This window comes from Eretmochelys imbricata, chromosome 3 (assembly GCF_965152235.1).
Source record: "Eretmochelys imbricata isolate rEreImb1 chromosome 3, rEreImb1.hap1, whole genome shotgun sequence".
In the NCBI taxonomy this organism is placed as follows: domain Eukaryota; kingdom Metazoa; phylum Chordata; order Testudines; family Cheloniidae; genus Eretmochelys; species Eretmochelys imbricata.
This window is the reverse complement of record NC_135574.1, coordinates 113,827,362-113,899,450: the sequence shown is the minus strand read 5'-3', so window position 1 is coordinate 113,899,450 and position 72,089 is coordinate 113,827,362. Positions and strand designations below refer to the sequence as shown.

The window sequence follows — 72,089 nt, the reverse complement described above, 5'->3', positions numbered from 1 at the left end:
TGAGGTGAGGCTGACTGGCCTGTAGTTCCCAGGATCCTCCTTCTTCCCTTTTTTAAAGATTGGCACTACATTAGCCTTTTTCCAGTCATCCGGGACTTCCCCCGTTCGCCACGAGTTTTCAAAGATAATGGCCAATGGCTCTGCAATCACAGCCACCAATTCCTTCAGCACTCTCGGATGCAACTCGTCCGGCCCCATGGACTTGTGCACGTCCAGCTTTTCTAAATAGTCCCTAACCACCTCTATCTCCACAGAGGGCTGGCCATCTCTTCCCCATTTTGTGATGCCTAGCTCCCTTAAGCCTCTTTCAAAATTCCAGCCAACATACACTGAGTACTTAATTTCTCAACTTTAACATTATGTTAAAGATAGTTTGCATGTGTCATAAATATAAAGGGAAGGGTAAACACCTTTAAAATCCCTCCTGGCCAGAGGAAATATCCTTTCACCTGTAAAGGGTTAAGAAGCTAGGATAACCTCGCTGGCACCTGACCACAATGACCAATGAGGAGACAAGATACTTTCAAAAGCTGGGGGGAGGGAGAAACAAAGTCTCTCTGTCTGTCTGTGTGATGCTCTTGCAGGGGACAGAACAGGAATGGAGTCTTAGAACTTAGTAAGTAATCTAGCTAGATATGTGTTAGATTATGATTTCTTGAAATGGCTGAGAAAATATTCTGTGCTGAATAGAATGGATATTCCTGTTTTTGTGTTTCTCTGTAACTTAAGGTTTTGCCTAGAGGGATTCTCTATGTTTTGAATCTAATTACCCTGTAAGGTATTTACCATCCTGATTTTACAGAGGTGATTCTTTTTACCTTTTCTTCTATTAAAATTCTTCTTGTAAGAAACTGAATGCTTTTTTCATTGTTCTTAAGATCCAAGGGTTTGGGTCTGTGGTCACCTATGCAAATTGGTGAGGATTTTTATCAAGCCTTCACCAGGAAGGGGGGTGCAAGGTTTTGGTGAGGATTTTTGGGGGAAAGACGTTCCCAAACAACTCTTTCCCAGTAACCAGCTAAACGTTTGGTGGAGGCAGCGAAAGTCCAAGGGCAACGGGTAAAATAGTTTGTACCTTGGGGAAGTTTTAACCTAAGCTGGTAAAAGTAAGCTTAGGAGGTTTTCATGCAGGTCCCCACATCTGTACCCTAGCGTTCAGAGTGGGGAAGGACCCTTGATAGCATATCTCATTGTATCCATATACCCAAACTGTATTTCACCCCCGGCCTCCTCCCATTTTAGGCCATCTTCAGAAAAAAGGCTGCTCTGTTCTAGCTCTTAAGACCACTGAAGTTTGTAATATAAAGGAAGTTACGTCTTAAACTATTTACTTAAAGCCATAGGCCTGATTCTCATTTACAGCAAGGTTGATTTACACTCTTTCTGGCATTGGAAAGGAGTCTTAAATGAGTGTAAATGTACCATTTTGCCCACTCTAAAGCCCGTTTACATAGCCAGAGTGGCATAACATTGTTCTTTAGTGTAAATGAGTTTGCATTGATTAATAGTAGTAGAACAGTGGAGAAAATGTTTAACTGCAGATAATGTTTTCCATAATTAATTAACTGACGATAGCAGCATCCAAAGAGAGGTGAATGCCATCACAAGTAGGGAAATCACTCCGAAAGATCTTTCAGTCATGTGGCAGAACTGTAACATGGGTCATCACCAGCCATAGCACATCCAGGCTGAAATGGTTTATGATGTACATTTACAAGTGAAGTCTTTTGAATTAGCTAGCATTGGAAAAGTTTGTGTGAAGAAATTGGCCAGCTGCTATGCTCTAACTCCAAATAGGATAGATCTGAAGAGATTTGAGTAGGAGTTGTCATAAATATAAAGGGAAGGGTAAACCCCTTTAAAATCCCTCCTGGCCAGAGGAAAAATCCTCTCACCTGTAAAGGGTTAAGAAGCTAAAGGTAACCTTGCTGGCACCTGACCAAAATGACCAATGAGGAGACAAGATACTTTCAAAAGCTGGGAGGAGGGAGAGAAACAAAGGGTCTGTCTATATGCTGCTTTTGCTGGGGATAGAACAGAAATGGAGTCTTACAACTTTTAGTAAGTAATCTAGCTAGGTATGTGTTAGATTATGATTTCTTTAGATGGCTGAGAAAGGAACTGTGCTGAATAGAATGACTATTTCTGTCTGTGTGTCTTTTTTGTAACTTAAGGTTTTGCCTAGAGGGATTCTCTATGTTTTGAATCTAATTACCCTGTAAGGTATCTACCATCCTGATTTTACAGAGGTGATTCCTTTACTCCTATTTACTTCTATTTCTATTAAAAGTGTTGTAAGAAAACTGAATGCTTTTTCATTGTTCTCAGATCCAAGGGTTTGGGTCTGTGGTCACCTACGTAAATTGGTGAGGATTCTTACCAAACCTTTCCCAGGAAGTGGGGTGCAAGGGTTGGGAGGATTTGGGGGGGAAAGACATGTCCAAACTACGTTTCCCAGTAAACCCAGTTAGAGTTTGGTGGTGGCAGTGGATATTCCAAGGACAAAGGATAAAATTAATTTATACCTTGGGGAAGTTTTAACCTAAGCTGGTAAAAGTAAGCTTAGGAGGTTTTCATGCAGGTCCCCACATCTGTACCCTAGAGTTCAGAGTGGGGGAGGAACCTTGACAGGAGTATAGAGGTATAAGTGGGCACTAGGGAGACAAGTGAAAATAAATGGGAAATATATTATACAAAAGAATAACCGGGCCCTTTCTTGGTTAGGATGTACCACAGAGGGGAAATAGATGATGATGCTTTAATAAATGTCTATGTGACAGTCTGTTTGGGTGACTAACTCAAAGCCCATCTATATTTAGTTTATCTACCAAGCATAAAGTTGAAATGAAATTATAAGGATTTATAGTCACAGGAAAATGAAATCTCAAGTGATTTAACAATATGCCAATTTTTTAATTACTGTGCAAACCCTTTTTGACCTGGCACCCAAGAGCCCATGTTTCAAGTAGTGTAATTATGCCATCTAGTGGTCTCAAGGTAACAACAATTAATTCAATTCTTGTTAGTGCATTATTTTGCACATTTCCTTGTTGACAATTAGAAGCAGATAGAGATGGAAAATCATTAATGCTACACAAAGGACAATTGAACAGTTAACTGACAAGTGCCAAGACTTTATTTAGGAAAATAAATTAGAAAATAACTAATTAAAATCTAGCAACTTCTTCTGACATTTAAATAGTGCTCCAGTTCTTAAAAAGCACAACAAACATTCTTAAACAGCTTTGATGTTCAGAATCTAAGATGCATGGAGAAAATATCCATTTATATATTTTAATTGCCATTGCTTATGGAAAGGTAGTTTCGGTTAAAAAAAATTACGGTCATGTAGAGTACAATCCTATTATTATAAAGGCTGCTTCACACAAAATAACCCACTGCATAGATATTTTTCCCCCCAACCCAACTACTTGATGCCATGGGATCTTTGCAACTTGAAACCCATAGGTTGGAGTGAAAGAGGTACAGTTTCACTATTGTGGAGTGGGTAGGAAGCGTGATGACCCTTCAGTCAGGAGGTGATCTTGAGTTCTGCAGGGAAAATTCCATAGACTTTGGGCCTTTGTGCAGTAGGGTGTTCCTCCATGCTGCTCCTGGGTCCCTGATCATAGCTGGTCCACTCCACCTCCCACATCCAATAGGGTTTGAAAGCATGAATAGTAGCAGGTCAGCACTAATGCGTCTGAATTCTGAAGTGAATTTTGATTCTATCACATTTGCAACTCTTTCACATTTGTTTTCCACAAACATTCAAGCATTCAACCTTTACTAGTACAAATACACATGAAAAACTAGTGTTTAGCTATTTGATCATAAAATCTGCAAATTCACTCTGGATTAGTTACAGAGGTCATGTAAAAAGAAAAGGAGTACTTGTGGCACCTTAGTTGCGAATACAGACTAACACGGCTGCTACTCTGAAAAAAGGTCATGTAGTATTGCTTTTCTACACTGATTGGATGACTTGTATCTAACCAACACAGCACAAGGTTAGAATATTGCAATCAAATTTACCAAGGACACTGTGTTATCTAATTACAGCATGAATTGCAAATTGTATGTTCAGTTGCAATTCAAATGATCCACAGAACATCAATTATGTGCTAAAGAAATTCATTAATAATTCTGAGTAATGACTAAATTCATGAATTTCACTGTTCATTCCCGGACAATTTACCAACACAAATCGGAAGGTAATACTCACCAAATACGTTATTCAGTTCTATTCAGAGGAGAGGAGGATGGTTTCATGCTGAAAATTCACTGCAGGCACTTAAAGTTGACAATTGATGGGTAGATGGTTTGCTGTTTCCTTATTACACGGCTCATAACTGTCTTGCTGCTACTTTGTGCTTTTTCTGATTGTTTCTTGTACCAAGGTGCTGTATCTTGTCTTAAGCTTTAATTGTAAGCTCTTTTGGGCAGGGACCATCTAATACCATCTCATACTATGTTAGTAAGAGACAGTCCCTACGGTAGTTTGAAGATCTCACTATTGTGCAATCAGCTATACTTTACATGCACAGGATTTCTTGTGAGTTTTGATTAACAGAATATTTACAATTGTTTTATTCAAAGCGTCTTAGCTATCAGACATGTGCTCTTTAAATGGAAATAGTTTGCACAGGGAAACTCTTGTCTTACTGAGTTTTGAGGGCTGAGCTCCTAACCATAAGTAGGAAACAGTCACCACCATCTACTGTAAACATGAGAGTAATTTAGCTCTTTGGGATATGTCTACAGGCTATTTCCTCCCATTGTTTAAAAAACAATTGTGTACTTCCAAATTGCTTCTACAGGACAGTCTAATTTGGATGATCAATTATAGGTACACTGCTCCTAAACCTAAGCATGGCATTTAAAGATAAGCATCTTTTTATTTATGAGAAATGCAGAAATTTTCACATGTTGGTATGATTTAGCATGTTGAGAGTGACCCATTTATCTGTGACATCAGCCTAAAGCTCCTACAACTTGATAGCCCCACTTGATCTTATTAAGATTGCTCATGGCTTGTTACTCCAGCTGTAAATCCAGAGGAAAACAAATATCAGTTCTCCTTAGACCAGCATCTCTACATTCATTTCATGTTCACTAAGCCTGTTATTTAAGAGGATTATTCAATTTTTTTTTTTACTGTGGAAATGTGGCACCAGAGGGGTTTGACTTTTCAAATCTTCTTACAAAGATCCTTCCAAAATAGCCACCTTTGGTCCTAAGTTTACGTAGAACTTGTTCCATTATAAAGATCAAAAGAAGAATTGTAGTTGTATTGCCAGCAATCAATTTAGCCCAATAGGATTTTACCTTCTAACCCTTGTGAAGTAAGGTTCTTCTCCTAACCCAGTGCTACCTAGCATAGGCATCTTGACGTTTAAAAGAGCGGAGAAGCATCCTGCGAAATTTACACTTACCAAGATGTTCATAGTTGTGGTTCTATCTGATGGAACGGGTAAATAGAAATAGATCTAATAGATAAGGCATTGGTGGGAAAACTCAGCTTTGTACAGAAAGTTATCAATGGCAATAAACAAACTTTGGAATGGAAAGGAAGCGGCCAACGGCGGGGGTAGAGAACAAGTTCAATAGTGAGAATAGAATTTAAAAAGGGGGGGGGCGAGAATCTCTCTCATCTTTTAATACAAGATTTTCTTAGTCTTGGTGATTTATTGTTTATCATTCTACCCTTGGCATTGTGCCAACACAGGTTTAAAATGGGACAGCTCAGCCTGTCCATTAACAGAAGGTGGTGGGATCCAAAGTGACAAGCAGCGTTACATAACAAGGAGCAGCTGGGAGCTATGTCTGCTGTCTGAGCCACAGCAACGGGTCACTCACGTCTCCTCTCGAAGTCTCCACCATGGAGGTGGGAGGGTCCCAGAGCTCAGGCTGCAGCCCTAGCCCAAATGGCTAACACTAGTTAAACAGCCCCTTCGCCCGAGCCAGCTAAAACAGGCCAGCTGTGGGTTTTTAACTGCAGTGTAGACATACCCTAAGAGAACAGTTCCACACAGTTAACAGGCATATAATGGCACCTATATTCTTGAAAGCTATGTTTTGTCTTTTTGTAGAAGGGGGACAAGCAGGGGAGACAACACACTACTTTCTGTTCAGACATTTAGCAAGACCCAATCCCTGCCCTGAGAAGCTTACAACCTAAAAAGACAAGTGAGAAATGCAGAGTTGAAGAGGGACAAAATATTCACAGTTTTTTATATGTATATATATATATATATATATATAACCTATCCTTCTCACTTAGCCATTAGTAATTGGCTAATTACTTGTAGGCATCACAGCAGAGGTAGGTCTGAGGGAGAAATTTGAAGAAGGAGGTGATCTTATTAAGCAGTTCAGGGTGGGTCTTCCATGCAATTCACTGCTAATGGAACAATGCATTGGATGGTAGGTAGAGTTTATGAATGGCGCTGAGAAGATATTCATATGATTAGTTGCTGATACCCTGATAGGGCTATTGGGTTCCTTGTGGTGTCTGACTGTTATCTAAGCTATAGTATCCATTTCACCTAATTACTGTTCCACTTTTATAATAACTCCTACTCTATCAAGTTAGTCAACCACCCTCCCTTCAAAGCTCAGTAGTCTCTCTACCTTACTAGCAGTTAATCCAAAAAGTTTCCTGGGGAGGAGGGAGAAGAGTCTTCAAAAAATTTCTTCTTCCCTTGGGGCTTTTTTTCCCTAGAGTGATTCTGTGTCTTCCAAGAATAGTGTCTCCCTAAGAAAATGGGAGCTCTTCCTTTCTAGGAGAGTGCTTGAAACCTCTTGTAGGTGACTGACCATTCAGATACCACTCAGATATAATTCTTCTATGCCTTATGCCATTGCATACTACAGCTGGAGTTAGTAGTGGTGATCAAGTAACCATCCTTTATATTCTAGTCTTCTGATGATCTGTTATTTGCAGTGGAACTCCAGCAAAAGGGGAGCTAGTGTTAAAGACACAAAATTTGGTCCAGATTTAAGCCAGTCCTAAGGTTAGAGGTGTTTTGGATCCCAGGTTTTGTTTCTCTGGCCTTAATGAGTTTTAAAGGTTATACAGTAGGTTTAGTAAAGCTTTTGATACTGTCTCGCATGACCTTCTCATAAACAAACTAGGGAAATGCAACCTAGATGGAGCCACTATAAGGTGTGTGCAAAACTGGTTAGAAAACCATTTTCAGAGAGTAGTTATCAGTGGCTCACAGTCATGCTGGAAAGACATAATGAGTCAGGTCCTGCAGGGATCAGTTCTGGGTCCAGTTGTATTCAATATCTTCCTCAATGATTTAGATAATGCCATAGAAAGTACACTTATAAAGTTTGTGGATGGTACCAAGCTGGGAGGGGTTGCAAGTGCTTTGGAGGATAGAATTAAAATTCAAAATGATCTGGACAAACTGGAGAACTGATCTGAAGTAAATAGGATGAAATTCAATAAGGACAAATGCAAAGTACTCCACTTAGCAAGGAACAATCAGTTGCACACATACAAAATGGGAAATGACTGCCTAGGAAGAAGTACCACAGAAAGGGATCTGGGGGTCATAGTGGATCACAAGCTAAATGTGAGTCGACAGTGTAACGCTGTTGCAAAAAAAGTGAACATCATTCTAGGATGTATTAGCAGGAGTGTTGTAAGCAAGACACAAGAAGTAATTCTTCTGCTCTACTCTGTGCTGATTAGGCCTCAGTTGGAGTATTGTGTCCAGTTCTGGGTACCACATTTCAGGAAGGATGGGGACAAATTGGAGAGAATCCAGAGAAGAGCAACAAAAATGATTAAAGGTCTAGAAAACATGACCTATGAGGGAAGATTGAAAAAATTGGGTTTCTTTAGTCTGGAAACGAGAACACTGAGGGGGGACATGATGACAGTTTTCAAGTACATAAAGGGTTGTTACAAGGAGGAGGGAGAAAATTAGTTTTTCTTAACCTCTGAGGATAGGACAAGAAGCAACAGGCTTATATTGTGGCAAGGGAGGTTTAGGTTGGACATAGGAAAAACTTCCTGTCAGGGTGGTTAAGCACTGGAATAAATTGCCTAGGGAGGTTGTGGAATCCCCATCACTGGAGATTTTTAAGAGCAGGTTAGACAAACACCTGTCAGGAATAGTCTAGATAATACTTAGTCCTGCCATGACCTCTGAATGTCTCTTCCAATCCTATAATTCTATAGCAGGCCTATCTACTCACAATGGGCCCTTAAGGTTATAAATTAGAACAGCATTAGAACTGCATTGTGATGCTCAAATCCTGGGCTGACACCCTGGCATAGCAGTACATTTTGGAAATATTACTTCTTGTTTCAGGAAAAGATTGAAATATGCTTTTATTTAAACACATTCTTGATATAAAATGAATCCTACATAGCTTTACAATTATTCCACTTGCACATTCTTGCTGGGTTATTCAAAAGAGCACAGTCAGTCACCCAACTCCTCAGTTCCTCTGACAATTCCAGCTGGTAGTTAGTACTTCTAGTGACTTTGTTTTCTAAATACATCTTACAATAATAAGTATTTAAATTCTTTGTTTTGAAGTCAGCCAGCCACTACCCAAGTTAACTGACACTTCACCCTGGGTTAAAACATAGTGACTACGGCTATACTTTATACTCTTATGAAACTCTACAAGCTATAGCTATGTATTTCTGACACCTTTCAACGCATAAGGAGGTCTTGTATTGTTTTCCAATAATCTATTTATATTATGCATTTGATCAACATTTATATTTGTCTGCATTGCAATTATGGGTGAAGTAGGTTTTCTATATACATCACCTGTACAGTAACATGACACAAAAAACAAAAAAATTGAAATAAAACACATATTCTGAATCTGAATCTGCTACTGAATTAACTCTGCAAAGCATTTGAGGATATAACTTGTATGAAAGATTCTATACCAGCAGTTCTCAAACTTTAGCAACCCAAGGACCCCCATTTTATTTAAAATTTTTCAGGGACCCCCAAGTTCCCCTGTTCAGCACTTGCCCCACCCCCTTCCCAGAGGCCATGCCCCTGCCCTGCTCCTTCTCTGAGGCCCCGCCTCACTCACTCCATCCCCCCCCACTCTCCCTTGCTTGCTCTCCCTCACCCTCACTCACTTTCACCAAGCTGGGGCAAGATGCGGGAGGGGGTGCGGGGTGCAGGCTCCGGGAGGGAGTTTGGATGTAGGGTCTGGGCTGGGGCAGGGGTGCTGGAGAGGGTGTGGGCTCTGGGAGGGAGTTTAGGGGCGGGAAGGGGTTCAGGCTCTAGAAGGGAGTTTGGGGGCAGGATCTGGGCTGGGGCAGAGGGTTGTGGTGCGGGAGAGGGTGAGAGGTGACGGCTCCGGCCAGGATATGCTTACCTAAGGCAGCACTTACCTCGGACAGCTCCTGAAAACAATCAGCACAACCCTCTGGCAGCAGCTCCTAGGCAGGGAGGTTAGGGGGTCTGCCCCTGCTCACAGGCATTGCGCCTGCAGCTCCCATTGGCTGCAGTTTCTGGCCAATGGGAGCTGTGGAGTCAGCATTCAGGGTGGGGGCAGTGCACTGACACCCTCTGCCCTGACCCAGGGGCCGCAGGGACATGCCGGCCACTTCTGGGAGCGGCACGGAGTCAGGGCAGGTAGAGAACCTGCCTTAGCCCCACTGGACTTTTAGCACCTAAAATCTCCTGATTTGGCTTCAATAGCCTCTGGGAGATTGCACCTGATTCCAGGAGACGCTGGGAGGGAGGGGGAGAAGTTGATCAGCAGCGCTTGGGGACCCCCAGGGGTCCACGAACCCCAGTTTGAGAGATGATGCTCTATACAAAATAAGAGTTGCATCATAATAGTTCAGATTGGTAGTAGCTAAATAAGGCATAAGATAAGAATGGCCATACTGGGTCAGACCAATGGTCCATCTAGCCCAGTATCCTGTCTTCAGACTGTGGTCAGAGGCAGGTGCTTCAGAGGGAATAAACAGAACAGACAAACATTGAGTGATCCATCCCCTATCATCCACTCCCAATCACTGTCAGTATGGCTCTACTACTTAATCATTTTGAATTGCATACATTTTCAATAGTTTCATAGTACCCTCCTGCTGAAATGTTAGAGTCAATTCTCATATTTTAGGGTGTCCAGGCATATAACTGGATAGAGGGAGGAAGAAAGATGGGTCAGATGGGGCCTATTTATCTGAGAAAGTCATATGAAGTAGCAAAGTGGACTCTTTAGAACCCACCCCATTTCCCCGTGTTTATAAAATGCACCTCCTTCCACTCTGGTGAAGGTGCAGGAAAGCTCCTTTCATCTTCAACCCCTTCCTCCCCTTGCAAGGCTGCTCACGGACTAGCTACTCTCTGACTCTTCATCTCTCTGTGCCTCAGTTTACTCATTGATAAAGCATGGATAACCATTTGCTTAACTCACCAGGACACTGAGGTTCCATTCTTATGTAAAGCATATTGAGATCCTCTGGGGGAGAGAGTACATATACATACAAAATACTGTTAATTTATCTTATGGGCCAGAAAACTGACCAATTAAAACCTTGCAACACCACTGAATTCACCTCTCTCCAGAGCACATTTTCACACTTAAGCTACCAGACCCTCATTAACCTGAGTCAGCAGGTGCTGTATATTATTAACCTTATTTAGTCCTTGAGTAGGACATGTGAGTTTGTGGTAGAGAGCAGCTGTAGCTTTACATACTGGAAGAGATTGTTTTTAGTGTTTCTTTTCCCTGCTGCTAGTTTATAGTATTCCTGACTTCATGTACATGCTCAAGGCTAGACAAGAGGAGGCTCAGGCTGCAACCAATAAAGCCAGTGAAGATTTCTACAGAGAGAAAGAATTGGGCTGTGCTTAGAACCAGAGCCTGGTAAATAGTGCAGGTAGGAAAGGGGTAAGCCCTGGAAGCAGTCTCTAGGACTCACCTTGCATCACTGGGAGAAGTAGCTACTAGCCCAAGATTTCTTTGTATCTTTTTTTTCTTTACACCATTCCAACTGGCAATGCTGCTGTTCACCTGCAGGGTGTCCTTAGGAGTGAGCTGGTGGGGAACATGCCTTTTTTTATAAAACAAAGTAGAGGGGGCAGGGTGAGTGAGCTAGCCCTAGTTCCAATGACAAGTGATTATACAAATGTCTATTGCAAGCTGCAAATTGTTATATTTATGGCTTTGAGCTAGTTGGATAGTTTGAAACATACTAAGCCTGGAGAGGTTTGGGCAATTCACAGCACAGGGCATGAGACTGTCACAAAAGTAGCACTGGAATTCGACAAGTAGCTGGGGATCACCGCTATGGAGTTGCACCTGGACCATGTGTAATCAATCAGCTGATTAATGCAGACCCTACATTTAATGTGTACTTTTATGACTATCAATTTCTTTTAGCATCTGCATTCACTCTTCTATAAATAAAAATACTGTGTAGCAAGTGTTTTTAAATTGGGTTGCTGCTTGGGACAACTCTAGTGGCAACAGTCACTTTGGACGATAAAATGAACGAACATACAAACCACCCAGCCTGTGAACTCTTGTCTCTGCCTTCCAACCACAGCAACAGCCTTACTCATTCACTCGCAATCCTTTTCTGAGGTGGCTGGTGTGGGAGGAGCTTTGCAAACCAGTCCTTGTTTTTAAAGGCTTTTAAAAGGGTGCTATAATGAGTTTCTTCCAAAAACTCTACCCAGGTCACAATACTTGCCTTAACTCTGGTCATCCTTCCTACATTCCCTATGTGCATCTGGAGTTCCCCCTTACATAAGAAAATGAAGCCAAGACTTGTACCAATGTCCCTTTGACTATAGTAGAATGGTTGGATGGATTCCCTCTGCTCAACTGGTATCGTGATTGCCTGAAATGCAAACTGACCCTCCACTATTAATCCCACTCTCTATTCTGTATGCAGTTCAGACAGTTACATACAGTGCCACTTAATAAATATGTAAGCAAAAGTTCAGCTGGAGCAGGCTTTTACTCAGTTCACAAATAAAAAGGCTGCTAGATGGACCTACGGGTGACAGTGGACGAGAAGCTGGATATGAGTCAGCAGTGTGCCCTTTTTGCCAAGAAGGCCAATGGCATTTTGGGATGTGTAAGTAGGGGCATTGCCAGCAGATCGAGAGACGTGATCGTTCCCCTCTATTCGACATTGGTGAGGCCTCATCTGGAGTACTGTGTCCAGTTTTGGGCCCCACACTACAAGAAAGATGTGGAAAAATTGGAAAGAGTCCAGTGGAGGGCAACAAAAATGATTAGGGGACTAGAACACATGACTTATGAGGAGAGGCTGAGGGAACTGGGATTGTTTAGTCTGCGGAAGAGAAGAATGAGGGGGGATTTGATAGCTGCTTTCAACTACTGAAAGGGGGGTTCCAAAGAGGATGGATCTAGACTGTTCTCAGTGGTAGCAGATGACAGAACAAGGAGTAATGGTCTCAAGTTGCAGTGGGGGAGATTTAGGTTGGATATTAGGAAAAACTTTTTCCACTAGGAGGGTGGTGAAACACTGGAATGCGTTATCTAGGGAGGTGGTGGAATCTCCTTCCTGAGAAGTTTTTAAGGTCAGGCTTGACAAAGCCCTGGCTGGGATGATTTAGTTGGGGATTGGTCCTGCTTTGAGCAGGGGGTTGGACTGATGACCTCCTGAGGTCCCTTCCAACCCTGATATTCTATGATCCTATGGAGGAGGAGGAAGGGTAGTGCTCTGAGAGTGAGGGGCCTGTCTCTGATCCCTCAAAGTCATGCCTCTGAGCAGAGTTCCTCTGGGCATGGCCACTGACTCCTTAGGTGCCTTTAAAGAGCAGACTGGGCGCTGTCAGAAACTCTCTGCTGGGTGTCCCCTTCTGCTTCCCAGATTTTTAACCTTTGGTCTTCACTCCTGTTCCTGTATTTTTATTTGTTGTCCCCAGTATTTACTTGTGGCCTGGGTTCAACAGCTCCTCCCGCTATGTTGAGGGACTAGACCTTTAGGTTTGGATGGGCCAGGTAACCACAACAGGACAATAAGGCTGCTGCCCCGGCCCTTAAGACCCTTCCTGGTTTGTGTTTTGCTTGTAAACACAAAAAGAAAAGGAGTACTTGTGGCACCTTAGAGACTAACCAATTTATTTTAGCATGAGCTTTCGTGAGCTACAGCTCACTTCATCAGATACATACCGTGGAAACTGCAGCAGACTTTATATATACACAGAGAATATGAAACAATACCTCCTCCCACCCCACTGTCCTGCTGGTAATAGCTTATCTAAAGTAATCGTCAGGTTAGGCCATTTCCAGCACAAATCCAGGTTTTCTCACCCTCCACCCCCCCACACAAATTCACTCTCCTGCTGGTGATAGCCCATCCAAAGTGACAACTCTTTACACAATGTGCATGATAATGAAGTTAGGCCATTTCCTGCACAAATCCAGGTTCTCTCACTCCCTCACCCCCCTCCAAAAACCCACCCCCATACACACACAGACTCACTCTCCTGCTGGTAATAGCTCGTCCAAACTGACCACTCTCCAAGTTTAAATCCAAGTTAAACCAGAACATCTGGGGTGGGGGGGGAGGAAAAAACAAGAGGAAATAGGCTACCTTGCATAATGACTTAGCCACTCCCAGTCTCTATTTAAGCCTAAATTAATAGTATCCAATTTGCAAATGAATTCCAATTCAGCAGTTTCTCGCTGGAGTCTGGATTTGAAGTTTTTTTGTTTTAAGATAGCGACCTTCATGTCTGTGATTGCGTGACCAGAGAGATTGAAGTGTTCTCCGACTGGTTTATGAATGTTATAATTCTTGACATCTGATTTGTGTCCATTTATTAGAATAAATTAGAATAATTGGAATTAGAATTAGAATTAGAATAAATGGACACAAATCAGATGTCAAGAATTATAACATTCATAAACCAGTCGGAGAACACTTCAATCTCTCTGGTCACGCAATCACAGACATGAAGGTCGCTATCTTAAAACAAAAAAACTTCAAATCCAGACTCCAGCGAGAAACTGCTGAATTGGAATTCATTTGCAAATTGGATACTATTAATTTAGGCTTAAATAGAGACTGGGAGTGGCTAAGTCATTATGCAAGGTAGCCTATTTCCTCTTGTTTTTTCCTCCCCCCCCCCCCCCCCCACCCCAGATGTTCTGGTTTAACTTGGATTTAAACTTGGAGAGTGGTCAGTTTGGACGAGCTATTACCAGCAGGAGAGTGAGTCTGTGTGTGTATGGGGGTGGGTTTTTGGAGGGGGGTGAGGGAGTGAGAGAACCTGGATTTGTGCAGGAAATGGCCTAACTTCATTATCATGCACATTGTGTAAAGAGTTGTCACTTTGGATGGGCTATCACCAGCAGGAGAGTGAATTTGTGTGGGGGGGTGGAGGGTGAGAAAACCTGGATTTGTGCTGGAAATGGCCTAACCTGACGATTACTTTAGATAAGCTATTACCAGCAGGACAGTGGGGTGGGAGGAGGTATTGTTTCATATTCTCTGTGTATATATAAAGTCTGCTGCAGTTTCCACGGTATGTATCTGATGAAGTGAGCTGTAGCTCACGAAAGCTCATGCTAAAATAAATTGGTTAGTCTCTAAGGTGCCACAAGTACTTCTTTTCTTTTTGCGAATACAGACTAACACGGCTGTTACTCTGAAACTTGTAAACACAGCAAATCTAGCCAAAGGGAGAGGTCCTCTATCTGTCTTTTTGCTCAGAAGATGTGATCTTCAGCTAGCAGACAGCACATGCTGCATTGCAAATTCAAGATTCAAGCGTGCCCCTCCTTCCCAACCTTGGAAGCACCAAGTGATCGTCACGCTTCACACCTTTAAGGCTTCTCCTTATTCTTTCAGCAAGCGCGTGTGCACCCCATCCATCCCAGTCACATTTTCGACTGAGAAGCAAGAATGTTACAGATCTCTCCAGTATGTGGAACATGGTAATATGTAAGAGAGGCAGAGGGACAATGAAAAGACCTTGTGAAGTATGAGTCATGACTGAGTATAGGATAATCCCCACCATAGTGAGGTGGCGAAGTCCTACAAGGTGGGTGGGATTTTTGAAAGTACAGTGATGGCCTACCTCTTCCCTCACTGAAATTTTTCCATGGACTTCAGTGAAAGCAGCACTCAGCTTTGGCCTACCTCTTTCTTTATATGCTGTTCTGCTTCTTTATTTAATTTTTGCTCCTTCATTTTTGAGCTGAAGTGGCTTATGCAGAGTAGCTCCGCAATCAGGCATTAAGGATTCAATCCCCTCTTACGCGGCCCAGCCCTTCCATGAGGGGTCTCCTCTGTCTGTACAGCGGCCCCACCAGAGGACAGGGTTGGGGGCAGTACGGCCAAGCCGGAGGAGCTGCCGGTGTGGGGCCACCTGGTAGCCCCACGTTCTGCTCCTTTTCCTGCTGCAGTTCCCGGGAGAGCCCTGCGGGTCAGGTTTCTCCCGGGAACCGCAGCGGGGAAAGGAGCAGAACACTGGCAGCACCTCTGGCATGGGTGTACCACCCCCAGCCCTGTTCTCTGGCAGGGCTGCTGTACAGATGGAGGAGACCCTGCGTAGAAGGGCTGGGGGCAGTACAGCTGTGCTGGAGGAGCTGCTGGGGTGGGGCCACTGGGCAGCCCCATCTTCTGCTCCTCCTGTGTCTTTCTGGTACGCCACACCAACTATAAATGTCTTGCTGGTACGGCGTACCGGACTGGACCGCCCTACTTGCATTGCTGACTGGCAGTTATTCCCACACAAGTCCTGCCTGACCCACCTGATTGCCTTCTATGATGAGATAACTGGCTCTGGGATATCAGGAAAGCAGTGGATGTGATATATCTTGACTTTAGCAAAGCTTTTGATATGATCTCCCACAGTATTCTTGCCAGCAAGTTAAAGTATGGATTGGATGAACGGACTATAAGGTGGCTAGAAAACTGGCTAGATTGTCGTGATCAATGGCTTGATGGCTAGTTGGCAGCCGGTATCAAGCAGAGTGCCCCAGGGGTCAGTCCTGGGGCCAGTTTTGGTCAACATCTGTATTAATGATCTGGATGGTGGGTGAATTGCACCCTCAGCAAGTTCGGAGATGACACGAAGCTCCAGGGAGAGGTAGATATGCTGAAGGGTAGGGATAGGGTCCAGAGTGACCTAGACAAATTAGAGGATTGGGCCAAAAGAAATCTGATGAGGTTCAACAAGGACAAGTGCAGAGTCCTGCACTTAGGACGGAAGAATCCCATGCACCGCTACAGACTAGGGACCGACTAGCTAAGCAGCAGTTCTGCAGAAAAGGACCTGGGGATTACAGTGGACGAGAAGCTGGATATGAGTCAGCAGTGAGCCCTTATTCCCAAGAAGGCCAACGGCATATTAGGCTGTATTAGCAGGAGCATTGCCAGCAGATCGAGGGAAGTGATTATTCCCCTCTATTCGGCACCGGTGAGGCTATACCTGGAGTATTGTGTCCAGTTTTGGTCCTCCCACTACAGAAGGGATGTGGACAAATTGGAGAGAGTCTAGCGGAGGGCAACAAAAATGATTAGGGGGCTGGGGTACATGACTTACAAGGAAAGGCTGAGGAAACTGGGGTTATTAAGTCTGCAGAAGAGAAGAGTGAGGGGGGATTTGATAGCAGCCTTCAACTATCTGAAAGGAGGTTCCAAAGAGGATGGAGCTAGGCTATTCTCAGTGGTGGCAGATGACAGAACAAGAAGCAATGCTCTCAAGTTGCAGTGTGGGAGGTCTAGGTTGGATATTAGGAAACACTATTTCACTAGGAGGGTGGTGAAGCACTGGAATGGGTTACCTAGGGAGGTGGTGGAATCTCCATCCCTAGAGGTTTTTAAGGCCTGGCTTGTCAAAGCCCTGGCTGGGATGATTTAGTTGGTGTTGGTCCTGCTTTGAGCAGGCAATTGGACTAGATGACCTCCTGAGGTCTCTTCCAACCCTAATATTCTATTATTCTATGAAAGGGAATAAGCTATCATGGTATAAGGCACCTTTATACTAGTATAACTATTTCAGTGGAAAAAAAATCATACCCAATTGAAATAGTTATACCAGTGCAAGCACAGGCCGGGCGTTAGAGATATCCCAGAAACTCTATCAGAAAGTTGAGTTTACCATCCTTACTCCATGCTAACAGCTTCTCAAAGGCCAAGCTTTCTACTGAGTGAGATTCAGAAGGGGGTTAAGAATCAAAAAGTTCTGAGCTTCAACCAAGCACAGTAAGAAACTGAAAAATAAAAACATTTGAAAGTGTCTTGTAGGGAACAACCCTGAATTGGCAGGGAGCTGGACTGGATGATTTAACAGCTTTGTGTTTTCCAGCTACACTTTGGATTTCCCAGACTTTCATGTATTGCTCACTCAGTACCAGATTTTCACAAGCTCCGTAGTCTAGGTTCTGAGCTGTTTTGAAAACCTGGCCACAAGTGTCACAAGGTGAGCTGCTGGGTGCTGAGCTCTTCAGAAAATACAGACCCGCTTTTTTACCTTGGTTCAAATTTTTAATGGGTGACTGAATATAAAATGAAGGCCCCCCCACAAAATGCCTGGGAGACCTTTCCACCAAGCTAATCTCTGCCCATATTAGTTATTAGAACCAAACAAGTTGAAAGCCTTTAATTAATAAGAGTAAAACCACTGTAGATGGAATGTTTCATTTTATTTAAGAAAGTCCTCCAGGAAAACACAAGAGCAAAATTTCTTATCTTCCAATTTCACTTCTGTCTTAAAAATGATAGCATAGTTGTAGAATATTGGCAGATCTAAGCAGGCTTGACATAACAGCAGCATTAAACACGATTGAAAAGGTTCTCTCATACAGTGTCATCAACAGTTGTAATACTATCAAGATGTTTGTATTTGGATTGATATTTTTCTGTTTTTCACATGTGCTTTGCAGTGTCAGAGGCTCTTTGCTGGATGGAATTTTCAACAGAGTCATTTCCATACAATCGATGAACAATTTACAGGCTCATTTTCTTTTTGATGTGTTAATATATTAATTTCCAGAGTCAAAGAATGGAAAAAAGAGAACAGTTTTTGTTTTTTGACAGTTCATTTTGTGTTCTCTCTTTTAACCACCACCATATAATACAAGATTTTGCTCACACACTGGTTTAATTAAACTGGTTCAGTTAAACAAGTCGAAACCTGTCCGTGGTTCCACTTATTTCAGTTTAAAAGGAACTTTGGTTTAGCTTAAGTCAACTGGGAACAGGTTTAAGCTAAGCCGAAATGTGTGTCCATACACAGCTTTGTGCCAACGTAACTATACTCCTTTAAAAACTAATTGAAGTCACACCAGTAGAACTTTTCCCTGTAGACAAGGCCTTAGTTTTGTGTAGATTAAACCTCTTCCTAATAAATTTAAACTAAACCAAAGTAAATCTGGTTTAGACCAAAATAAGAGAATAGCTCAAATAAATTGTTTATGAATGACCACATATATGGCATTTGACATCAGTTAAAAGCCATCATATTTTTACTGCTAGGGAGGTGCTCTGTTGCAGTGGTTGTGGGGAAAGGGGAACATGCTTGCATATGTGTGCAGGAATTAGATGGCTTTGTAAGGAAATTATTAAAGAGCTTTATCTTAAGACAACATGCTGGCTTCCTAAAGGTCCCCTGACCTGCTTATTTAACTCTCCAGTAAAGCATCTGCATTGTAAACAGAATGACAAGTAAATTGTTAGCTGCTAGACTTTGTATTGCATTTTATTGGAAAAATGTGACGACTCCTCCTATGGAATTGTGATATAGTAAAATATGGACTGTCCTTGTAATGAAAAGCTTTCAGATCAATACATGAACAAGAGAAATGCCCAGAAGAGGTTGGATGTTTAGAAATATGCTCACCCTTTTTAGTGTAAGAGGAGGTGGGCTCCCTAGCCAAGAAGCCAGAATTTTTAGCCAGGTTCTTTGAATATTAAACAGATCCTGAAGCAGTGCTGTACGATGTAGTATGTTAACATTTCATTGTAACTTTGTCTTAGTAAAAGATTTCAAAATGAGACTGTCCACACACATAGTCTTGCATGCGTTTAACAAAATCAGTTTAAAATGAGAACTTCAGTTAAGCTGGCGCACCTGTCTGTGAAGACAAACCCAAAGTCAGTATTGTGGTTTACTCTATGGGACCCTCCCACCTTGCAGGGTCCTGGAGCCTGGGCTTCAGCCCAAGCCTGAATATCTAAATTGCAATTAAACAGCCTCCTGGCCCGAATCCAGGTGAGCTGGCATGGGTCAGCCATGGGTTATTAATTGTAGTGTAGACATACCCTCTGTTTGCTTCACTAGAGGCAGCAATGATGGGAGCACTAGCGTAGACAGGGAACCTGCATTTTCATTGTCATGCCACCTAACTGTCCAGAGCACATGTAGATGACACCAGTTAGACCATTGTGGGTGCCATGTCTGCCCTAGATTTCCCCTAATGGGGGCTTGCACCAGTTGCAGCAAAGGAAGGAAGTTTAGAGACAATGTCAAGGTTAGACAAGGTCTCCAAGTATCTTGGTTAAGCAGAAGTAATACTAACATATGTGAAGATATCCTCTTCCGCTGCAAAAGATAATGCAGCTCTTGGGCAGGGGATCTTTGACTGGTGTACATCAAGCAATGTACAAACTGCTTAGTCTTCCACCCACTCTCTGCTAACCTCTCTGCTGCCTTGCTCTGCTGAAACCCCCAAAGGGAAGATAAGTGTGCAAGTGACAATCAAAAGATATCAGGATGAGGAGGTTCTTTCCAATTCAGGGAAAGAGTCACTCCCTAATGGGGAGAGGAAACTGAAGTGATAAAAGCAACTGAAGGGCTATTGTGCATATCCCCTGGAACAATCAACCAGGCTCATCAATAATAGCAGTTGTCAGATTCACAGCGCTTGATTGCTTGCTGCTATTACTGGATGCAGCCGCTGCAATTACGAGTGCTAAGAAGGCATATGGGTATAAACAGCCAGATCCACAGGTATGCTTAAGAGGACAAAGATAAGCTGTGTATAATAGACAGAGAGAAGCAGCATATTGTGGGCTTTACAGTGTTGCTTTACAGTCAGCATTTTAGTAATTTCTTTCCTTAGTTGTCCCATGCTCATATAACCATCATAATGTCGTCCAGTGGCTTTCGTGTCAAATCAGGCACGGTGGCGTCTTTGCTGGGGTACCCAACAGGGAGCAGCAAGAGTAACTTCTCGTTTGTTGGGCGTTGGAGCAGCACCCTGAGGCGAGGGCCACAGTTCAGAGGCGTAGAGGTCACTGTGACCAGACCGACGTTCTAGAATGAGACAGACAAACAGAGGCAAGGTGCAGTTTAAACTGAATGAAATAAAATTCAGTCCTCTGAGTTTGTAGCTGACCTTCCATGCCCATCTTCCTACTTTACAGTCCAAACATGTTCACACGCTTCAAACCTTTAAAGCTCATCTCTAACGTATTTGTAGCCTTACCAGGAGCAAAGGAGATTTCCTACCCTACTTAAAATAAAACACACCAGGCTGCTGGGCAAATGGCACATTCCGCTCCCCCCCACCTCGCCACCACTGATTTTCAGAGGCCAATTCTCACTCCAGCCCCTGCCCATGGTTCCAGCAGCCTAGAGGGCAGCGAAGGAGTCAAAAGGAACTCCTCCACTGTGGGAGTAGCATAGGCTAGCATAAGCAGTCCTATGCAGCCTATTGCCTCGCAGGCCTCAAGGTAGATGAGTATGGGAAGGGACCTAACCTTAGTACTCAGTGTTACGGGGATTCTGAGCTAAGGCAGCTATGAGGAGGCTGCTGGAAGTTAGATCAATCCTGTGGGCTGCTCAAACTTACATCCGGGGCTTTTTCAGTTCCTGCAGCAGCCCAGAATCCAGAGGGCACAAAGGTGACTTAAAGCTTTTCCCCTTTCCCCAGGGGTTGCATCTTTAGTGCCATGCCTCTCAGGAGGTGCCAAACAGGATTAGCCTGTCATCTTCTATGAAAATGTTGGGGGTGTGGGTGGAATGGGAGGTGGTTGTTTTTAAAAACCCAGAGCCATTCATTAAACCCATTCACTTATTCCCCAGTCCTCCCATATGAAATCCCACAAGGAAATGAAGCATTACACCAAACACTCAGATCAGATACTAGACATGACATGAGCATACAGCTCTCATTGATTCAATGGTAGTTGTGCACGTGGATTTAAGCGGAACATGGCCCAGTCCTTAATTGGTTAAGCATTCTGGGAGTGCTTTAGAATGAAAGGGCATATACTAAGTTTAAAGGAGAGCCAGTTTTATGGCATTTTCACAGGCTGCACCTCCTGTTGAAATAGCCTGTCTAGTGCTCTGAAGAGGCAGAGTGCTAGCTGAAGTAGTACTAAGTATTGTGGAGTCATAGGGCTGGCTCTCTTCTGAAAGAGTATAAAATAATTTCTAGAAGCTGGGCCAGTGTCAGATTTGCCACTGGGCCAACGGGGTTCATGCCAGGGGTACCATCCAACTGGGAGGCCCCGGAGAAAATCCACTGCTGGGTGGTGGAAGCCCAGAGCCCCAGTCGCTGGGCGGAGGGGCAGGGGAAACCCTCGCAACCTGACCCTGCTCCATGGCCACAGTGCCAGGCAGGGGAATCTTGTGCCCCAACCCCGCTCCCCGCCAGCAGCACCAGGCGGGGTGGGGAAGCCCCTCCCAGTGGCCCCTGACCCCGTCCCCAGCAGAAGCCCCCAGGCAAGGGAAGCCCCAGCACCCCGCACCTGAAAGAAGCCATGGGGCAGCAAGGGAAGCCCCGCACTCAGCCCCCCTGCTGTGGCCCTGGGACTGGAGGAGCTCTCACTCCCCGCTGAGCCCTGGGCTGTGGTGCCAGAATGGAGAGTCTCCTGTCTTGGGGCTGCAGTGGGGCGGGGGTGGGGGTGGGGGGGAGGCAAAAAGGAGCAAAATGGGTTTCGGGGCTGCAATAAGGGAGGGGAATGGAGGGGACCCTGGGTGGAATAGGAGTGGGCCCTGGGGAAGAGGCAGAAAGGGTTGGGGCTGTGGTCAGGGCTACAGGCAAAAGGGGTGCGAAGGGGCCCCTACTTGCTCTGGCCCAGGGCCCCAGGAAACTTTAATCTGCCTCTGAGCTTGACAAGTGACCCTGAGGAGCAGGGCCACTCTCGAGCTGGCAGGGAGCATCGAGAGTCAGGCTGGATGAGGCATTGGCTAAGGTGGTACTGGAGATAATCTGGAGCCTGATTACACCCACTAATTCTGACTGGGAAAGGGAGCAAGGTGTGCAATACAAGTCTCTGTGGCTGGGGACGATGGCTGACAAACTAACTCTAGAGACACCTAGAGTAACTTAAGAGCAGGATGTCTGTGAGTAGAGGAGAGCACCATGCCATTGGGGGACATAAAATGCAGGTTCTGCCCTTTTTCCTTTAGCCACATCCTCATTGCACCCCCTCTGTATGCAGTTACATGGAGGGGGAGTGGAGAGTCACATAGGGTATGTCTACACTGCAATGTGAGACCAGGGTTAGCAAGATTCAGATCAGTTGACCTGTGTTCGAGAACCCAGGGCCTGAGCATCTACACTGATTCTTAATCCTACGTTAAGAATTTTCTAACCTGGGGCTCCGGCTTCCACAGTGCAGCATGCAGCCCCGAGTCAAACCGACCAGATCCCAGACTCCTAGCACTCTCCCGAAAAGTGATAGCTCTGGCCCTTTGACTGGTGCACTGTGGGAAAACTGTACTGCCCACCCTGCATGTTACAGGAAGTTATAGGCAGCCAACGCAGCCTGCCAACCAACATGGAGGAGACTTCAGAAGTTTTCTTGATTGTACTTTCACTCCTGTGTCAGGAAACAGGCAGAACTTCCATGAGGCACTAGTGGACATTTTGGCAATGTTTTCTGATCCACCAAAGGTGTGTGACAGAGCTTTGGATGGAGCAGGAAGAGGAGGAGGAAGAGTAACCTGGCATGGCAGGCTCACACTAGCTGATGCTGCTTGTTACACTCCATATAGCCACTGATGCCCCCTACAAAGATTGGTGTATCTGGTGCTGGGCCACAAGCACAGACTGGTAGGATCACATTGTCATGGAGACCTGGGATGACAGCAGTGGGTTTCTTTGCATGAAGAAGCTACATTTCTGGAGCTTTGTGAGCAGCTTGTCCCAACTCTTCAACCTAAAAGCATGAGAGCACCTTTGCCAGTTCAGAAGCAGGTTGCTGTCAGCAGTCTGGGGTAGCTAGCTTCCAACCAGAACATGGTCAAGCAGTTTGGTGTTGGAAAGTTGACAGTGGGTACAGTAGTGGCAGAGGTTTCTGAGGCAGTCAGGCATTGGGTTAACTCCAAGATGGCGGGCATACAAAGCTATTCCTGGGGTAATTGCTGGCTTTGAGAGAATGGGGTTTCCAAACTGTGCCAGGGCCATTGATGGGAGTCGTGTGTCCATAGTTTACCCTCCTCAAGGACCTTGTGAGTACATAAAGTGCAAAGGGAACTACTCCATTGTTATGCAGGCCCTCGTGGACCACAGAGATCACTTTATGAATGTCAATGTAGGCTGCATTGGGAAAGTTCACAATGTCAGGGTTTCTTACCAATCAGGAGTCTACATTCATGGACAGGCTGGGACACTATTCCCACCAAATGACATGGTCATAAATGTAATTACTGTCCCTACCATTATTTTGGGGAACCCTATGTGCCCACTTTTGCCTTGGCCTATGAAACATGCTCTGATTTCAGAGGTCCTGACAAAAGATGGTTTAATTATACGATGAGCAGATGTAGAATGGTTGTCTGAATGTGCTTTTGGCAGATTGAGATCCCACTGGAGATGTCTACAGACATGTTTAGATGCCAGTGTCATCGGTGCTGTCTGCATTACTGTACCGTACTGTGCTCTTCACAATCTTTGTGGAGCCAGAGGTGAGCCATTTCCCCCTGAATGGACCTATGACAGTGAGGGGCTGCTGAATCAGTGCCCTCAGCCAGAAAATGCACCTACCACAGCTGGCACGGGTGAATCCAGGCATTAGAAGTCAGGGATGCTTTGTGCTCCCACTTTATGGACTTGCCTGGCCCCATGGAAGAGGGGGAATAGTACTCTATGAATGTGCTTTTGCGGTGGGAGGTATGGGGCTAATTGCTTTGGGGTGGGTTCAGTGCTTGGGGGGTGGGGGCTTGATTGCCATGCAATGTACTTATTAATGACATGACCACTTATGAAATGGGGGTGGAGGATGAGTCACAATATGTATTCATATAAGGAAGTGCTGGGGGGAGGGATAGCTCAGTGGTTTGAGCGTTGGCCTGCTAAACCCAGGATTGTGAGTTCAATCCTTGAGGGGGCCATTTAGGGATCTGGGGCAAAAATTGGGGATTGGTCCTGCTTTGAGCAGGGGGTTGGACTAGATGACCTCCTGAGCTTTCAACCCTGATATTCTATGATTCTAAGTGATTGAAGAGTGGCTTGCTGTACCTAACTGTATAGAGGAATAGTGTTTGTTTATTAATTCCTAATTGTTCCCAGTCATGTGTTTAGCTTTATTATTTCAATTCATGATTGTATGATGAGATGCAGTGATAGCAATAAACTTTGATGAGATAAAAGGCTTTATTTATAAATGTGTCAGAACAGTACAACAGTCACCCATTGCCATGCAGGCAACTTCCCATACAACATCCAAACAGTTACAAAAGAACATTTCCAAAAAACCAGGAATTGTGTAGCAAGTGCCTGGTCCCACACTGAAACACTGTCCTCTAGCTGCGCAGAAAGCCTCAGCCTTCCTCCTGCCTCTTGGCATGCTTCTTCCCCAGTCTTAAGTCCCTCTGTTTCTGGTACTGGCCTTGCTTGTTGAACCATAAATTCATCATGGAAATGCTTTCTCTTGGAACAAAGTCCAGAAGGTACGCTGGGGCCAGGCCTGAACTACACCGTCAGGGGTCGAGCTGTGGAGGTACAGCAGCCGGTAGAGGGGGCCTGAAACAGGGGGCCTGAAACGGGACAAGACAGTGTCACTGTCTCAAAAAGCTCAGGGGAGGAGCACAGAATTAATTCTTGTAACATTTTAGGTCCTTGAAATTCCACATTTCAAAACTGAACTGCAATATATTGTGAAAGGGATGTTTCATTTCCCTGGACACGGCCTGGTGAAAGTAATGCAGAGACAATGGTAAGTTAAAAATTCTAATCTGTTTTTGTTTTACAAAAATTGCAGAACTACTTATGGTGGGGTAAGGAGGCAGTCTGTGACTTTACTACAAAAACCTTTTTCTGTCCTTTCAAGCCTTTCACATTTTGGAGGCCGTAACTGTTCTTGCGGCGGCATATTGGCAAAGCTGATGGTAGGAAACCTGCAGTGTATGCAGCTGGAGTATTCCAATATAACTGAGCAGCACATCTATGAGTGGACACGGCTGGATTTCCAATTAAGCACAGTAGACACATGCCTGGGGAGCCAGCATTCATGGGGGCCTAAAAGTTAAGTGCATTAAAAGTTTCATTTTTTATGGAAAACACGAAGGTCAGCTGTAGGCAGGAGGTGGGGGTGCTGAAGATGCTGTGCCTAGGGGCACGTAAGGTGTAAATCGCCCTGTGAGTAGAGTGGTCTAATTATCTACCAAAGTGGCCTTGGAAAATACGCCCTTCCCCACAACCGGACTACCTATCTGGGGTTCCTGCTCACAGCTATCAGCACCTGGGATTGGGTCAGAATTCATGAGGAAATCAACAGGCTGCATTAGCTTCCACAGGGCTTACCCTGTTATGGCTGCATAAGAACACAAAGAACTCCACAGCCTTTCTCCTCCCCACGCTCACATTTCTTGGCAAAAAGTCAAACCCCAGTCAGACTTGGGATAGATGATTGTCACTTATGGACTTCCTCTAACTGAAATGGACTAGTTTTGAAAATGGATCACGTTTTCCCAAACACACACATACACAGTTTCCGGGAAGGTCCATAGGCCATTGATTGATTACAGAGCAGTAAACAAAGGCATGGCAATATAATGTTATTTTTAAGAAACAGGAGTGGCCATAGCAAAAATCGGTGTCTTTCCAATAAAAATACTTTTTAGAGCTGTTCTTTACTATTTGCATTTCCTGGTTGCCATTTTGAACTCCACATGAGGGGGAGGGGTGCGCCAAGGCACTGTGATACAATCTGCCATTAGCGGCTACAATGAGCTTCTCAGAACTTTTGCATTGATCTATATAGTGGAAACCCCTCCTGTAGCAATAAATATTAAATTGGAGCCAGACACTTACCAGGCTCAGCGGCGGCTTCTGTCCCTTCCATATCTGCTGCTGTTCCTTGAGGGGGCATCAAACAGCTCCTCAGAGTATGGACCCAGAAGTTGCCACTGATCCTGTTCCAAAGTTTGCTCTGGGACCCGCCTCAGCAACAGAGTGACTTCATGGTCCTCACTCAGTGTCTGCTGGCTCCCATCACTCCCCACGCTAGATTCTGCAACTGGCAGGTCACATCCGAGCTGACCAGGCCATTATGCACCACAGTTTACTCTGTCCTGGGTGCAGTGCCAGGCTAACACCTCATAAAACAGGCAGGGTGCCAGTGAGTTGCCTGAGGTGTGGATCTGATCCCTGGTCTTCCGGCATTTGCTCTTGAGCTGCTTAATCCGCTCCTTGCACAGTCCAGTAAATTGGCAAAGCTGCCAGTTTCTTTGCAGTTTGCTGGTATGCATGGTCACTCTTGGTACTTTTACTAAAGTTTTACCACAGTTTTGTTGGCCTCGCACCAGAGATTCACCAAAGCTGGCTGTGCTCCCATCACCATGAAGCAGCGCACTTTGGAAAAGGCTTGTTCTGTTCAGTCTCCATTGCAAACACAGAAGGCTCCCAGATGGTGTTTGCAGCTCAGTGAAGACAATGGAAGGGTTAACACTGACTCACTGAGCTGCTGCTGTGCACCAAGAGGAATGGCTTCCGTTTTCAATTGAGTTAATTGGAGATTCTTAGAATAGAGGATAAAGGCAGTTGTCCCATGAGATTGTTGGATACTTTTGGCAGTCTCCTCAAGACCTGAGTCAAGTGGGGCTGCATCTACCCTGCAAAACAATAGGGCTTGAACCATGGGTCACGGCCTGTCATAGGCTCAGACCCTCCACCCTTGCTGGGTCCTAGGTTCAAGCCAGAGACTGAGAGATTTGTGTGTAGACAGAAGGGGTTTTTGGCTCAAGCCTGAGTCTGAGCCTGGCTTACATTGCAGTATAGACATACAGTACCCATACACAGTTGCAGAGGAGCAACAAACCAGGATTACAATTAAATCTCGTGCACTGCTCCCTCCTCAGATTTCCTGCTGTGACGATTTTCCTTCAGAACGAAGGGTTTGGAAAAATTTAGACTAAAAGAGAAGAGTCTGGTAATGCATTGGCTTGCTGTTATTGTGCTCCATTAATGATTTAACAGTTTAAAAAAAATCACTATTTAAACATTTTTGTATACATTAGACATAAGAACTAGAATTAAATGTTGAGAGACTAGTCAAACAATCTGATTGTCCAGTGTATACAGTTCAGAGCTCTAAACTTGTTAGAAATAAATTCATCTTTAGAAATGCCTTGAACAAAACAACAAACTGCATGGGCTGTTAAACAAAACATATGCCTGCTTTCCCCCGCCCCCCAAATAACGGGCATAGCAACACTAAAACTGATCTCAAAGTAAGACTGTCCTGGGGATTCATGAAAGGAAGTTGTGTTATGGTAATGGCATATCATTTTAAGACTGACATACTGGTAACCTGAGAACCCTAGCATCATTATTAGTGTAGTACAAGAGTTATGAGTGCTTAAGTTGGTATCTACTGCAGCTCTATTAATAAGACAGTATTAAACCTGTATGCACCTGAATTTATTGTCTAAAAGGAGGTGCAAATAAAACGAAGCACATTGCTTAAATTAAGTTCTTCTTACTGTTAGCCAGTATGGATGGAGAAAGATTTACCTTCTCAAAGTTGGGCCTATATCTAACTAGTCCACAATGTCATTTTTTCCATGACAATGCATGCTATCAATAGATGAACATTTCAGCTTCAAACTTTCACTTGAGTGATTTTTTTATTTTTATTGTTTTTAAAATAGCAAGTTAAGCTTTTTCAAACCTCAAAAATAAGATTTGGGTTTAATCCAAGTTTGGGGCAAAGGTTCAGTTCTATTCTTACCCAGCCCAACCCAACCCTAGTTTATACCAACTCTGACTGTACGGCATGCTGTCAGCGTACCTGCAGTGCAGCGAGGAGAAGACCACAGGCAATAGAAACACTGATCTCATTGTAGTAATGGGTCTTCTTTTGGCCATTGGGAAGCATCCCGTACACCTGCTTAAAAATGAGGATCAGGTAGGGAGCTGTATCCAGGTATACTTTTATCCAGTTTGTTCTGCAAAAAGGTGATTTTTGAAGACATTTATTCTGCTGTCTCATTGTTTTCACTATCATATATATGTGTTGGCTATAAAAGGTTGGTACAGATGTACAACAGCTATAACAGGTGTTTTTTAAGCTACTTCTTAGTTATTGATCTTAAACAACATTTAAATGAAGTTTGTTGGATGTTTTCCTAGAAACAGGTCTGAATTAGAACCCTGGGTCCCAGCACTCTCAGTCTATGGCTGGATGAGAGAAAGATTTTACTTGCCTGCTCTCTAGTGTGCAGTTGCATGAGAATATAGTGCAGATATATCCCCTCCTACCTGAGGACTGACCTCATGAGCACTCACCCACAGGCACTGGGAACTAAGACAGTGGCATGATTTTCAGAATTTCTGGGTTTCTATAACTCCCACTGTAGTCAGTGGTGCTTACTGGTGGGCCACGGACTTGGGAACTTTGGATAAGTTTTAAAGCTATTTTGTGTAGTACATGGCCATCTAACCTAGATCATTGACCTGTCCTTGTCTAGGTCATCTCTTTTGTGCTTCAGTCACTTTGGTTCCATATATGTTGTTATAGGAATTTATGAGATGGCCTAAAATGATATATAAAAGAGAGCTATTTCCTCCTATTTTCATGTATATCTCATCTCATTATGCAAAGAGAGAGATATTTTAATTACATACATAGTACACATCTAGTTTGATCTTGCACCAGCATAATAATTACCACTGTAATAAATAAATAAGTGTCCATGAAGAACAATTGATCCCCACCCACTTTATAACAGCCCCTAACATATCTGAAGACTTATCAGGTGCCCCCTCAGTCTTCTTTTCCTCAAAACTAAACATGCTTTTTGAAAAGCCTTTCCTCATTTTATCATTTTTGTTGCTGTCTTCTGGACTCTCTCCAAAGTGTCCACATCTTTCTTAAAGTATGGTGCCCACAACTAGACACAGTACTCCAGCTGAGGCCTCCTCCCCAGTGCCAAGAAGAGTGGGACAATTATCTCCTGTGTATGACATACAACACTCCAATTAGCCTTTTTTGAACTGTATCACGTTGTTAGCTCATATTCAATTTGTGATCCATTATAACCCCCAGAATGCTCAAAAAGGCTAAAAAAAAATAGGATTTTAAACTGAGCTGAATAATTCTGTTTTTCCTTGAAGTAAGGAAAAACAAGCAGTGCTAGTGTGAATAAAATTCCCTAACAGGCCTTTTCTTTTGTCTTTCTTGCTTGCAGTTAAAATTTATTTATTTACCTTGCCCAAGATTTGTAAAACTGACTAACAATTTTGGGTGGCTCAGTATTCAGGTGTTCAGCTTGAGACACTTAATGGGCCAGTTTTGACAAGGTGGGTGCTCATCCTTTTATAAAAATCAGGTTCTTTCAAGATGTCTCAAGTCAGGCACTCAAAACTCTCAAGTCACTTTTGAAAAATCTTGGCCCGTTATTTGCCTTGATTTTTGTACCTCAGTCTCTTCAGGTCATTAACCCATCGGTCTCCCATTCTTTTCTTGTAGTTTATTTCCTCCTCCTCTTCGATGATCTCCCGAATCCTATGTTTTACTTCAGGATCCTGCACTACCACAAAGGTCCAAGGCTCAGTGTGTGCTCCACTTGGAGAAGTTCCTTTACGCAAATAAATGCAAACGTTAAAAATCAACCAACAAAATGCTAAGGGGAAAAAAATGAAGAGTCAGATCATCTTTCTGGGGGATACAGGACTGAATTACAGAGCAATAAGAAAGCAAGCTGACCAAATGGGAAAGAAGGTATTCATATCCATTGATGTTGATAGTCTCAGTTCATTCTCTTCATGGAGGAAAGCCTACAGTTCCTGTTGTAGGGCATGCCTGTGCTGTAGTGCCTCCTGCAGCATCAATGTGGTACTGCACTTACTCTCTGCCTCACTCTCCTTCTATAACACTGATAGAGAGAGATGCACAGCTGTTTGCTCCCGCCAAGTATTAATACATACTCTGGGTTAATTAATAAGTAAAAAGTGATTTTATTAAATACAGAAAATAGGATTTAAGTGGTTCCAAGTAGTAACAGACAAAACAAACTGAATTACCAAGCAAAATAAAATAAAACACACAAGTCTATGTCTAGTACGGTAATAAAACTGAATACAGATAAAAACCTCAGCAGTTCCAGTAAGCTTTCTTTTACAGACTAATCTCCTTCTAGTCTGTGTCCAGCAATCACTCACACCCCCTGTAGTTACTGTCCGTCCACTTCAGGCACTCCTGATGCTTGTCTTAATTATATCTGCCTTGGGCTTGTTTATTACAAAACCTCCTACAAAATGATCCATAACAAAAAGTTCCAAATAGTCTCAAAAGGTTCTTCTGGCTTTCAAGGTTCCTCTGAAGCCTGCCCCTGAAATCCTGTTACCAGACCCTTCAGGGTTACTCTCAATCTTTATTTTTCTCCTTAGGAGCTGGGTAATTCAAGCAGTTGTTATACCTCAGCTGACCCCACTTAATCCTCAGACTCAGAGGGTTTGGCAGTCTTCTGCTGCTGATGTCTGTTCCCTACTAATTGAGGAGCCTTCTTAATTCCCTTCAGTATCTGCAGGCACCTGTACTGCTATGAGGAAGGAGGCAGCATTTATACTGGTCACCTTTTCCCAGCTAATCCTCCATTGGCTGGGAGAGAGGGAAGCCTTGCCCCACCCTCTCTGCAAGGCTCCTGGCCCCAGGTCCCTAAAGAACAAGGTTTCGTCCTAAACCATTCTTACTCCCAGGACCAATTTTCTCTCAGTATCTCCGAGTTCCTTGTATCTATAATTGGACCTTTTAACTCTTGAAGAGCTACACCAGGTGGTGGGATAGACTATCGCTAGGCAATACTGCCTTTAAGAGGAGACTACGCCATCACAGTTCTGATCAATGTCAGACATGTTAAATCCACTGGTTAGTTCCTATCTAATGTCTGTTCCAATTACTGTCTTTAAATGAGAAGAAAGAATTTAGATATTTTTTAAATTTCATACATGTAAGGTGCCTGTCAGCAGGCATCTAAGTGCCAAATAGTAATACTAATGCAATGTATTAAAATCAAAGTAAAGCATCAACCAGCCTGAATATATAGCCAATTAAAACCAAAGGCTTTGTTTGGCTTCAGGGAAAAAATGCTGATGGCCTTCGGGCAAACCATCCTAGCAGCCAAAAGGAATGAGTTTCCAATTTACACAAAGAATAGGAATATTAGGATGCAAACATCTGCCAAAGAGCATACAGGTTTGATCTGACAGACCCAAAGGCAGCTGGCACATGTAAGTGTTTATGAAATCTGAACTTGTTCACTCAGTCCTGATTGCCATGCACAAATACAGTGGAAAGAGTATTTAACTGACTGAAAACGAATAAAATCAAAGCTATAGAATAAACACATTTTGCAAGACTTAAATGCCTTAAAGAAGTAAAGTGGGTATAAAAGAGCTTGATCAGATCTTCATATTGACTGAATGGACTGTGCTCCCCTGCCCCTCTTTTAAACAGTTTTAACTGTTTGTAGGTCTTAGAAACAAATGACCATTTGCTAACCAAAGCCCTGCTTAAGTTTGAGATACACCATGAACAAACTATTTAAAGATACCACTCTCGCTCCCAAATTAAATGTGGTTTATCAATTACTTTGTTTCTCCTGAGAGTCAGACAAGAACTGATTATGATTGTTTTTTCCCCTTTCTCCACTCCTCAAAGCTTTCAGAGAACTTCATCTATGCTGCAAGCTTGTTCATTTTGTTGCATGTGCCAGAACATGTTCAGTTTTTTAATGATTGCCAGCTAATTGAAATACATCACCATCTTCTTAAATGCAGGTACAGTAACAAAACAGCTCACAGATTTTTAAACACGGAAACAATCCACTGCAAATAGTGGCTGGGATCTCTGTATTAGTAATCCTGCTTGAGGCTGCTGAAACCTACTCTAATCCTTCTCACAATTTTAGGCTTTACTAAAAGCAGTCAAATTCTAGGACAAGATAAATAATGGGGGTCAAATTCATCCCTGACTGAAGTCAATGGGATTACAGCGGAGTTGAGTCTGGCCCTGCAGTAAGAGACTGACACACAGGAGTTCTGGCAAAGAAATAAAATGTATTTCCCAATCCCAGCCATGTGACCTTGGTTAGGATTCCAAAGGTTACCCTGGTAGTCACATTGGTGCTATTCAAGTGTTTCTGAATACTTATTCAGTGCCGATTCAATAGGCCTGCATTTAAAACTAGGAGCATGGTTGGCATCTTCTAAGATTTAATTCCCTATGTCTTTCCATATCACTCTTATCTTATGCATTTGAGGAGCAGGAGACCAGTGCTTCTGTCACTCTCAAGAGATTCATTCATTCAGTACCATACCTGCTGTTTTGATGACATTATTAATGACCTCTCTGGGGACTGGCTCATTGCTTATAAATCTGACAGACCGTCTCTTATTGAGAAGCTCATAAAATTCCTTTGACCTTTTAATCATTTCATCCTCGGAGTAACGCTCAGCAGAGAAAGGGACATGTGCAATGTTTTCATCTAATCCCTGCCAGTCGCCATCAGCATCTGTAAAGAAGGAGCAGAATGCATGCACTGTGGTAAGGATTTTCTTCTTGCTGGACGAAGCCATAAATATATTTGACATTAATCACCGTAATATGTTTTAACCTAAATTTGTACCTGTACCTCACTGGAGAACCAGAATTCCTAGCTGCCAGATGACAGAGAGCATTAATCTCCAGCTCTAGTTGTAAAATGCACTGAATAAAGAGGCTGTTTAAAACAAATGACCAGGAGCATTCCAGGTTCTAATCATGCTATAGCCACTGACTCCTTGTGTGACCCATCATCAAGTCATGACCTGTTGTGCTTCAATCAATGCATCCAGAAAACTGGGTTAAAGAATAAGACCTTGCTGTGAAAGAGAGAATACATTATAGCGAAGATTCAGCTAAATTAACAAAAATAAAATGTGAGTGCTACACTTTTTTCACCCGAAGCATACCCCTAAAAGGTCAAACGAACAAAGTCAAGAAAGGGCTAATTACAAACATGTGAAATTTCCTTTTGGGGCTGATTGCCAGCCTCTGTCCATGGTCATGTCTCATACTAAAGGTGCTATAATGCAGAGCTCAGTTCAAATGTGACTTTGTGGTTAAGGTCTGTGGTTTCAGAGTGCTTTTTCTGTGTGACAGCATTGGGAGAGGGAAAGAGGGGCATCTACACTTGTGACAAACCCATACTAAACTGGAGATAAAACATTGATTTAAAATGCTTCCTGCTAGCATACATTAACACACAGCTGGCCTGATTCTCTACTCACATCTGTTTACACAGACATAACTTTATTGACTTCTTCAGTGAATTTATTCCTAATTTGCACTTGTGTAGGTGAGAGGAGGCTCAGGGCCAGTTTGTTTGGCCGATGGGAACTAGTCATAACAATTTTAGCCTGGGCCTGGCCCAAATCAGCCAAGCAAACTGTGCTTAAAGATGTTAATAACAATTCCACCAACTTAGTCTCATCCCTAATGGACCCAGAAAGTAGAAAGTGTGACTTAAAAAAAAAAAAAAAAAGGATTTTTAACTAACAATGTTTTTTCTAAGTTGAACAAAACACAGAAAAGAAGACAGAGTGGTAATTTTCTTATAATGTTTTTGTGTCTGCATTACTGACTACATCAGCTCATGTACTGCCGGTCTCTACCTCTTTCCCTTTCATAAATTCATAGATATTACGGTCAGAAGGGACCATTATGATCATCTAGTCCAACCTCCTGCACAACGCAGGGCACAGAATCTCACCCACCCACTCCTACGAAAAACCTCTCACCTATGTCTGAGCTATTGAAGTCCTCAAATCGTGGTTTAAAGACTTCAAGGAGCAGAGATCCTCCAGCAAGTGACCCATGCCCCAGGCTACAGAGGAAGGCGAAAAACCTCCAGGGCCTCTTCCAATCTGCCCTGGAGGAAAATTCCACTCTCCAACCCCAAATATGGCCATTGGCTAAACCATGAGCATATGGGCAAGATTCACCAGCCAGATACCCAGGAAAGAATTTTCTGTAGTAACTCAGATCCTACCCCATCTAACATCCCACCACAGGCCATTGGGCCTATTTACCACGAATAGTTAAAGATCAATTAATTACCAAAATCATGTTATCCCATCATACCATCTCCTCCATAAACTTATCGAGTTTAATCTTAAAGCCAGATTGGTCTTTTGCTCCCACTGCTTCCCTTGGAAGGCTATTCACTCCTCTGATGGTTAGAAACCTTCGTCTAATTTCAAGTCTAAACTTCCCAATGACCAGTTTATATCCATTTGTTCTTGTGTCCACATTGGTACTGAGCTTAAATAATTCCTCTCCCTCTCCGGTATTTATCCCTCTGATATATTTATAGAGAGCAATCATTTCTCCCCTCAACCTTCTTTTAGTTAGGCTAAACAAGCCAAGCTCCTTGAGTCTCCTTTCATAAGACAAGTTTTCCATTCCTCAGATCATCCTAGTAGCCCTTCTCTGTACCTGTTCCAGTTTGAATTCATCCTTCTTAAACATGGGAGACCAGAACTGCACACAATATTCCAGGTGAGGTCTCACCAGTGCCTTGTATAACGGTACTAAAACCTCCTTATCTCTACTGGAAATACCTCGCCTGATGCATCCCAAGACCACGTTAGCTTTTTTCATGGCCATATCACATTGGTGGCTCATACTCATCCTATGATCAACCAATACTCCAAGGTCCTTCTCCTCCTCCGTTACTTCTAATTGATACGTCCCCGGCTTATAACTAAAATTCTTGTTATTAATCCCTAAATGCATAACCTTACACTTCTCACTATTAAATTTCATCCTATTACTATAACTCCAGTTTACAAGGTCATCCAAATCTTCCTGTATGATATCCTAGTCTCTCTCTAAATTGGCAATACCTCCCAGCTTTGTATCATCCGCAAACTTTATTAGCACACTCCCACTTTTTGTGCCGAGGTCAGTAATAAAAAGATTAAATAAGATTGGTCCCAAAACTGATTCCTGAGGAACTCCACTGGTAACCTCCCTCCAGCCTGACAGTTCACCTTTCAGTAGGACCCGCTGTAATCTCCCCTTTAACCAATTCCTTATCCACCTTTCAATTTTCATATTGATCCCCATCTTTTCCAATTTAACTAATAATTCCCCATGTGGCATGGTATCAGACGCCTTACTGAAATCTAGGTAAATTAGATCTGCTGCATTTCCTTTGTCTAAAAAATCTGTTACTTTCTTAAAGAAGGAGATCAGTTTGGTTTGGCATGATCTACCTTTTGTAAAACCATGTTGTATTTTGTCCCATTTACCATTGACCTCAATGTCCTTAACTACTTTCTCCTTCAAAATTTTTTCCAAGACCTTGCATACTACAGATGTCAAACTACCAGGCCTGTAGTTAGCCGGATCACTTTTTTTCTTTTCTTAAAAATAGGAACTATGTTAGCAATTCTCCAATCATACGGTACAACCCCTGAGTTTACAGATTCATTCAAAATTCTTGCTAAAGGGTTTGCAATTTCATGTGCCAATTCCTTTAATATTCTTGGATGAAGATTATCTGGGCCCCCAGATTTAGTCCCATTAAGCTGTTCGAGTTTCGCTTCTACCTCAGATATGGTAATATCTACCTCCATATCCTCATTCCCATTTGTCATGCTACCATTACCCCTAAGATCCTCATTAGCCTCACTAAAGACTGAGGCAAAGTATTTGTTTAGATATTGGGCCAGGCCTAGATTATCCTTGACCTCCACTCCATCCTCAGTGTTTAGCAGTCCCACTTCTTCTTTCTTTGTTTTCTTCTTATTTATATGGCTAAAGAACCTTTTATTATTGGTTTTAATTCCCTTTGCAAGGTCCAACTCTACTTGACTTTTAGCCTGTCTTACTTTATCCCTACATGTTCTGACCTCAATAAGGTAGCTTTCCATGCTGATCCCTCCCATCTTCCACTCCCTGTATGCTTTCTGCTTTTTCTTAATCACCTCTTTGAGATGCTTGCTCATCCAGCTTGGTCTACAACTCCTGCCTATAAATTTTTTCCCCTTTCTTGGGATGCAGGCTTCCGATAGCTTCTGCAGCTTTGACTTGAAGTAATCCCAGGCCTCCTCTGCATTTAGATCCATAAATTCTTCAGTCCAATCCACTTCCGTAACTAATTTCCTTAATTTTTGAAAGTCAGCCGTTTTGAAATCAAAAATCCTAGTTGCAGATTTATTTTTATTAATCCTTCTGTTCAGTTTGAACTGAATTAGCTCATGATCACTTGAACCAAGATTGTCCCCTACAACCATTTCTTCTATGAGGTCCTCACGACTCACAAAAACCAAATCTAAAATGGCATCCCCTCTAGTCGGTTCAGCAACTACTTGATGAAGGAATCCATCAGCTATCACATCTAGGAAAATCTGAGCCCTATTATTATTACTAGCACTCGTCCTCCAGTCTATATCTGGGAAGTTAAAGTCTCCCATGATCACGCAGTTTCCATTCCACCACGCAGTTTCCAATACTAAATACTAAAAACATTAAAGAGGGCTCTATCCATATCCAAATTAGATCCCAGTGGTCTATAGCACACCCCAAGCACTATTCCAGGGGAGGCTCTAGTAGTTTTCTTCCCCAATAAGAAAAGGAGTACTTGTGGCACCTTAGAGACTAACAAATTTATTTGAGCATAAGCTTTCGTGAGCTACAGCTCACTTCATTGGATGCATTCAGTGGAAAATCCCCAATGTAATTTTTGCCCAGACAGACTCTGTCTTATCCATTCCATTGCTTCTTATTTCTTTACATTCAACCTCATCATTGATCTACAATGCTACTCCACCACTTTTACCTTTATTTCGGTCTTTCCTAAACAGCACATACTCTTCAATACCTGTAGTCCAGTCATGACTACTATTCCACCATGTTTCTGTTATCCCTATAATATCTGGTTTCACTTCCTGCACCAGTAGCTCTAGTTCCTCCATTTTGTTACCTAGGCTTCTCGCATTGGTGTACAAACATCTTAATTTTTGCTGTTTGGCCTCACTCACATTCTGTATCCTATTAGGCACGGTCATTCTACAGCCAGTATAACCTATTAGGCTGGCATCCACACTACCCTTCCTCCTTGTATACATTCTCCTACCCATGGCTATATCCTTTCTTACTTCATTTTCTTCCCTCTCAATGCTAAAATCTGGCGTGGACATCTCCCAACCATCTCCCCCAAATTCCTAGTTTAAAGCTCTCTTAATCAGTTGTGCCAGCCTCCATCCTAGAAGTCTATTTCCTTCCCTACTCAGATGAAGTCTATCCCAAGAGAACTGTCCTCTGTCCATGAATGCCTCTCAGTGGCCAGACATCCCAAAGCCCTCCTTATAGCACCACTGCCTAAGCCATCTATTGATAGTCATAATCTTGTCACACCTTTGTTGCCCTTCTCTAGGAACAGGCAGAATCCCACAAAAGATCACCTGAGCTTCGATTTCCTTAAGCATCTTCCACAGCCTAGCATAGTCTCCCTTAATACTTTCCAGCGAGAATCTAGCCATATCATTTATTCCCTTTCTTAAAACCTAAAAACTATTCTTACATTTCACTGAAATCTTGCCTTTTATTTTTTCGATAAGATGAGATTTCTGTTGGCTCGGAGATCCACTCCTCCCCTTATACATTCCACAAGCATATAAGACTTCTTAGGATAAAACTTGTTTTATTTTTTTGCAATTATTAAATTTAGTGAAACCCATTTAGCCGTTATATAATGGACATTCAGTAATACTAAGTCATCTGCCAAGATAGAGAATTGAAAAAATTGGAATATTTTCTTTTATGATCTCATTAATTGTCATTTGGCTATTATTCCAAAATAAAGGGGATACTACACAGTCCCAAGAGGGTCGCTATATGATCTTGAACAGGTTCAAAAAGAAATTCTCTCTCACTTTTAGTCTATGAAGTTTTTTGGGGGACCCATTCAATGTATTTGCTCATTCTATAAACAGGTTTAAAAATGTTTTCAAGGATAGCTTAGCAAATGGGAGGCATTGCAGCCTATCCAATTTCATACTTAGAATCCAAAAAGATTCTGGACTTTGGACCATATGCATTTCATTGTACATAAAAAGAAATCACTGCAATATTTGTAACATTTCATTTTCATTTACCATGTGCATACATTATTTGTAAGGAGCTGGCACAAGGACAAGGGTAAAAAGTAAGAGACTAACATTTTTGCTGGAACATTATTGATCTCCAACATGAAAAAGAAAACCTCTACGTCAAGGAGAATGCATATCCTTCCAAGGTAGTTATTATGCATCTTATGCAAACTGTGTTATAGGGGGAGCTGAGAGCAGCCCTGATATTTAGGTGGCCTAACACTTTCCATTTTAAAGGATCCTGATGACTTTTACTTCAAAAGTTCTCACATTTCCATTGTTTGTAGCATGTCTTTAATATTCAGAAAGGGAAAAATCCTCAAGCTACAGAGGTGACTCGTTTGTCCCATGAAATTCCCTTCAGTTCTTGCTGAGTTACAAACTGTTAAAAAATGGTGATTTTCTTTCTCTCCCTTTTCATTCCTCAGGAATATGGTGGCAGCATGCCAAAATACTAATTAGGACAAACATTGTAAAGTTGCAGCGGTCACCACCAAAGAGCAGCAGGAGCACCACACACTGGGCTGTGAACACCTGGGAGATAGCAGGTTGGGGGGGGGACGGGGAGGAGAGAGAAAAGAGAGATGGGCAGGGCTGACGGCTCCCTTCCTCCTTGGACCTGGCACACAAGAAATTGGGGTTTACATGGTGGAACCATCTTCTGGTAACCTCGACCCAAAGCACTCCATAAAAACTTCACAAAGACAATATGTAAGCAGTCCACAGAGACATAAAATGACACCAGTTAAGGATGCCACTGTGAATCAGATTTCAGCACACCGCTGCTTCTAACTGATCAGTGTCCTTTGCTGGCTCCATATCTGATCAACTGCACATTCACACATCTTTATCATACCCTTGGTACTTCTGTAAAAGAAATCAGTTACCCTGATCACACACATTCCCAAAACTAAAAGGGCCAAATTCTGCCCTCATTTACATGTGCTGCACACAACTCCTAGTGAAGTCAACGGGAGTTGTGCACGTATCTGAAGATGGAATTTGGCCCACAATTGGCATTTGGTTTCAAACCCAGTTCTAGATGTGTGTCAGACTGGTGTATTTGTGGAAGTAACAAGACAGACTGTATTGATTCCTAATACTATATCTAAAGCAACAGAGACGCTGACATGCTATAGAGATCATTCCTATCAATTTGTCTGTAGTGAGTTTTTGTAAACTGAAATGTGTTTGGAGAAAATACCCTAACATATCCATATGAAGAGGACTCTAGAAAATGGTAGCCCCCATTCTCTCTTGTTAGTTGCCTCCTTACAGTGAGGATTAGTCTGGCATTCAGAATTAAAGAAACACCACCCATGAAATGTACTGCACTTTCTATTAGGCCAATTGTTGGAGGAGACCTACTGGTCTGACCTTGGCTCTTAAGCAGGTCGATGAACAGAATGCCCTGCTTTGTCAGCACTCTTTGTAAGCCTATTGCAAAACCAGCAAAAAAAATTATTAGAGGGATAACTACACTAATATGTAAGCTATTACAAGGCATAAACACAGCCATTAATAAAAGAGGTGTGTCAAATGGTACAGAATTAAGATGAACAGTTTGTATTCTTCATATGCTGAAGTTCATTATTGTATAATTCACAACAGCTAATATCATAATAAGAGGTGATGTACTGACATGAAAAGAAGACCTCTGAACATTGCCAACCTCATGGGAGCAGAAGCAGTAGTTGAGAGGTGGAGAGATTCCTCTTTAGGTCTTATAAATTACACTGTATACATGCATTACACTTTTAGAAGAAATGGTGAGTGCATTTAACGAGAGTATATTGCCAGAATCAGGCTTCACTAACATAGGGCCTCTTCTATATAACTGTAGCACACTCTTGCCAGTGCTAATGATCTCAGTGGATGATTAGGGCAACAAGGGTAAGAACAGCTCACTTTGTTTTGAATGATCGTTGTCTCTTACTGTAAATTGGCTTTATATGCATCTTTACAAAGCAATTTCACTTGCTTACTTTCCATTATCACAAATCTCCACTGATCTTAACATCTGCTCCAGAAAAAGACATGCATTTCTTCCCGACTTGTGTCTTAATGGAATATGGCAATAGTTAACTGGGAAAGATTATGAAGAGACAAGGTGGGCAAGGTAATATCTTTTATTAGACCAACTTTTGTTGGTCAGAGAGACAAACTTTCGAGTGTACACAGAGCTCTTCTTCAGGCCTGAAGAAGATATTACCTCCATCCACCTTGTCTCTCTAATATCCTGGGACCAACACAGCTACAACAACACCGCATACAAAGATTACGAAGACATTTCAGAGGTGATCTGTATATTAAGATCCTGAACTTTTAATAGTTAATGGTGGACTCACTAGTCTGAACTTGTCTCAGCAACAGTCTAGATGTAGGTGGAATAACTGTAAAAATTTCAATGAGTTGGAGGGTAACCCTTCTGCTCATCAGAGCTGGCAGCAACAAGGGCCGGGTTCAGTATCTAGGGGTTCCATTCCAAAAACACGATGCAAAACCGGCTCGAGCCCCCACCCAGTGACCTGGGACAAATATATACCACCCCTGCTGGGCGCCTCCAAGAGGCAATACTTCCCCTCTCGCAAGCACAGACTCTGAGTGTAGCAAAAAGTCTTTTAATAACAGAGAGAAACAATGTGGCATTATGTTGGGGAAACACCACCAACAGGATTCATAACACAACCTATGAGCAAAAAAGCCACCCCAAGCAAATTGGGGCGTGTCCTTTCCCTTTGGCTCTTGAGTCCAGCAACCCAAAAGCACCCAAAGTCCCAAAAGTCCAAAGACACAAAAGTCTCTGTCCCTGGTCAGGGCAGCCCCAAAGTTTGAAAGTTTATCTGCAGAGTTTTACCTCCCAACCTGGGTGGAGATGGGGGGTGTTAAGGGGCACCTTACATGGTCCAAGGCTGATTGCCTCACCTCTCCATAGGACTCTGCTCTGCCAGCCGCCCCCATGAGCTGCTCCCGGCATCTGACAAATTGCTCTGCTCTGCCATATATCTTCAGGCTCCCCCAATACTTAACACAACACTCAGTGATTTCAGCTCTTAGTAAGTTTAGCTCTTTTGTGATTTCGGTTTGTACTAGGGGAGCCTCAGTAATGGTGCACCATTAGCCCAAAGTTAATTCAGCTCAGCAGCCTATAACTAAACTCCTAATAGAATCAAAATTAACTCTGATATTCCACAGTGGAGAGAGGAGGAAGTGCAATTAGCATGTAAGGCCCTCAGCAGGGGCCCCATACCACCAAGTATTAATACCTGTCCCCAGCCTCTCTCCATTCACTGGGTTTTTGGAACGCATGACCCTTGCCTAGCGAGTGCTGCTTAGTTGATGGTGAGTCCCTCCATCATAACAAAAGGCCAAGTACAGTTCCACTGTCCTTGATTCACATAATCAGGATAACAACAGTTTATTCCTGCCCCAATAACAGAGAAACTGGGGCTCCTACAACGGCCAAAGTGACCATCTAGGCAGGGTGAGTGTGCCTATGCAAATAAGATCAGCCGCTGAGGTTCTTTTCCACAACCCACCATGACTCGCCACCAGATGTCAGGGTAGAGCTCATCCTGACTCTGCTTACAGAGGCAAAGCATTTTGGCCCAGATTTTTAAAGGCATTTAGGTGTCGTAACGCCTAACTGATTTAGGAGGCTAAATCTCATTTTCAAAAAGGATTTAGACACTTAGGAGCCTAAATCTCATTGATTGGCAATTGGATTTAGGCTCATAAGTGTCTAAATCCCTTTTGAAAATGAGATTTAGTCTCCGAAATCAGTTAGGAGTTGAAACACTCTGCGCAGCAATGTCTAAATACCTTCAAAAATCTGGGTTTCTGTTACTATGTACTGCAGCTATGAAATTCACAGTTTCTTGCTATAAGAGGTGCTCAGTCTCTTTCATTGTTCATGGCAAGGTTAAAGACATATGTTTACCATAGCTTTCAACAATACTGAAGTGCTCATAGTGCTATTTTGGTAACAGAACAGTGCCTTGGAACATGGCTGTGACGGATTCAAATAGCTATTGTAGATGTAGAGAAGAAGAAAATCTCACATGCCTACAAAATCTACACAAATGAGGAAATTTCTAGGGAGATAGAAATAGAAGAGCAAACAGATCTGCTGTGCTGATACTCGTGACACTAAATGAATGTACTGTGTGCCTTCCACTTAGCAAATGATTGGTATTCGGATGGCTCCAAGCAATATTCTTCTCTTAAACCGGAGAAAGAACAACAACAAAAAGCTCCGTGGCATCTAACCTTTTCACACTCTGCAATTTAATTCCATTAAGCAGCTCTGGTGAGTCCAGCCAAGCAGTAAAACTAACTGTACCTAGTCTGTTACTACTCAAAAGGTATGTCAATTTCAAAGCACTGCACCATTTTTAGGCTCACTGGATGGATGGATGGATTGATGGATGGATGGATAAGCAAGTGCTAGTGCTAATGGATACAAAGAATATCACTTGAGTCTTATGGGTGCTGATTCAGTAAAAACACTACCTATGTGTGGTTTGCTTTATGTCCAGGCAACTTACCCCCAGTTTATTAAAAAATTGAGAGTCATGGTCCAGTATAGACCAAGTTTGTACTGTATTGAACTGTACGGCCCCACATCTCTTTTACTTCTTGGTTCACAGAAGATGACCCTGTCTCCTTCTTCTGCCTTGCTGTGTGCTACATAGCAGCTGTCACTTGTCCATCAAACTAGCATCATATTATTTTCCCTTCTTTCTTTTGCAACATGTGTGTTCTCTTGCTCATGACACAGTAAAGCAGCTTCAGTGGGGTTGAGTGGCTTCTTCCAAGAACCAGGAAGAAAAATGAAACTTAGGGCTTGTCTACATAAGGATGCTCAGGAAAGTTTATTGGAATTAACTAACGTATGGTTTTAAAGTGGATTAGTTAAACTGCATTAAACCTCTGTGAGCATTCTCTTGTTCAGAATTAAAATGGCCTCAATTTGGTTTAGTTTAATCTCTTAGACAATAAACAAGCAATAATTTTAACTAGGAAAACAGAGTTATCATAACCATATTTTTTCACACAAAGTGGGGACAGCAATTCCAGATGCCCTCTGACTGCAAAATTGTAACATCTTATTGATATTTTCTACACCTATGTTGGTATTTTCACCAAAATTCATTCCCATCTGATGGCTTTTGGTTGATGGGTGTGAACTGGATAGGAGGTCTCAAGCCAGTTGCTAATGAACACGGGTCCACATCACAGAAAACAGCAGAAATAGCTCTTGCAGAGTTGAGGGTTTGTAGCAAATAAATTAAAAATATTCCATCTGGGTTAAAAAAATTAATAAAATAAAAGACACTGCGTTCTACCTCTCCTTGGTCTTGTCTTCACTAGGAAAATTAAGACCCGTAATTCACAACCAGTACAATGACAGACAGGGCCCACCCTGGGCAGTGGGGAAGGTAACACTTGAGCCCTGTTTGTACTACAGCCTCCTTCATTGCTACCACTGGTGGAGAATTGCTGGTCAGTTTTTCCGGTGCAGTTTTACACCAAGCTGCTTCTCAAATATGGTTGAACAAGAAGCATAATAATTTTTTTTTTCCAAAACTGTAAGACTTTATTTTCCAAGTCCCTTATCTTAGACCTGGTCTCTGCTTGGAAGTTTTACCAGCATAACTATTTTGGTTAGAGGTGTGATTTATTTATTTTTACAAAAATAGCTGTAAACCAGGTCTACATTATGATTTTGTTGGCATAGCTATGTCGGTCAGAAGTTTGAAACAACCCACACCCTATAGCCAACACAGCTAACCAGCACAACCCCCACTGTAGTTGCAGCTACGTGGATGAAAGAGAGCTTCTGTCAGTGTAGCTAGTGTCATTTGGGGAAACGGTGTTATTATGCTGACAGAACTCCTCTCAGCATAAGCTGCATCTACATGAGGGGACTCTGCCAGTATTGCTATATCAGCATAGCTATACCAGCAAAGCATTTGCAGTGTAGGCCGGGCACTAGTGTGAAAGCAGCTATACAGATATAAAGCACTTTTATACTGATACAACGGCATCCACACTAGGGAGGTTGTACTGCTTTAACTATACCAGTATAGTTATAGCAGAACAATTTCTATTGTTGACAACATCTTAACAGTACCTGATTCCATTCAACTGAAACTTTCCACAGAACAACTTTTCCTCTAACTACAGGTCAAACAGGAGACATTTCAGGTAGAAATGAGCGTAAGAAAGTGAGTGAAGCTATTTAAATAAAATATAGTTTATAATGGAAACTCTGTTAATAACCAGGGACTCTGTTCCTGCACCTACTGAAGTCAATGGAAGTTTTACTACAGATTTCAAAGGGAGTATGATCTGACCTTTAATTAAGGCATTACTAGCTCAATAAATCACTACAGGGAGGGCCATATTCTGATCTCAGTTCTATGTAAATCTCTGGGATATCCCTGAAGCAGAGCAGAATTTGCTCAGAGCACATTGTGGCTTTGCTCTTTTAACTTCTCTAGAGATAAAAAGGGGTGCTTGCCTGGCAGCGACGTTGGACTTTAAGCCTCTGTCAAGGTTCCTTCCCCACTCTGAATGCTAGGGTACAGATGTGGGGACCTGCATGAAAACCTCCTGAGCTTAGGTTAAAACTTCCCCAAGGTACAAACTATTTTACCGTTTGCCCTTGGATTTTCGCTGCCACCACCAAACGTCTAACACCGGTATTATTATTATTAGGAAAGAGCCCATTTGGAAACGTCTTTCCCCCCAAAATCCTCCCTTACCTTTACACCCCCTTTCCTGGGGAAGGCTTGATAAAAATCCTCACCGATTTGCATAGGTGACCACAGACCCAAACCCTTGGATCTTAAGAACAATGAAAAAAGCATTCAGTTTCTTAAAAGAAGAATTTTAATAGAAGAAAAGGTAAAAAAGAATCACCTCTGTAAAATCAGGATGGTAAATACCGTTCAGGGTAATTAGATTCAAAACATAGAGAATCCCTCTAGGCAAAACCTTAAGTTACAAAAAGACACAAAAATAGGAATATCCATTCCATTCAGCACAGCTTATTTTCTCAGCCATTTAAAGAAATCATAATCTAACGCATATCTAACTAGATTACTTACTAAATTCTAAGACTCCATTCCTGTTCTGTCCCAGACCCTTTGTTTCTCCCCCCCTCCAGCTTTGAAAGTATCTTGTCTCCTCACTGGTCATTGTGGTCAGGTGCCAGCAAGGTTATCCTAGCTTCTTAACCCTCTACAGGTGAAAGGGTTTTTCCTCTGGCCAGGAGGGATTTTAAAGGTGTTTACCCTTCCCTTTATATTTATGACAGCCTCACAGCACATGGAGGAGGGATTATTGCTTATTGTTCAAAAGTGAAAAAATCCTACTGTACTAGGGGGATGTTTGTTGTGTTATAGATACAGTAAATGGAGGAAGGTTGTCTAAAAATCTCCCTTTTTCTAACAGGACAAAAATATCTGTTTGCATATGAAAGTTAAATTTAATTTGACTCTGAATATTTTGAACAAAATTTTAAGTTGGCCCATTTTAAATTACTGGCATTTAAAAAAAAAAGAAGCAAGTAAAAGAAAAAATGTAAAACATTTTAAATATGACCCGTTGGCACTAAGGTCCCTCTTGAAGGACTTATATCTTTTTTGCTTATTTAGAAAATGTACGTTTTAAATTGATGGAAACATTCATAGTCAAAGTGCCACACTGAGAATTCACAGATCATCACTTTAATTGGCCACGGGGATTTTAATTTGCCACAGTTTAACTAGAATATTCAAGCATAAAGTGATAAAAGGAAAGGACTTTGTTAATTTTGTAGGGGATTAGTTTTTACATTGTGTAAGGAGGTTATGGTAGATGAAGTGATTATTGTAAAAAGTTATAGATAATTTAGGAAACAGTGACTACAACTTAATGAGGTTCCATTATTGAGATTTTGGATATACGTACTAGTAAATAGCAAATTTATTTGGGCATAAGCTTTTGTGGGTTATAACCCACTTCATCAGACGCATGGAGTGAAAATACAAGGAGCAGGTATAAATACATGAAAGGATGGGGGTTGCTTTACCAAGTGTGAGGTCAGTCTAATGAGATACATCAATTAACAGCAGGATAAGGAACCCCCATCCTTTCATGTATTTATACCTGCTCCTGTATTTTGACTCCATGCATCTGTGAAGTGGGTTCTAACCCATGAAAGCTTATGCCCAAATAAATTTGTTAGTCTCTAAGGTGCCACAAGGACTCCTCGTTATTTTTGCTGATATAGACTAACACGGCTACCACTCTGAAACCTGATACTAGTAAATGAAACTTGAAAAGGCTTGTGAAATAGATAGGTAATGTTCATTAGCAACAGACAGAGGAGCAGAAAACTGGTTGAAGTTTGAAGAATTGGAGACATGGGCTCTGGGAGAGCATGTATCATTATGAGATAAAAACCTAAATATAAAACTTTAAAACCACAATGGCTGAAACAGTAGTTTACATCAAATGAGAGTTTTTAAAAGAGCTCTAAAAATTACAGGGGGCAAAAATCTGCAGCATTAGTTTAAGAAAAAACAGAGAGAACTTAGAAAGTATATTCAAAGAGCAAAAAGGAGGAACTGTATATTTTGTGCACATACACACTTACATACCAATACTGCATCAGGATCTGCTAGCATAGGCCAGAGACGCCACATAAGTACAGAGGCCTTGGCTAGCGGTTCCAGTGCAAAAATCAATGCCACATTTTGTAAGTTCAAATTCTCTGCCTACCTATTTCTTGAAAAATCTGACCCCCAGCATACTTCCAAGCAGATCCCAGTCCTACATTCCTAACATAATGAGAGGCAATTTCCTCTTCTTTAGCCCCCTCTCACAATTATATCTCAGAGAAAATCTGACCCACAATTAATTACTTTATTTAAGCTAATCGTGTTGCCCAGTACTTGCTACTTTGGGATGGTCTGACTTATTCTGCCAGAGGTAGAATTTGTGATCTCTGTACTACTCGAAGTACTACAGTGCATTGTAGCAGCAAAGCTATGTCGCAGACTAACTCTGTCTAATTAGTCCAGAGGATCGTGTCTCCCCTATTCATACCAACAGATGAAAATTAAACACAAAAATGCAAAGTAGAGTTCTGTTTTCCTTACCTTCTTCCTCTACATGAAGGTCAGTGCTGTCTCTGAGGTCGTCATCCACCCATGGGCGAGATTCAGATTTATTTTTAGTTTCACTCTTCCCTTTCTTCCTGCTTTTCCTGTTGCTTTTCAGTATTATCCCAATCAAAACACATATAATTGCTATAAAGACTGGGGTCAGGGAAGAAAAGCGTTCCATGACCTGGATGCACCTTCCCTTACACTGACAGTTTCTTTCCCAAAAAGAAAGAAAATGGGGACTGGTTGGAGGGTGATAAGCAAAAAGGGGTGGAACAAAACGTGCAGTGAGAAAGGGGAAAGTTCAATACTCTGGTTCTGTTGTTTTCCAGACTCAGGCAAACATTCCTTTTGGCTGCAACTCTGTAGCATACCTCATTTGCTGGCATCCTCTTTAAAATCTGACACAACTGAGCAGTTTTCAAAATGCTGGCTCTCTCTCCCCATGATCTTAGCAATGTCTTTTCAGTGTCTGCATCATAGTTAGGGAATGGTGGGAGTCCTGGGGCTCCCACAATCACACTTTCTTATTTTGTTTTCTATTGCCTTTCTTCTGTTTTTGTGCAGGAGCAAAGCCAACTTTATTATTTATTTACCCATTTATTTAATATGGGAGGGGTAAAGTTAAATTGGAGTTAAACTGCTGAATATCATTTTAACGAGTACTTGTATACCATGACTAAATTTGTCCACTTCTAATGAAGTGAGGTAAACGAGCTTCTCTTCCAAATACTGTTTTTCCTTTATTTATAAATGCAATCTCTACATTGCTGGGGAGGCAGCTATATCCCCCCATCTCCGTCCCCTGCCCCTCTGCCAGTCCTAGTTGTCTACACCCACGTTATGGTCTTGTCTTCCGTTTGTTTTGTTTCTTTATTTCAGCATTGCCAACCCGAAGCATTCAAAAATTACGATTGAGCCTCCCATCCCCAAAAATTAAGAGATTTTAAAAAAAAACTGTAGGTTTTTTATTTGTTTTCTGAGGGTTTAGTTTTCAGCGTTTCAAGCTTTTTTTCTGCAACCCTGAGGGCTAGAAGCTAATTAGAAAATAGATTTTTAAGGTGTCTATTTTTAATTCCTTTAAAAAAATGCTAAGTGTTGTTCTTCTCTCTTTGAGGTATAAAAGGATCTTTTGAGCAGGCCAGAGAACACCACTCAAACACGCTTCAGTGTCTCTACCCCTCAAGCTCCTATGCCACAGTCTCTTTCTGCCTAATGCTTCCAAGTCCTGGGAAAAGCCGTGTACCATTAACAAAACAGCGACACTGACCACACAAAATGTGCTGTTGACTGCAAAAAACCACAAACCGACTGGAAAAAAGAGACACATATTCTCTATCGCTTTTGTTAATTTCTTTCAGTTACATTAATCTTAGGGCTGCTTGTTATAAGATTAGCTCCAAAGCTGTCAGATGGAATGCGATTTTGAAAGTTGATGATGTCTATTTAAGATGGCTAATGATTAAAAATTAATAATTAAAAAGATTAAGTATGGCAGTATATATCTGGGAAAGCAGTGACTCTGAAAACGACTTAGGGTCATGGGGGATAATCAACTGAACATGAGATCCCAGTGTGATTATTGGATGAGAGGGGTAGCATTACCTCTGCATATGCTGTGCCGGGTTTACAATGGCTCCAGTGGCTCCGTGGAGCCAGGCCCATGCTCAGAAGGGGCCCCGGCCTGCTCCCCTTGCACTGCGCCCCAAGACCCCGCTGGCTCCCCCGCCCACCACTTGATCCTCTTGGCCTCCCGCCAGCTGGCGAGGGCTCCTCTCCGCTCCCTGGCCCCACCCCCTGTTCCTCTCAGCCCCCTAGCCGGACCCCAGTCTCCGCTTCTCACCACCTGTGGGGCCCTACCTCTCTCCCTGGAGCTGAGCCACCTGGGACTGGTGCAGAAGCATCGCCAGTCTCAGCCAGGTATGTGTTGGGGAGAACAGTGTAGAGGGTTTGACTGGGCCCCTCCAGGCAAGTGCATCTTGAGGGACCCCAGCTGGGGCAGGTCCTGGCCTGGCTGATTGCGCCACTCCCGAGGGGTTAGAGCGATTCGCAGCCCTGGGACCATACCTGGCTGCACTTCCAGCTCAGCCCAGCAGACACAGTCACTTCCCAGCAAGGCTGGTGAATATGGCTGGGTGGCAGGGCTTGGGGAGTGGGTCTGTGGGGAATCTGAGGGGGTGCTGGGCAGTGAAGGGGCAGGGATGCTCTGTGTGTGTTGGAACACTAGAGAGTGGGGGTTTTTAGGGGGTGCTGGGCAGTTGTGGTGGGTCTGTGGGCAGGGGAGCGCTGAACAGTGGTGTTGTTGTGCAGGGCAATGTGCATTTGTGGGTGGGTCTGGGGGGGCGCTGGGCATAGTGGATCTGGGGGCCCTCTGGCCATAGGGAGTCAGGGGCTGTTGGGTGAGGGGAGGCTATGTGGTGTGGCATAGGCCCACCCCTGAGGGAAAGGGGCATGCTGGCAGCACAGGGCCAGACAGGCCACTGTGCATCTGGCAACTGCTGGTTTGTAAATAGTCCCCTCCCATTGGGCGGAGCAGAGCTGGGCTGCCCCTGCCATGCCATGCCCCATTGCCTTTGGCTAGCCCCTTGCTCTGGGGACTGACCTCCCTGTGCTATGCACCATTGCCTCCATGGGGCCCACAAATATGTCTGGTGCCAGGCCCACAAAAGGTTAATCCAGCCCTGTGCATATGGCATTAATGAGACCATCATTGGCATACTGTGTCCGCTCCTGGTGTCTACACTTCAAATAAGGATATTGGAAAACTGGAAAGAGTTCAGAAAAGTACAAGAATGACTTGAGGTCTGGAAAAATCTACCTTACAATGAAAAACTTTTCAAACTCAATTTCTTTCACTTACAAAGGAGAAAGTTAAGAGAAGTTTCACCATAATCTGTAAGTACCTATATGAGGAGATTTCTGATAGAATGTTTTTTAATCAGGTACAAAAAGGCATAACAAGATCCAATGGCTGGAATTTGAAAGTAGACAAATTCAGACTGAAAAAAGGTGCACATTTTTAACAGGGAGGGTAACTAACCACTGAAGCAATTTACCAAAGGATGTGTTGGATCCTCTGTCACTTGAAGTCTTTAAACTAAGACTGGCTATCTTTCTAAGAGTATGGCTGCACTGTGGGTAGAAAAACAAACACTAGGTCTGCTTAAGCTAGCTAAATATAGCAGTGTAGCCAGGGGTAGCACTGGTTATGGCTTGAATGAATCACCTCACCACAAACCTGCCCAACCAACCATGGGTATATTCTTGGGCAGGTAGCCCGAGCTGCTTCCAGTGCTACCCGCCAACTACATTGCTATTTTTAGCTCACTTATTTGACCAGAGCTAGTGCAAGTCTGTCTATCCAAGTTGGGAAGCATGCTTCCATTGCAGTGTAGACGTACCCTAAAAGATAAGCTCTAGTTCAACCAGCAATGATGGGCTTGACACAGGAATTACTGGGTGAAATTCTATGGTTCCATAATAGTTCTCTCTGATTGTAATATCTGCAAATCTGTGAAAATTTCCTGTGGAGGTTGCAGCTACCTGGCTACTTCAGAAGTACATGCTGAGGTAGGGAAATGGCTCATTGTTCATCACTATTTTCAAAATGTGGTGTTTTTGTCTTTGTGAGGGTTACAAAATGATCTTGAGGCCAGAACATGGGTCTGGGACCCAGGACTCTCAAGTTAACTTCCTACTTCTGCCTTGCCCTCACTGTGTGGACCACTGGTGGTCTGGCTATAACTCAGTTTCCCCATCTTTAAAAAGAAAGATGGTACTTGCCTAGCTCACAGGGATGCTGTGAATCTAAAATTAATCAGTTTTTGTGACGTATATTGAGATCCTTAAATGGAAAATGCTAGAGAAATGCAAACTATTGCCCTGAGAGCAAACAGTCCTTCTCCCTGCCCCCTGGGTAGCCTTGTGAAATATGAAGGAAACTGAAGCACACACAACCTTCATGAAAATATTACAGAAATTCCCACTTTGTCGCATTCTTATAACAGAGGGCAGCAGGAACTAAAGTGGGGACTGCAACACCTTCCAGAAAGCTGAGGGACCAGGGGCCATGCTCCCAATGGACTCCTATTGGAGCTACCACAGAGAGGAATTACCCCAGAAACCAAACAGACAGAAGGGAGACTATGAGAAGTCCTTTACTGCTGATGCTCTGAGTTAAGAGCCAGGGAGTTTTGGGTTACTAAAGTTACTGGTATGAAGAACAGACTCGGGGAAGGGACTATTCAGCCTGCATAGACTTTGAGGGAAGCGTCTGGAAGGTTTTGATTTGTTTTATTAAGAAGGCTTAAAATAAAAGAGCTAACCCTGCTGGAAACTGCTTCACTGGATTCCTTAAGAGAGCTCAGACAGAATTACCCCAGGGAATGAGCTGCCTAAGCAGAGGCAATACCTGGTCCAGCAGGAGGTCCAGTGCTATGAGATTGGTCCCCAATCTTGTACAGTGCATAACTTTCCTCATCTGAGTAATCCCTGGAATAGTCATGTAAGCAAAGATGCAAACAGTCATACATGTGTGTACGATTAGCATCAGGACAAGTATTTCAGTGTTGTCCTTAGGGGAGGCAGTTTGGCCTAGTGCAGTGGTTCTCAAAGCTGGTCCGCCGCTTGTTCAGGGAAAGCCCCTGGCGCACCGGACTGGATTGTTTACCTGCCGCGTCCACAGGTTCAGCCGATTGCATCTCCCACTGGCCGCGGTTTGCCGCTCCAGGCCAATGGGGCCACTTCCCGCAGCCCCCATTGGCCTGGAGCAGTGAACCGCGGCCAGTGGGAGACACGATCGGCCTAACCTGCGGACGCAGCAGGTAAACAAACCAGTCCGGCACACCAGGGGCTTTCCCTGAACAAGCGGCAGACCGGCTTTGAGAACCACTGGCCTAGTGGACAGACCACTGGATGGGGACTCAGGAGATCAGAGCTTTACTCCCAGCTCTAGCACTGGGCTGCTGGGAGACCTTAGGCAAGTCATGTCACTTCTTGGTGCCTCAGTTTCCCCATCTGAAAAAATGGAGATAGTGATACTGGACCTCCTATGCGGTCAATAAAACATTTTGAGATCTACCGATGAAAAGAGCATTACATTATTATTGGTGGTGTAAGGAGAAAGGATTCATGAGATTTCTCCCCAATGGAACCTATTCTTGATAGCTTTGAATATTCATACGCATGCAGACTCACAAGTAGAACAATTTTTTGTGTGTTCTGCAGCTGAGAAAGCATTCTAAGGAAAGAGTTAATGGTAAATAAAAGAGGCAGTATAACCTGTTGAATGGTAGTGTTTTTATGAATTACTTTTTTGATACTGAGAAATCTTGTCATCATCTCTCTCTTTTGGAACAATTCTGACATTCTCACAGGTGATGGATTATTTATTATTCCTTTGTAAACCAGAGAAATACAGCACATATTGCATTAAATCCCCTTCAGTGTTAATTTAGGCAGAATCCATAGTCACAGTCTCACAGAATTCCCACAGTCCCCTGGTTTATTAAAATCTGATTTAGTTTCATTAACTCGACACACAAACATTCAAACTATAAATGCAGAAGTGCACTCAGGGACTGGGTGGGGGATGACAACAGTCAATTTAAAACATAATTTGGATTTTCATAGCATCTTTCATAGCACGCTGTAGGGATTTTCTTCAATCTAAACTTCATCTAAAACTTAACAGTTACGATCATGACAGGCAGTACCAACATTGTCCTGGTTTATGGTTACCATTTATGTTCTAAACCCTGAATTTCTACTGCTGATTTTTTTTAAACCAGTCATAAACTAAAAAAAAAAAAAAAAATCACTCTGGAAAAACAACTTTCCACACACACACACAAATAAAAACTAATCAAGTTCTTTTTCCCACACGCTGGTAAGGATGAAAGACTTATTATAATTTTCTATTTTGAAACACCCAAGAAGTGCTGAGATACTTGTCTTATGGAGACCATGTAAGAACATGGTTGGATACCTACTGACCTTCATATTGCAAGCACTTGCCAGGAGTGATTTCTTTTCCGTTTCTTATTGAATTCTTTGCTCATTTTTCTGTTATGAAAAGAAAACAAAAGTTTAGTTAACCAGATATGGCTTTGATTTCAAAGCAGATGGATTTCAAAAATGTTTTAAATATGCGTAATGAGCAATGGTCATTTACAGGCTTCTAGTGAAAGCAGAGCAGTCTTTCAGCACCCATCCAAGGGTTCTAAAATTATGCAGATCTCTCCCAGCCTGTTACTCTTCAGCATGCCCTCCCACCTCTACCTTCTTCATAAGCTTAGCATGCCCCTCTCATCTTTCTCCTCATTCACCCATTAATTATTCCACTTCCTTCAAGAAAGCTTCATAATAAAATCAAAGTCTCCATCTCACAGCCAAGCCCAGTCAAATCTGTTGAACATAAGAATGACCATACTAAGTCAGACCAACAGTCCATCTTGCCCAGTAGCCTGTCTTCCAACAGTGGCCAGTGTCACATGCTTCAGAGGGAATGAACAGACAGGGCAATTATTGACTGATCCATCCCCTGTCATCCAGTCCTAGCTTCTGGCAGTCACACGTTTAGGAACACCCAGAGTATGCATCCCTGACTATCTTGGCAAATAGCCATTGATGGACCTATCCTCCATAAATTTACCTAATTCTTTTTTGAACCCAGTTATACTTTTGGCCTTCACAATATCCCATGGCAAGGAGTTCCACAGGTTGATTGTGCATTGTATGAAGAAGTACTTACTTATGTTTGTTTTAAACCTGCTGCCTATTAATTTCATTGGATAACTCCTGGTTCTTGTGTTATATGAAGGGGTAAATAACACTTCCTTATTCACTTTCTCCACACCATTCATGATTATATAGACCTCTATCATATCTCTCCTCAGTCACCTCTTTTCCAAGCTGAACAGCCCCAGTCGTTTTAATCTCATACGGTAGCTGTTCCATACCCCTCATAATTTTTGTTGCTTTTCTCTGTACTTTTTCCAAATCTAATACATCTTTTTTTCAGATGGGCTGACCAGAACTGCATGCAGCATTCAAGGTGTGGGCGTACGATGGATTTATATAGAGGCATTATGAAATTTTCTGTTTTATTATCTATCCCTTTCCTAATGGTTCTAAACATTTTATTAGCTTTTGGACTGCTGCTGTACATTGAGCAGATGTTTTCAGAGAAATAGTCATGATGACTTCAAGATCTGTTTCTTAAGCAGTAACAGCTCATTTAAACCCCATCATTTTGTATGCATAGTTGGGATTATGTTTCCAATGTGCATACTTTGCATTTATCAACGTTGAATTTCATCTACAATTTTCTTGCCCAGTCACCCACTTTCGTGAGATCCTTTGTAATTCTTCACAATGTGCATTGGATTTAACACTCTTGAGTAATTTTGTATCATCTGCAAACTGCCACCTCACTGTTTACCCTTTTTTCCAGATCATTTATGAATATGTTGAACAGCACTGGTTCCAGTATAGATCCTTGGGGGCATTGCTGGTAACCTCTCACCACTGTGAAAACTGTCTGTTTATTTCTACCCTTTGTTTCCTATATTTCGACCTGTTAATGAACCATGAGATGACCTTCCCTCTTATCCTATGACAGCTTAGTTTAAGAGCCTTTGGTGAGGGACTTTGTCAAAGGCCTTCTGAAAGTCCAAGTACATTATAACAATTGTATCACCCTTGTCCACATGTTTGTTGACCCCCTCTAAAAATTCTAATAGATTGGTGAGGCATGATTTCCCTTTACTAAAACCTTGTTGACTCTTCCCCAACATATCGTATTCATCTATGTGTCTGATAATTCTGTTCTTTCCTATAGTTTCAACCAATTTGTCTAGTTCTGAAGTTAGGCGTACCTGCTTGTAATTGCCAGGATCGCCTCTGAAGCCTTTTTAAAACATCAACATCACATTAGCTATCCTACAGTCATCTAATACAGAGGCTGATTTAAGTGATAGATTACATACCACAGTTAGTAGTTCTGCAACTTCTTATCTGAGTTCCTCCAGAACTGGTCCTGGTGACTTATTGTGTTTAATGTATCAATTTGTTATGAAACCTCTTCTACTGACACCTCAATCTGGGACAGTTCCTCAGATCTGTCACCTCAGAAAGAATGGGTCAGGTATGGGAATCTTCCTCAGATCCTCTGCAGACAGCTGCAAAGACTTAACCTCTCCACAATGGTATGGTCTACCTTGATTGCTCCTTGAGCACCTCAGTCATCTAATGGCCCCACTGATTGTTTGGTAGGCTTCCTGCCTCTGCTGTACATAAAAAAAATTGCTGTTAGTTTGTGTCTTTTGCTAGTTGCTCTTCAAATTCTTTTTTGGCCAGCCTAATTATACTTTTACACTTGACTTGCCAGAGTTTATGCTTCTTCCTATTTGCCTCAGTAGGACTCAACTTCCAATTTTCAAAAATCATACATACCTCTGGGGCTCTCTCACCTGACATACAAAGCACACTGGGATATGTCTGACAGGAAAGCCCCCAAAATGTGAAAGATGTCATTGAACTGGTTATCCAGGTAGAGAAAGATTGGCTGTGTGAAGAAGAGTTAACAAACAGGGGTAGAAGGCTAGGAGATTGTGAGTGTCCAGGAAGAACCTAAACCCATCTGTGTCATGCATATTCCTAGCCAAAAAGCTTTAGCTGAAAAAGAAGAGCTGGTAAACAACAGTAGGAGAATTTAGAGATGACGAGGTACAGGGGGCAGGGGTGTGGAAGAGAGGACAGCTTACAATGAAAGGGACAGCTTGATTATAAGTACATGCTATTAAAGGTAATTGAAGTATGTGAGGAAAAACATTAAGAGCCAACTTCCATTTGCTCATGTAGTTGTGTCCACATTTTTTGAGCATTAGCTAAGCACAAAATGGAATTTGTACACATTACTTCGGTCACCCGCCTGTACAAGTGCTAGCGTTGCCATAACAAGCAGGTGATATGCTCAAAAATGTGCACGTAAATGCTTGCAGGCACAGTTTGTCACCTACACAATTTGAAACTGAGATAAGATCCTTTGACAGTTTGACCCTGTCAATGGGTTAAATATATATAAATATTTTATTTTAGAAAGAGAGAGCAGGAGTGTAAGGGTTAATGCACAGTGAAAAGTAAAGAAAGGGCATTCAAAAGGTGTAGAAGGCAAAATCCATCTATGTACATCATCAACTAAGCACTTATCCACTGAGGAGCAGATAGGGATTCATGTGATCTGTTAATAATCTAGTTCCCAGGCCAGTCAATGTAGAAAGACAACTGATTGAGAAGAATTGAAACCTGCCCTTCATCAGGTATTAGAATTCCTAAAAATATTATTTTAATAAGCTTGCCCAGTCCATTCTCCTGCCTCCAGCAGGATGCCAAAGCATGCTGTTTCTGAGCAAAGGTAATCCTACCCTCCTGCCATACCCATCCACCCACACACATGCCAACCAATTATCCAATCCCACACATGGGAGAAATCTCCCCATGACCCCTGGAGATATCTGCTTACGCCCTACAGCATGAGATTTGATTATCTTTTTCATTATCTGAGTTCACATAGCCACAAATGTTATTAGTGGTTATAAACTAACTCTTTTAAAATGCAACAATGCAGCATGTAACCCAATTACGTCCTATGGAACTGAATTCCACAAGACAGCTATATACCACGTACGATAACATTTCCTTTCATTTGTTCTAAATATGTATCCCTTCAATTTCATGTTGCTCTTTATGTCCATATTACAGGACAGAAGAGCTGAACCTGTAATAAACAAAATTATCAACAAACATCATTGCAAATAAAAACATCATTTAGGTTTTGTGGGGACATACTATTTATTATGAATACTAGGACAACAGGGAGGTATTTGTCCATAATGTTTGAGATTCCAGAAAGTTACACAAGTTTTAGCACAAGAGGTAATTTGCCCAATAATTCATACCAGGAATGTGTTATTTGCTAATTAGGTACCAGCGTTGCCAACATACATGCATGTGAATAACTTTTTGCATGTGAATAGTCCTATTGAAGACAGCGGGATTGCTTGGGTAAGAGACGTTGCTTACATGAGTAAATGTGTTCAGGATCAGGCCTTTAAAAGATTTCAGTTAGCCAATCAAGAAGCAGAAAAATATCACATGACATTGATGAACAGTCACACAACACAAATTGCAAGTGGTCAAAGTGAACAGGTCACGAATAGTCAATAATAGCCTGAAAGTTATTTGGCCAAACTACTTGGTGAATATGAATAGAATAAACATGGAGTGACGTGATGCTGTTTTTACATAGTAACTTTTAGGGACTGAAGAACCACACTAAGCTATTAAAGTAAATCCATTTTCTTGTCTGAATACTGTTCGGTTACTCTTGTTAAGGGCCAGATTGCAATCTCCTTGACATGCCCACACAGGGCAGAAAGGGGATAAGGCACCCCCTTACAACCACGTGCAGGACACCTTTATTGTAGGTGACTGTATGAGGGAGACAGTAGCCTGTTTGGGGTTCTACGACCTCTCCAATGCAGACGGGTGGAGCCTTGGTCCTACCCCTGACCCCCAACATGCTGAGCCAGCATGGATGGGGAGTATAATCTGTGCCAGCTATAAAGTCATTACTGATTATCCTTTCCCCCAGAAATAGAGGGGAATAAAGGACCAGCCTGTGACTCCCTTGTCCCTGGTCTGCTCCTTGGGCAGGACACGTACATGCTGCCCCTTACTCAAAGCTGGTGGCAAAGCCACAATCAAGCACTAAATGAGTGGACTTTGAAAACAGTTTTCAGATGTCACATTAGTAGGGATAAATAAAGTAGTAACCGAATATCCTCTGTAGTGTGTACTACCACTGGCTTTTTTTATTTCATTTTTTAAGCAAAAGACTATTATATAATGCTTCAGAGAGGGGTTTCTATTTCTGTAGTCCTTAGATATTTTTTTCTGTGCTTAAACCCAGGGAAACAGCATTTCATCCAATACTGTTGTGACAAGGCTGTGGAACAACATATTATACAATATTTTAATCAGCATTTCAAAGTCAGAATTATTCTTGGGTACTTCACAGCCTGCAATAAATCAGGCACCCCCTTTTCTTTGATCATCTCAGAGTCACAGAAATGTAGGACTGGAAGGAACATTGAGAGGTCATCTAGTCCAGTCCCCTGCACTGAGGCAGGACCATGTAAACCTAGACCATCCCTGACAGGGGTTTGTCCAACCTGTTCTTAAAAACCTCCAGTGATGAGAATTCCACAACCTCCCTTGGAAGCCTGTTCCAGAGCTTAACTATCCTGATTGTTAGAAAGTTTTTCCTAGTATCTAACCTAAATCTCCTTTGCTGCAGATTAAGTCCATTGCTTCTTGTCCTTCCTTCAGTGGACATTGAGAACAACAGCCCTTCACATAGCTGAAGAGTGTTATCAGGTTCTCCCCCCGCCCCTTGCCTCCTCCATAGTCATCTTGTCTCAAGATTAAACATGTCCAGTTTTTTTAACTTTTTCTCATAGGCAGGTTTTCCAAACTTTTTATCATTTGTGTTGCTTTCCTCTGGACGCTCTCCAATTTGCTCACATTTTCTTTAAAGTGTAGAGTCCAGAATTAGACACAATACTTCAGCTGAGGCTTCACCAATGAGTAGAGCAGGACGATTACCTTACATTCAACACTCCTGTGTCCTGTTAATACATTGCAGAATGATATTAGCCTTTTTTGCAACTGCATCACATTGTTGACTCATACTTAATTATACCCCCCAGATCCTTTTCAACAGTACTACTGCTTAGCCAGTTATTCCCCATTTTGCAGTTGTGCATTTGATTTTCCATTCATAAATGCAGTACTTTTTACTTGCCTTTACTGAATTTCATCTTACTAATTTCAAACAAATTCTCCAATTTGTCAAGGTCATTTTGAACTCTAATCCTGTCCTCCAAAGTGCTTGCAACCTCTCCCAGGTTGGAGTCATCCACACATTCTATAGGTACACTCTCCACTCCATTATCCAAGTTATTAATGAAAATGTCGAACAGTACTGGACTCGGGAAAGACCCCTCCAGGACCCCATTAGTTACGCCCTCTAAATCTGACAGCAAACAATTCTTAAATACTCTTTGAGTAAGGTCTTCAACCAGTTGTGCACCAACCTTATAGTAATTTCATCTGCACCACATTTCGCTAGTTTGCTTATGAGAATGTCATGTGAGACTGTATCAAAGTCCTACTAAAATCAAGATATGTCTACAGCTTCTCCCCAACCATTAACCTATTAACCCTGTCAAAGAAGGAAATTAGGTTGGTCTGGCAAATCCATTGGTTATTACTTCTCACGCTATTATCAGTTGGTACTTGGAAATTAGGCTGACTGGTTTATAATTCCCCACATCCTCTTTGTTCACCTTTCTAAAAATAAGTAATGTGTTTGCCCAGCTCCAGTCCTCTGTGACCTCATGCATACTCAAACGTAATTGTTAATGGCTTTGAGTTTGCTTCAGCCAGTTCTTAAAATACCCTAGAGTGAATTTCATCAGATCCTGTTAACTTGAATATATCTAACTTATCTAAATATTCTTTAACCTGTTCTTTCTCTATTTTGGCTCGCATTCCTTCCTTCTTATTTTAAATAATAATTGTACTATTCATTTAGTCACAATTAACCTTTTTAATGCCGGTGGAAGCCCGACCCGCTAGCCCGACCAAACCCCCCCACCCCGGCCTCAGCCGTGGCCTGGCCTGACTGCCCGCCCCAGGCTGCCCCTGGTGGGCCCAAACTCCAGCCTGTTGGCAGGAACCGCGCACCCCTGCCAGCTTAAGGGTAGAGTGGAAGGAAGAACAGGGCCTTGGGATGGAGAGTGAGCAGGGCCATGGCCTAGGTCAGGGGACGCTTAGCCTGCCCTGGCCTTTGATACCCACCGCCCATGTTCTCCGCTAAGTAGAGTTCCTTAGGTGCATCATCCTGGATCTGGTAAAACCTCATCTGGGAAGATTAGTTCCTAGACACTAAGGCTAAGCTAATGGATGCCTTATTACATATGAATTTCTAAACAGCAGTTCAGTTCAGTTTTTTTGTAATGCTTAGTATGATAGTTTCTCCTCTCTCTAGACTCCTTTTAGTTTCAGGGACAGGCCCAGGACTCCCTTTTTGGCCTATCTAAGTTGAGATACAGCTTCCATCACTACGGTATCCAAGCACCTTCTAAAATGATGAACTGAACAGAGTTATCACTCTTGCCTTCCTCTAACCCACAAGGTGGGTCTGCCTTTCCTTGTGTCACTTCCCTCTGAGATTCCTCTCTGTTCAGGTCTGAATCTGCCTCTGTACAGTTTCACGCACCCCAGTACTGATCACCCAAAGCTAGTGATGAGCAGTTGCCCTTCCTTGTTTGTCCTAAAGGGTCCCTCTGTAGCATCTCAGTAAGGCCTTCCCCGAACAGAATCCTTCCAGACTGTCAGGTAAATGATGTCTAAAACATTAATAGCCAAAATTACTTGAGTACAGTCACACCAGGGACTAATTTTCCCAACTATTTCTTACTTGGGGGATGAAAACTGAAGTAGACTGACTACTAATTCATACACCCCTGCCCCCAATAACCAACAGAGCAAATAGCCTGCACAGCAAGTTTGCCTCAAAGTCAGGCACACAAGGGAGATGGTCAGCCACCACAGCCAAGATTTTCAAAAGTGACCAGTAATGTTAAGCGTCTCAGTACTGGGGAGCCAGGTGCTCAGCACATTCTGACCTACAGGCCCCTTCAGAGGCTTGAGAGTTGTGCAGCAAAAAACAGCGGCAGCCAAAATCACCAGTCACTCTTGAAATCTTGGCCTATTCTTTTCAACCATGATTCCCAACACACTGGCAATCTAGAGCAGCAGCATGACAGAATCCGAGTGAAGACTTTTCCCTTTTCTCATCAGCCCAACAAGGGAAGCTTTCTTTCTCTGAATTAATGACCCCGTCCAGAGGCTTTCAACCACCTCTTTAGATTGGGCTACTTCCCCCCCCACCCCCGCCCCGGATAATCTCCTCTTTCACAGCCCTCAGCAGCAGCCACCCTGCATTCAGTGGAGAAGTGCAGCAACTGCAGTGCCGAACTAGTTCATGACTTGTCACTAGGGGGCATTAGAACGTTTTGCAGGCTGCACCTTCCCTCCAGGACAGAGAGATTGTAACCTCCACTATGCTTGTCTGAAGGAGAGCTGTATGGCTGGAGTTCTCCCAGGGTAGTACATAGCACTAACCTCACAAGCAAAATGCTGGCTCCCCATCCCAGGCTGTTGGAACACCTTTGCCACAGATAACTGCTCTCTGTAATTGGACTGTAGCAGCCTGATTGAAAAAAAATACATAATTATGAAGTGCCAAGTGGATTGTTCAGAACTTGCTACTCTGCCAGATATTGATTTAGGCCCAAGTCTGCAGATGGGCTCAGTTCCAATTTGGCTATCTCAATGAGTGACCAGCCAGATTATAGAAAGAGCTCAGTACAGTGGGAGCAGAGCTCTTTTGAAAACCCGGCCCTAAGTGTCACAACTGGTGTGGCTGGGTGCTGAGCACTTTGGGAAATCTGCTTTTTATTTAGGTGCTTATCTGGGAGTTGAGCTATTTTGAAAACTGTGAGCTGAGCACCTGAAACCTTGGCTCTGAGCTCTCTTGAAAATCAGACCCTAACTCGATAAGAATATAAATGCCCTGACCATGAGAACCTGAAACAAAATGTTCTCAGGCATTTTAGTTCTGGAATGAGAAAAATATTCTTCCTTTTCTTCAGTAATAAAAATGGAACAAGGATCTTGGAGGGTGGAGAGAGAAAGGATGGTTCAATCATTAGGCTGCTAGCCTAAGATTTAGAGGCTTGTGTTCAATTCCCTGCTCCACCACAGGCTTCTGGTGTGACCTTGGACAAGTCACTTTGCTCTCTGTTCTCATCTGTAAAATAGCGATAATAATACTTCCCTATTTCTTGCGGGTGTTGTGAGAATAGATATACTTAGGCTTACCATATTTCTCTATGATGAATACAGGACACCTGGTAAAATTATTCAAGCGAGTTCAACAGCAATCAATCAGAACTATGCAGTACAAACGTTCAAATTAATATCAAGTTGACTGAGCCCCTGTTAAAAAGGAATATTGCGTAGTTGGATTACTTTTATTTATTTTCTTATCTTTAAGGCTTTAGGGTTCACACAAGGAGGGGGTAACACAAACATACTCTTGTACACCTCTCTCACACAGGGAGGGTGACTGACCAACCTGACCCTCCCTGCCCCTTGCTCTCTGCCCTCCAGGCCTGGCTGGGGCCCCAGGACAGATCCATACCTGGAGCTACATCTTCCTGAAGCAATATGTGACGCGGGAGGGGGAGCGCACAGGGTCACATGCCACCCCTCCCCAGATTTTTGCCAGGGTTCACACCAGAATGTGGCCAGTGGCAGCCTTTCAGCAGGAGGGAAGGGACGGGAGCTGCTTCCAGATGCTGGGGAGCAGGAGGGGGAAAGGATGACCTGGCCCATGTCTTTGCAGAACTCATCTCTTCCCTCATCCCCTCCATGGCTGGAAGCAGCTTGTCCCTTCCTGCTGGCACGGTGTTGAAAGGCAGCTAACACCTCCAGGCTGCTGCTGGCCACCAACATAACCCAGCTGCCAGACCACCGGGGGAGGGGGGGGCAGAATATGGAGGAGCAGTGGGGTTGGGTGGGGAGGGGTGAAGGGGCAAAGCAGGGAGAGGACAGCAAGAAGGGGAGCAGGTAAAGGGCCAATGGGTGGGCAGCAGAAGCGACATGTAACTGGCCACCGCCTTGCACCTGCCCACACTCACTGGCCACTGCAGCTTGCAGTGCGCAGCCAGGACCAGCTGGAAATGTGGGGGCAGAGTCCTGCTGGCCGAGAGACAGCACACAGCAGGGACTGTGCCAACAGACCAGCAGGAGGAGCGGCCAGCCCTGCACCCTGCATCTTTTCCCTGCCATTAGCCTTGCACACCCACCCGCAATGTAGGCCACTGAACGCTGGTTGGCAGGCAGCTGGCAAGGAGGGATCTGGCCAGCAGCAGGACCCGCCAGTACAGATGAGGGGGAGATAGAAAATATGCAACAATTTGCCCATTTTTAAGAAAAAGTCGGGACACCTGTCGGAGGGCTGAAATACGGAACTGTCCCTTTAAAAACAGGATGTTTGGTCACCCTAGATACGCTAAAAGATTTTCAAAAAGAACAGGAGTACTTGTGGCACCTTAGAGACTAACAAATTTATTAGAGCATAAGCTTTCGTGGGCTACAGCCCACTTCATCAGATGCATAGAATGGAACATATAGTAAGAAGATAGTTATATATATATATATACAGATAAGTTGGAAGTTGCTATACAAACTGTGAGAGGCTAATTAGTTAAGATGAGCTATTATCAGCAGGAGAAAAAAACTTTTGTAGTGATAATCAAGACGGTCCATTTAGACAGTTGACAAGAAGGTGTGAGGATACTTAACTTAGGGAAATAGATTCCATATGTGTAATGACCCAGCCACTCCCAGTCTCTATTCAAACCCAAGTTAATGGTATCTAGTTTGCATATTAATTCAAGCTCAGCAGTTACTCTTTGGAGTCTGTTTTTGAAGATTTTCTGTTGCAAAATTGCCACCCTTAAATCTTTTACTGAGTGACCAGAGAGGTCGAAGTGTTCTCCTACCGGTCTTCCAATGTTATGATTCCTGATGTCAGATTTGTGTCCATTTATTCTTTTGCATAGAGACTGTCCGGTTTGGCCAATGTACATGGCAGAGGGGCATTGCTGGCACATGATGGCATATATCACATTGGTTGATGTGCAGGTGAACGAGCCTCTGATGGTGTGGCTAATGTGATTAGGTCCTATGATGATGTCACTTGAATAAATACGTGGACAGAGTTGGCATCGGGCTTTGTTGCAAGGAGAGGTTCCTGGGTTAGTGTTTTTGTTGTGTGGCATGTGGTTGCTGGAGAGTATTTGCTTCAGGTTGCGGGCTGTCTGTAAGCGAGGACTGGTCTGTCTCCCAAGATCTGTGAGAGTGAGGGATCATTTTTCAGGATAGGTTGTAAATCTTTGATAATGCGTTGGAGAGGTTTTAGTTGGGGGCTGAAGGTGACAGCTAGTGGCGTTCTGTTATTTTCTTTGTTGGGCCTGTCCTGTAGTAGGTGACTTCTGGGTACTCTTCTGGCTCTGTCAATCTGTTTTTTCACTTCAGCAGGTGGGTACTGTAGTTTTAAGAATGCTTGATAGAGATCTTGTAGGTGTTTGTCTCTGTCTGAGGGATTGGAGCAAATGCGATTGTATCTTAGAGCTTGGCTGTAGACAATGGATTGTGTGGTGTGTCCTGGATGGAAGCTGGAGGCATGTAGGTAAGTATAGCGGTCAGTAGGTTTCCGGTATAGGGTGGTGTTTATGTGACCATCGCTTATTAGCACAGTAGTGTCCAGGAAATGGACTGCTTGTGTGGATTGGTCTAGGCTGAGGTTGATGGTGGGAATCATAACATTCAAAAACCAGTAGGAGAATACTTCAACCTCTCTGGCCACTCAGTAAAAGATTTAAGGGTGGCAATTTTGCAACAGAAAAGCTTCAAAAACAGACTCCAACAAGAAACTGCTGAGCTTGAATTAATATGCAACTAGACACCATTAACTTGAGTTTGAATAGAAACTGGGAGTGGCTGGGTCATTACACATATTGAATCTATTTTCCTAAGTTAAGTACCCTCACACCTTCTTGTCAACTGTCTAAATGGACCATCTGGATTATCACTACAAAAGTTTTTTTCTCCTGCTGATAATAGCTCATCTTAACTAATTAGCCTCTTATAGTTTGTATAGCAACTTCCAACTTCTCTGTATATATCTTCTTACTATATGTTCCATTCTATGCATCTGATGAAGTGGGCTGTAGCCCACGAAAGCTTATGCTCTAATAAATTTCTTAGTCTTTAAAGTGCCACATGTATTCCTGTTCTTTTTGCGGATACAGACTAACATGGCTGCTACTCTGAAACCTAAAAGATTTTCAGGTGCTCAGATACTGGGTTAATGGGGGGCATAGGTTTGTGTGATTAACATAATTCTTTTACAGAGCTCGCATCACACTCATTCCAAACAATTTTGAAATAGAAAGGATGAGTCTTTGAGGGCTGTGCTTTCTTCCCCCTGTTTTTTATTTAAAAAATAAATCCCACTGCAAAGAGAAGTTGTATGAAGTACTTAGGAGTGAATGCATCAGTGAACAGCAAAGAAATCATTTTGCCATTTGCCACACTGTTCTGTTTCAAGAAGACAGCATACCTAGCATCACTGAGCAATGGAGCTGCACAATCTGCCAGGGAATCAGAAAATATTTACAGTCTTCACAGCACCATTGCTTAGCATCTGCCTTTTTTCTATTTATAGCAGCCATCCTTTAATCAGTGTATAGACCAGACAAATATGAAATACAACTGCATTCCTACACTTTAGGGACCTGATTCTCTTCTCCTTATACCCAATGTAAACCGGCTGGTAACTCCTCTCAAGTCAGCAGAGTTCCACCGGTATAACAGCAGGAAGAGATTCAGGCCCCATAGAATTTGATATTTTAAAATGTGTGAAGAAGTAGTGACAGCACTGGCTAAAGTCAGAGACTGTGTGGGCAGATGCTGTGCAACCCCTCCCCCCCAGTTCCGCCAGTGCATATTAATCCTGACTTTACTATTCCAGTCTTGGGCCTCTCTCATGCTGACTGATTTGTGCCACGCTGTGGTGTAGTTTTGTGATGTTCTGACAATTTTGCAGTAGCAATAGGATTTTTATTTGTATTGTGTTAAGTTACATTTGGGACAGCTCTCTGCTGCTGCTGCTGCTTCTACAGATTACCAAAGCACCACTTCGAGACCCATGTCTTCCCTTCAGTGATCAATCTTACCTTGCCTTGCAAGCAGACCACTGAAGTGATTTATTGGTAATCAGTGCTGGACTGTCTTCTGCATCTGAAAATATACTTTAGTTCATTTTTCAGTATTGACCAGTTCTATGTGCTGCTCAGCATGAATTACAATCCAAAATTAATAAAACGGATTAATTATGCACTGGATCTTCTCTCTGATAGACTCCTCTCCCTACTTACCTGAAGAAAATCAGTTATTGTGTAGCATGTTCTGCAGATTGACCAGAAATTCTGACACATGCACACTGAAATGATTCCCTTTGATATTTTTCCTGTGGACCATTGAAGATTAAGGGCCTGATTCTCCATTCTAGTCAAGCTCTGCTCAGTGCAGGAAAGAGGTGTTGAGGGGAGGGAAAGGCAGCTTTAATGCTGAGGACCCTGTCCAATCCCTGGTTTAAATTAGAGTAGCCTCTGGGCTGCTCTAACTAACAGCCAACTGCCAATTGCTCTTGGGGCCTGTCTGGCAGCCAAGAATAGGCAGCACATAAGCAGTATGCTCACCACTTCCCTTTCCCCTGGCTGTGCCCTTCTTTATGTAGGGGCTACAATGGATGTGGGCATATAGTTAATCATCTGGGGGAAGCCACTAGCTAATGGTATTCTTCAGTGGCTCCACCAGAGCAGCATGAAGGGGTCAAACTGTAATAGAATCATGCCTTATTATTATTAAATATTAACAAGATGCCCAATAAGAGATCCATCACCAAACAGTTTATATTATAAGCTTTTACTTAGATTGTAAGTAGATCTTCCAAAGCTGCCCTTGTTGATTCCTCTCCTGTGTCCCTGGAGGTAGGGAAGACTCAGGCAGGAGCAAAGCAAGTTGCATACAGATTGTATCAACATCAGGATTATTGCATATAAAGTGAAAATCTATGCACTCAGGTCTTGGATCCACAAAAGAACAGACATTGCAATGCCTAATTTTTAGTTGCCTAGAATAGACGATGAAATTCAGAGTGAGGCTAGAGAGACTAAGGGCCAAATTCTCCTTTATCAGTGTTATTTTGGAGCCACTCCATTGATTTCAATGGGATTATTCTGCTGTCATGCCAGTCTAACTGAGAACAGAATTTGTCCCTCTGTTCTTAATTCAACTCCTTGTGTCAATGTTCTACAGGGGTCTCAAAACAGTGCTGCTTCATACCTAAATGTGTTGTAATCTCTTCAGTCACAGCAGGGTATGCCTTATTTTTCATTGCTTTTGTCAGTTTAAATTAGGTTTCAGAGTAACAGCCATGTTAGTTTGTATTCGCAAAAAGAAAAGGAGTACTTGTGGCACCTTAGAGACTAACCAATTTATTTGAGCTTTTTACTTCAAGTGAGCTGTAGCTCATGAAAGCTCATGCTCAAATAAATTGGTTAGTCTCTAAGGTGCCACTAGTACTCCTTTTCTTTTTAGTTTAAATTAGCTACACAGTGTTACTACATTTTTATAATACAGAAAAGCAAGCTGTAGTTTTGTTAAACTAGAATCCACTTGCCTTCTGGACATCAGACAGTAAAACTAAATAGTCATTCTCATAATACTTTATGATCTTAAGCATCAAATATTCCCCGGTCAGTGAATCAATCAAGATTCATTGACTCCTATTAATGTCTTACTGGGCACTGTGCTCTTAGAGCAACTGTTCACGTAAAGGTTTTGACTATGCGAAATCATGCTGGAGAGCCGGAAAATAATTTACATCGTATGCTCTGGTTTGCGAGAACAAGGTAACACGAAATCATTTATTGTAATGCATAGGTCAGAATTCCACAGACAATAGAACACCAGTCCCAACCCCATATATGCAGTCTGAAAATGTGATGCCCTCACTCCATCTCTCATTTATATATTACTTTTATTATTTCATTTTGCTTATATCAAATAAATTTTCTGATGATATCCTACAATAAAAGCTAAACACACCCTTGGCATATTATAAATAATACAAAATATGGTGCTACATAATGTAGATATAGTACTTCAAAGAGGTAATTATCTCTTTGGGTGCAGATGGCTGATATAGTAAAAACAGATATCTAAATAGGGGAAGGAACAATTTGTAGAATTTTGTTTTTACCACTCCAGGGAATTGCTCTGAGAGTTAGAAGGTCAGAGTTCTACTTTCACCTCTGCCAATGACCTGCTGGACAAGTCATTTCACTTTTCTGTGTCTCCGTTTCACCTTCACTAAAATGGGGATAAAGTGATTTCCAGGGATGTCTGGAAAACAACAATTCTATTTCATGAAACAATGAGGTTTTGAAATTAGTTTTGTTCCAAAGCAGAATGAATATGAAACCTTTTAAAATATTTTTTGCAAAATAATAAGAGACCAACCCACTCCAGAAGAGCCAATGGCTGTCAGCTGGCCGGAAGAAGGGAGATCTAGCCTAGTGGCCAAAGTGGGCGTCAGGCCTAGTAGTCAGGATCAGAGCCATAGTCAGTAGACAGGAGCTAAAGCCAAGGGTCAAACCACAGATCAGGAACTGGAGTGAGCAGGATATCAGGCAAGGAGGGTGCTCCTGCCTTGCACCCAGGCAGGACAGAGGCAAGGCTGGGTGCAAGGCAGGAGCAGCAGGAACAAGGTAACACAGGAGCAGGCATAGTGGTGGGTTTGAGCATTGAGAAGCCAGTGAGCTGGTGCTGCTTCAGGCCCTGATTCTTGACAGTATCCCCCTCTTTGAGGGAACCATCTAGGGGCTTTGGGACCTGGTTTCTTTGGGTATGACCACACAGCAAAGAAAAACCCATGGTTGGCTCATTCCAGCCAACGTGGGCTTGTGGTGCTCAGGTTGTAGGGCTGTTTCATTGCTATGTAGACTTCCGGGCTCAGGCTGGAACTTTAGGTCTGGGAACTTCCCACCCAACATGGTCCTAGAATCCAAGCTCCAGCCTGAGCCCAGAAGTCTACGCAGCAATGAAACAGCCCCACAACCCCAGCCCCATGAGTCCAAGTTGGGTGGCATGGGCCAGCCACATGTTTTCCTTTGCTTTTGTACCTTCAGGGTACACGTAGTGGGATGTGCAGGAGATATGGGGCATGGATGTGTTCTGCAAGTCCCCATGAACATTTGTCTGGGCCATACCCATCCCAGTCAATTAAATATTGTAGTTCTCATTGGACTCAAAGAGAGTCTAGAATCTGCCAAACCAAATATTCTTCTTGGCCCTGAACAGTTATAGAAGGAGGAGAGAGAGTAGTACGGAGTGGGAAATGGTTCTTGACTAATAATTTTAGAAGGGAGACATGGAAGGGGGTGAATCTTGAGGGAAACTGATAACCATAACTTGAAAGTTATTGGGTTAATCTGTTTCGTGATCTGGAAAGGCCCCAGGTTCTTATGGTCCAGCTTCAAAGAGGAGTGAGTCACTCGCAGATTCTGGGCAGACAACCACACCTTGTTCCCTACCCCAAAGCCAGGTGTTGGCTGGTGGGATCGGTCAGCATACCATTTGTAGGTAGTCTTGGCAACTTCTAACTGCCTCTGGGATTCTTGGTGTGCATATTCGATGTGGATTGTGAGTGTGACAGCAGTAGGCATCGATGATTTGGAGGGGATCCATGGGTGAGCATGAAGATGGAAAACAGTGACCAGTTCCCAGTGTGTGTTCGACATTGTTGTACAAAAACTCAGCATGAGGGATCAGGGACAGCTAATTATCTTGATGATAGTTTAGGAAGCAACATAAGTACTGTTCAGGAACCTGACTGACCCACTCCACCTGCCTGCCAGTACTGGGGTTGTTGAGGTTAGGGTCTCGATACTTGGGAAGTTTAGAAATTCTCTCCAGAAGCAGGAAATAAACTAGGATCCTTGGTCAGACACCATGCCCATAGGCAAGCTGTGGAGATGAAAGATGTTGCTCACAAAGAGATGGGCTGTCTCCTGAACAGAGGGAAGCATTCAATATGGAATAAAAATATGTGCCATCTTGGTCAAGTGGTCAACCACCACTAGAATGGTAGTATGGCCTTGGGGAGGTGGTAATTCCACAATAAAGTCCATGGAAACAATGGCCCAAGGCTGTGACAGAGTGGATAAGGGCTGAAGGAGACCCAGTTGTTTTGAACAGAGGGTCTTGGTCCAGGCAGAAAAGGTCACAGGGCTCTACATAGGATGCAACAGAGGTGCATATGGCAGGTCTTGGAATGGCTGAAGTTCCAACAGTTCCAGGTCTTGGAATGGCTGAAGTAGCCTGCTAGGGGAGAATCATGGCAGAACTGTAGGACTCAAAACCAAGTGGCCCCTTTGAGCACAGAAATGCTTCCTTCAGAATATATTATTCTGTCCTGGAACATGAAGCCTGTGGAGGAATGATCCTGGTGGTGGTCTAATGCTTGATGGGTTGGGTGGCAAAGGGATTATCAAGTAACTGAGAGCAGATGAAGGGATAAAAAGTCAGAGGCTAGTTTAAGAGCTTGAGAATCATGGATGTAATCTCACCAGGTTTGCAGTGCTCATCTTTTCATGACAACACATCTGCCTTCCTTGTTCCTGGCTGATAGGTGACCACAAACTCAAAATCACATGAAGAAGAGGGAGCAACATGCCTGCTGCTGGTTCAGGTGCCTGGCCATTTTTAGGTTTTGCAAAGTTTTACGATTTGTCAGGACTAGGACAAGGAACCTAGCACTCTCCAGAAGATGGTGCCATTCTTCAAAGGCCACGTTGATGGCCAGAAGTTCCTTGTTCAGAATGTCATAGTTTATTTCAGCAGAAGTGAGTTTTCATGAGTAAAAAGCACATGGGCGAAGCCAATCATCGGGAGAGCAAGTTGGGAAAGGACAGTGTGACACTGCACCCCATATTCTTCTTAGAGATATTATTATGATATGATTATGGCATAATTATGGTGTATTTTATGCAAGATAAGTCATGTCAGAGGTCATTGAAAGGGTTATGATTTGCTGAATATGATTATCCTATTTGTAAATGCATATCATTTTTGTATCTGAAGTTACAAATATTGTCTACCTATCTGTATCTCACATGTACTTACACCTGGGTAACACCTACTAGGTAAAAGGCCCTCAGTCTAGATGGCTGGCTGGGAAGGGCCCATGCAAGTTAATGAACCATTAGGGAAAACAATAATCCTTAGAAGAAGCTCATTTCTCACCTGGGGAACCTTCCTGAGGACACTGCAGACAACCTCCAAATAATGGCTGCTATGACACTACAGGAACATGTGACCAGGTCACCTGGTGCTGGACTGCATCTTGGGATATCAGTATTTTTCCACTAGCTGGTGTGGGAACCAAGCTTTGAAACAAAGGTTTCCCACTATATGCAAAAGCTATGCAAGGCAGGGGAGTGACATCCTCGTGGTTTTTCCACTGACTCCCCACCCAAACAGACTCCTAGAACAAAGACTGAACTTGGGGAAGTGCTGAACCTAGGCTAAAGGGATTTTTAGCCTATGAATGGAACACCTGGGGTTTCCAAGCTG

At 42.9% G+C, this 72,089-nt stretch overlaps 1 protein-coding gene across 1 annotated transcript; it reads right to left on the bottom strand.

Annotated features, from left to right (window-relative positions):
* Window positions 1-20,069: 20,069 nt before the first annotated feature.
* IYD (iodotyrosine deiodinase) lies at window positions 20,070-47,868 on the bottom strand. Its single transcript, XM_077811790.1, has 5 exons — window positions 47,682-47,868; window positions 32,709-32,903; window positions 29,810-29,969; window positions 28,181-28,337; window positions 20,070-20,252 (listed from the first exon to the last, which is right to left on the bottom strand). The coding sequence occupies exons 1-5, from the start codon at window positions 47,866-47,868 to the stop codon at window positions 20,070-20,072; spliced, it is 882 nt and encodes a 293-aa protein (XP_077667916.1).
* Window positions 47,869-72,089: the final 24,221 nt, after the last annotated feature.

Coding starts and splice junctions, on each gene's coding strand:
- IYD (XM_077811790.1), bottom strand. CDS start 47,868: ATGGAACGCTTTTCTTCCCTGACCCCAGTCTTTATAGCAATTATATGT. Junction 28,338..29,809: donor AATGACCTGAAGAGACTGAG/GTACAAAAATCA, acceptor ACCTTTTTGCAG/AACAAACTGGATAAAAGTAT. Junction 20,253..28,180: donor TTCTCCTCGCTGCACTGCAG/GTACGCTGACAG, acceptor GTCTCATTCTAG/AACGTCGGTCTGGTCACAGT.